At 38.0% G+C, this 72,089-nt stretch overlaps 1 pseudogene; it reads left to right on the top strand.

The window, feature by feature from the left end:
- Nucleotides 1–32,060: 32,060 nt before the first annotated feature.
- Nucleotides 32,061–47,965, top strand: LOC141920038 (AT-rich interactive domain-containing protein 1A pseudogene; annotated as a pseudogene).
- Nucleotides 47,966–72,089: the final 24,124 nt, after the last annotated feature.

The raw sequence follows: 72,089 nt of genomic DNA, 5'->3' as shown, positions 1-72,089 counted from the left end.
CAGTCACTATCTCTCACCATGTCAAATTTGCTATTGGTGACATATACAAGTCAGTGTCTATCCTGTAGCTGGTCTCCAGACTATGATCTCCTTCAGTTTCCCCAGTTCCTCGTTTCCTCCAGGGCAATTGGACCTTTTGTCAGGGGGTCTCTCTCTCTCCAGATGTTGGTAATTGCAATTCATATCCTACTCTCTGAACAGTCCAACTTGAAGTTTGTTAACTGTTATATACACACACTCAGAGCAGGGAGCTCAGCCATACAGAAAAAAGTTTGAAGTATGATTCAACAAGATGACAGGACAGATTGTGTCAATCAACATAGGGCTCTGTCAAACAGGTGTACTGTTCAGACCCTGCTTACAGTCAGCCCATTCCTTTTAAACATTTTGTCTCTGTTTTCCCATGGCTGTTCTTCCCTGTTCCACCTTTTCCCTGCCTTTGGTCCTTACCTGAGGCATTCCATTTTGAGTTTTGTACAATACCAAAATTCATATCCTCACTGTGTTTCATAACAAATCCTTTATCCCATTTAGTTTGCATGGCATTTCAAAGAGAGACTTTCTTTCCTTGACCCTTTGGTGAGCTTCACACCAGGACAATGGTCTAATCATTTTCCTTTGATGGTTTTAGGACTATCTGATTCAGTTCCTAGGGCTCATGGTCTGTCACTGTTTGATCCTAGCTGGATCTCTATGTTTAACTGGATTAGCTTTTAGCACAAAACCTAATATTCTGTATAGGGAGCCAAGTTACAATGAAGTGACACCAGAATTTACTTCCTGTTACAGCAATACCTCACCCTGAGACACTGTGGAGATGCTTCTATGTAAAATGATCCACAGTTGTCATGCCTTCAATCACAAGTTGGAATTCACAGCAGACAATAAACAATTGCTCTTCACAAAATGCATTTTATACTGGAAGTTAGCACAGTGAACCAAGATTAGCACGTTCTGTGATGATAAATCTTATCAAGGAATACTTGCAGAAGGAATCATGTACAAGTAATCCAAAAAAATCACAAGAAAAAGCCTGTGTGATTCCATGAAAGAAGGAAGATGTTGGAAGCTACTATACAAGAAAATTCCTTCTTGGAGTGTAAGACTATCCATTACATGTGAGTATTAAAATGCATAACTGTGGGACTGGATTGAGTTCGAAGGATTTTGGATCCTTCCACAAAGAAAGCAGGGAGTAATATATTTAAACATATATGGGAGAGGAAAGGAGTCATCCACTATCTGAGCACGTAAGGCATGGCTTTTGGGAAAGACAGAGTTGAATGCTTACCAGGAACTATTTCTGAAAGCTGATAAAGAAAACTACTGGGATTCTGATAGAATCTTGAATAGCAGTCCCTGTACTGTAGTAACTAACAATAAACTTAGAGCATTTAAGGTCAAAGTTTTCTTGTGTCTACACTCCTTTTTCCTATGAGAGATGTGGATTTGTTAAAAGTCATCTGGTTCAGGTTAATCAGAATAAACACATAGCCAAGAAACCCTAGTAACCCAATCAGTGCAAATCCAGCACCTTGAGTTAGCTACTCCCTCAGATGATTAAAGAAGAAAGATTAGATCATTGACCTTGATGTGAAACTGTCGAGTTGACTCAACTAAACAAATTCTCTGTGAGGCCACACAAACTAAAGGGCATTATTGCCTCAAGGGGTGTAAGACCATTGTGGTTTGAGATGAAATTGGCAGTGTGGAGACTAAATGGACCTTGACACCAAACACTTTAAGCACAGATGTATGCAATTTTTAAGAATTACACACTTTCCCTGTACCACAGGGGAGATGGCAGGGTTCGGAAGAAAAATTGACGGAGTCAGTGAGGTCTTTCCAACTATGGGGTGCACAGTCCTTGGTCTGGGCTGGAGGTCCCTGCGGTGTTTCTTGGGTGCTTCTGGAACCTCTTAGGTCTTGGTCTCCCACCCCTGACAGCTCACCTGGAGTCATACTGCGCACCACCAGGACAAGGGTGCAAGCAGAGAATACCCGGTGCCTGATGGGCCTCTTCTGTGTCATCCAGAACCTAACAACTGGCTGTTACTGTCACTCGCACTCACAATCTGCCCATCTGGGGGGTTCTTGGGAATCTGCAACTTCACAGTGATTGACAGGTTGTTTAAGGGCAAGATACTACGCTGTTATTATAAGTAGGTTACTCCCTTATCCAATAGGGTTAGGTAAAGTGCACATGCTAACACTGCTGTCACTGAGGCCCAGCTGCCATGTCACATGGACTTACTACCCAATGCAGGGGCAGCACATAAGTTTGAGATTGCTAAAACTTATCATGGATTTTTTTAGGATGTTTATATAATTTAATTTGCATAATACATATTTGTCTATATCATATACTATATAGCTTAACTCTATGCAATGCATCTGTTTACATGCACAACATATATTTATAATTTATATAAGTTATATAAATGGTTAAGAGAGTTACATAATAACTATCATGTAGCATTATGATTGGGTATTACAGCTGTGACATTCATCTTTTCACATGGAGTGAGTTGAATGCAGGCAGCTACATGCATGTGAGGTAATGGCTATGTAATTTGTGGATCCTAATATTCTGTAGTTACACAGGCTGCTTAGGAGTGAGCGTGAAGTGGATTTCTTATGAAAATATTAACATTTAAAAGGTAGATCACTAAAAATTGTGGATTATATAACATGAGATTAATAGATCTGATGTCACAGTGGCAGATAATTTGCTGGCAGGATTGTTTTATTTGTATAGTGAGAACTGACAGAAACATTTTTCTTACACTCATTCACTCATAACTACTCACAAAAACTGTTATTTCCATTATCTGGACGTGACAATGTTAGCAGTACATCCTTCTCTTCTAACTTTTACCTAAGTGAGTGTTTTGGGCATGCTTTTGTATTTTATTCAGCTCTGTGTTGTTCTCTTCTGTGTGAAAAGTTAATGATGGGAAATGCCCAATTTGTCTCTTTTTGGTCAAATCTTATAAAAAGGTGTTTCCTGTTCATAACATAGCAGAAATTTCTGCAGAAAAATGCTGAATAAAATAGAAATACATAGAATATGCATCATAAATAGAACTGACGCATTCTTTAAACCTACATCATTCAATAGAAAATTTATTTTTCCCTACAGGAGATAAACACTTTTCTATTTCAAAAGAATTATTATATAAGGAAAATATATATTTTTTCTATTAATTTTATAAAATATTTTTATGAAAATGTGCACCAAATTTCCCTGTTTTGAACCAGCTACAAAATCTTACATGCTAAGATTGCCTCATCTAAACAGATTGTAAAAGAATAATTTTATCTATATGTTAATTATGAAGGTGTTTGATATTTGCAATAACACCATAGCACTAGTGCTGGGGAAGAATTAAAATACTTCATGTAGCTTTGTGGAAAACATGTTTTCTCATTTTAGAGCTTTTATTTTTTTTTTTTTTCCCAATACTTTTGTTCTTAAAATATTAAAAATGCATGTGCCAGCTGTGTTTTAAAATTTTAGTCCGAATGCTTCAAACTTGGAATTTAAGTCTTCAAGTCCTCAAGACTACATCTCTAGACATGAAGATATCCTGACATTAATAAAAGAAGGGTGGGGATCAGGAATGTTTCAATAGGTATCTAAAACATTGGCACAAATTGCCTAAATTAGAGACCGCATTCTGTGAAATAGAACTTGTAACTCTAGATCCCCATAATAGTCTCCTTACAGTAAACATGTGATTTGAGATTGCTGAGATTCTGGGATTCACTATGGCTAATTTATAACATAAAGTGAGATAGTTTAGTCAAAATACAGGAAACACAAAGTGAATTTGGGTGTCTCTGTCATAACCACTCTTTTAAAAACAGGATTGTAAATTTTAAAGGCCATTCTGAAGCTGGGCTGAGGATCTATACAGTAGAAAATATTTACAGACTGATCAGCTTATCAGCTATCAGGGGAAGGATTTAGCTGCCTGAATAGGTATTACCATTTCGAGCTGCCCCAAAGTATCTGAGAAATCTTTGTTGATCTGGCAGATACGACAAGATGCTATAGAAAACCATCATGCTCCTGAAACATCAGCCGACTGTCAGGTAAGGTGCCCAAGGGTATCTCAAACTATATCCTATATAGGAACAATGGAGTCAAACCTTAAACTTTCAGGTGAAATTACTTTTCTGATCCAACAACTGTATTTACTATAGCTACAGTGATTATAATAACAATTTATACACTTAGTCTGCATGTAAATACTTTAGGTACCTAACTGTGTCTTATTCCAAAATGAATCTCATCACTGGATTACTATTTTCTTTCAAAATAGTAAAAGCAACATTGACCTTGCCTAACAGCCTAAGAGCTAGGAGTATTGGGTACACTAGGCAATTGTCTAAGGAGGACATATATAAAAGGATGTTTAGTGAGGAACTAGTTTCTCATTTAAAACAGATTACCATATAGGTAACTGGCACTGTGAAGGTGGGATTCAGAGCTCAAAATCACTTCCTGTTGTTAAAGTTCTACATCAATTTTCTTGTGAAGAAAGTGCACACAAAACACCTAAAACTATTGTGATGACAGTGCAGTAGAAGAGTAGCATAGCAGCACTGTCATAAAGAAGTGGAGCCATATTAAATTACCTTGGAAAGTTTAATATAGTCATTACTAATTATTCAGCACTTGATTTTTCAACTTTAATGTTCTTTTCATCTTGCATGTACAAAAGCTATATATGATTGTTTTTCCTGGGCAATTATATTTTTGTCAGGATAATGAAAAGTCAACTTGTAGTTTCTACATTTTTGTTGAAGTAAAAGGATTATTTACTTGACTACCACTACAGGACTTCAGACAAACAAGGAAACAAAAAAGAAATGGTTTGAATGGCTAGGCACAGAAACATTTTCAGAACAACAAGTTCATGAATAATTTAAACATGAACGACGCTTAAATAATAAGAAAAGAAAACAAAACTCCAAGTGTCAGAGAACAGTAGGAAACAGAAATTTAAATTAGAGGTACAAGCCTAAAATAACTTATGTGATCTTTCTTTAGACAAAAATAACTTGTCTTGCCATACATAGTTGTTATACATGGTTTTGTACGTCCTACATATTTATAAATGTATTCACATGATTTATTTAAACCACAGACCCATACAGTGGAGAATAAATATATAGTTATTAGATCAGCTATAGATATTTGTAGCATAGATGTGTAGCTGATGTGAGATGTGATGAATCACACAGCTTCTGAATATAACTCAGATTTCCAGCTTTTAAGATTTTCTTACATTCAGAAAGTGTTTTAGCCTCTGCCTCATGTCTGTATCCAGAGATAGGAATGCAGTCCTCTGAACCAGAGATCAGCAATTGAAAACAGTTCCAGTTTGCAGAGGCTGAAGCTTTCCTCTGTGAAAAAGATATATATTTTTTCTCCCTTGAAGAGAATCATCCTGATGTATAAGAATATGTTGTATGAAGTATAAAGACAGAGAGAGAATATGAAAGGACTGGGGAATATGAGTTACAAGCTAAAGACAGACAAAGGAAGAGTGCATCGTGATGGTTTACAAAAATAAGAAAAGACATCTTTAAGAGAGAATGGATCCTGAAGGCTTATGGAATTTGATAATTTAGACAGTCTATTCATATTGAATTGCAGTGAACATTGAGGATGAGTCAACCTTTTTTTTTTTTTTTTTTTTTTTTTTTTTTCCCCAAGGACAATTAATGTTTGCATGAGAAAAGTACACACAGAATTAGGGTTTCTAATGACTAATGACCTTGAGGCTGCTGTAACCCTCTGCATTTGAGGAATTCTGACTTTACTGTATTTCAGTTTTAATTTCTGCAATATTACAGAAGCAAATTTATTGTTCTTATGAAAATGCCAGGTTTCTCTACCCTTTCTTCAATTTAAAAAGTGAGTTGGGGAAAAAAAATCAGACACAAAAACTCTGAATGCATGAGTTGAACATTCCCTATCTGAGTAGTAGAAAAAGGGCAAAGGGAAGAACAAATATCTGAATCATTTTTTGTCATTTTTTTAAAAATTAACACCGAAAGGTTAAAACTATGCTTGCTCCCCTTGCTGAACAATTTTTTCTGCCTATTTTAATCTATTGTCTGTGACCACTGTTCCTATTTTTTTCTAGGAAATTCCTTCTGCATGTCATTAGTTTGAAGTGTTACATCTTACTCTTGCAGAAAAAAAGTCACATAGCTAAAGCATGAAGTAAGGTTTACCTTAAGGTTCACATAATTGCTGAATATTCTAGTTGCTAGAACATAAAGGCAGGATTGATCCATGCAATAATTACAAATAATTGCTTCCTAGTGTTTTAGACTAGTGAGCCCAAGATTTTTCCATCTTGGGAAAAATTAGTTTCCAACTAGCTTCCAACTAGTGAGCCCAAGAATATATGTACTTAGAATTATGCTGCAGTTCCCTGCTCTCCTTACTATGGCATAACTGAAAACTGCTCTTCAGTCCTTCCTTCTTTTACCTAATTTTTTTCTGGTTATAGCATTTTTCCTGCATCTAGGGAATTTCTCTCAAAAAATTAACCCAGGAACAAATAAAATAAAATTAAATCTAAAAGTCAGTTCTCAGATGCCATGTATTTACAGATCTAGTTCATGAAGCAGCTGCACAAATGCTAGGAGTAGCAGAAGGGAGGCAGCAAGTTATGAGGTTATTTAACCTTTTTGTAAGGTTAAAGTGGAAATGGAATAATGGATATAGGATCTAGATTCATAAATAGGATTCAGTAGCTAAGTGTTTATCTGCTATAATGGCCCCCCATATATTTAGATTTCAAAATGGTCTTTTAATATAATTTTAGGCTCCCATTTTTGAAAATTTAATTTGAATGAATCATACCTTCTAATACTTCTATGAACTGTGAAAGAATTATACCATTTTTGACTGGTATAAGAGATCTACATGAGAAGTGACTGCCTAAAGATTTCATAGTCTGACCTGAAAATAAAACTAGATAACAGAAAACCAGTGGGGAAAGCTACAGTGAATACCATACCAAATGCCATGACAAGTTAGAAAATAATGAGATGTGGTCAAGAAGAGGTGATAGCCTGTTTTCCTCAATGTATATTTCTGGATGTTGGCCCAGCATTGTTATTTATTTATACATATTACTTCAAGATAACTGAATTGAGATACAGAAAGGATACAGCTTCAAACAAAAAAGAAAATAGAGATTACATTTTAAGTAATATAGAAATAATTCATTTCAGTTTGAGATAAAAAAAGAAGAAACTCAGAAAAATAAAAAGAGGTTTAGAAAATTATAACAAAATGGAAGTTGGGGCAGAAATTTCAACATACAGTAAGACAAGGATTTGCATTTAACTAATAAAAATAGTAACTATTGAATGCAAGTAGGAAGCATAACTGTGTGGCTACAATAAAAGACCGAAACCAGAAACAATTAAAACATTTGACTACATTAATTTAGAATAGATTTTATGTTTGATCAACCAATTACTCTGTGTTACATGAGTGGTTTTCTCAAAATACCTGCGACCATAGGAACAAATTCCAGTTCATGTACATAGTCTTTTTCATCTTCAGTGGAAATAAGGATTTGAATGAGGAGTACTGAGAAATTAAAACAGATCAAAACTGTCTAGTCTCTTATGATTCTTTGTGTCTGTAAATACTGTAATTTTTTGGCAGAAATGTACTTTACACATGGTGTTGCTGCAACATAAGTTGAAAAGCACTACCATCTCAGGAGACTTGGAAAAATCTAGACTGTAAGTCTCAGATTACTTTAAACAGAAAGATACCTGGCTCAGCTACATTCCCTGAGAGACTCAATGCAGTATGCAAATCCAACCACAGTAACATCATTGAATTTCAAATAAACAATTGAGCAGAAACTTCCCTGCAGGTATAGAAATTTTCCTTAACACATAGTGGAGTGAAAGATAGATTCATTTTTTGAATAATAACTTGATGTTCAAAATATCTACTTAAGGAGAATAATTCCTGATTTCTAAACCCTTATCAGCTTGGTGGCTCAGACCAACAACTCCTACTTTCTGACAGGATTTTCCTGAAAACCATTTCTGGAGTTTCCTCTCAGGAGGAGAGTCTGGAACCTCGCTCTCCACTTTTCAAGTGCTCTAATCATTAAACTATGTAAAAGCATGGAACAATTCTAAAGGAAAGAGAGGTGGCAAATGAGCAAATGAACAAGCAAAAGAACATATGGGCAAGAAATCGCATTTCTGTGAATCCTATTCTGACTGCCAGAATTATAATTATTAGGCACTGGACTTCATAGTCAGCGCAACATCCAATGAATTAAGATGAGAATCCACCTTCCAAAGTTTAACAAGGAACTGAACATCCATTTCTGTTTTGCAAAACATTTGCCTTACACTCATGAGTACAAATCTCTAAGCTTGAATTGTTCCATATCTTCCATTATTCTTTCAGCCTTCCTTGCCTATCAACTCACTTACCTGCGAAGTACATTCTTTCTGATATAAAAGAACGTTCCAGGATCTTTCTGACAAAAGTATCTGTTCTGAATCTGTCAAATTCACACTATACTATGTTTGCTTCTGATGTTTCTGTAAATACATAGTTTTTAATCTGTTATAAACCAGTGACTGTTTCCATAGAAACTAATGAGACTAATACTATACATAAAATACAGTGTTTAACATACTGAAGGAGTCCTAGTAGCTTTGATATTGGCCACATTAGTACACAGCCTAAGAGAAATCTACACATAATAATATAAAAATAGATAATTGCTCTAATTTGTCAGGGGCAAATGAAAACAAGAACAGTCAAAAGCGGTAAAACTTGGGGAACTTACAGTTAATATTCTTATTAATTATTTTAAAATATTTAATTTAGTGACTTTTTTGGCTAAACCTTCCTTGGTTTACTTTGGAGAATTTTTTTCTGAAGTGAATAGACATATTGATCTGGATGAGACAGGAAGCTGGTACTTCAGATAAAAAATCTAAATAATCACATATTTTTAAATAAAAATGCTATTTTCAGGCATGTGGAATTTTGTAAGAATGTGGTTTTTTTCTTTTTCCACAAACTTAGCTGAACTTAGAGTAGTGATTCAGCATCAGATTTCATTAGCATACTTAAACTACTCAGCAGTGAATATATCTAGAAGAAAATAAATGTGCAGATACCTTGGTTTAATGCTTAAATCAGGGGAAACAGTTTTACTTCCAAGCTCTTCCATCACTAAGAAAGCTTAATTTACAGAAGATATTTTAATACATTAAGTTTTTTTATATATATTTATAAACTTAAAAGTAGTATAACTAATATTACTAAAGTGTCATTTTTGACAGTTTGGATTCATTGTTAAGGAGTTTATTTAAGTTCTCATCTAGTACTACTGGGGGGAGACAGCATTCTAAAAAGGATGCCTGTTAAGCAGCATGAAAATCATTATTTTCTTGATGGTCTAGACTTACCTCATTTTCAACTGAAAACTACTTTTTTGTGTTACTCACGTTATGCAAAAAATGAACAGGAAAATTAATAACTTCTTCAAGTGTCTCCCCTATTTGCCTTTTTCAGACAAGTATGTGCTATAATTTCTCTGTAACTGAGTCCAAATTCACCTGCTGCTGATACTTTTATGGAAACACATACTTCTGTCAGGCTTGTAGTACTGCAGGACAGATAGGTTTAAGGTCTATAATTAGCCTCTTTACAGCATAGGTGAACTTGATCATCAAGCACTGCACATAATTTCTGTTCCTGACAGGTCAGGAACTTACCTGACCTGTCTCATCACAGACTTAGGTCAAGTAAGTTGGCTTGTGGTTCCATCCTTGTGGGTCTGACCCCAGTGGCACAGGGCAGAGACACAGTGCAGTAGGCTGAGGTCTGTCTGAAATGCTTGTGTGATCCTGGATGGTAAATTGACATGTAAAGTGGAGGTAATGTCTGATCCATGTCTCATAGAATACAGAGAAGATATACCCAAACATAGCCATTCAAACCCAGTTTTGTCCCATCAACGTTCATCCCTCTGACTGACATGCCTAGGTTAATGACCTTGTCTTGCTAGACTCCCTCGATAGTTGAAGTAGGACAACGCACATCTTCAGGGTCCTTTCCATGTGTATCTTAGGTCAGCTGAACGAGATGTTTATCAATCTGAAAACAATTACAAAAAGAAGCAAAGCATCTGCACTTCTAATCTGGACATATCAGGGTAAAAATAAAGTAACATAGTTCTGATGAGTGACAGGTAAGCAAGTTTTTTTTGTATTGTCAATACAAAAATTTATCTTAAATCAATTTCATACTTTGTGATGGAATGTTTCTTATTTTTTATCTGTCTCATTCTTAAAATAACAATAAATTAAAACCAGGCACAATCACATTTAAAACTAACACTTCAAGAAGCTATTCCTCTTAAAAGGTAATATTGAGTTACAACAGATTTATACTTCATTTATGTATGAACACTCAGTTACGTATCTTGCAGATTTTTTTTTCAAAAGATGTGTCCTACCAAAATACAGAAGAGAATTAACATTGAAGTATCTACCAAAACCTTCAGTTTAGCTTTCAGTGATCATAACTGAAAAAACACCCATATGATAATAAGAAAAATATTTAATTTTGGTTACAGAGAAACAGAGCAAAATTTCAGTAATATCAAGAGAGCAATAACAACAAAAATAATAATTTAAAAGATCATTATAGTAAAAGAATATTGTAAATTATGTAATCTACTGGAGAAGGAAATTAAACAAGATATTATCTTGACAGAAAAAAAAATTCCAAGAAAAAGTAATGTAATTTGTTTACGACTCTTTTTTCTTAGCTTTTATTAATTAATTTGTTTTTTAACACTTATTATTAAAATAAAGCATGGATACTAACAAAGGTTCTGTTTCCTCCACTTATTTGAAATTTACCCACTTTGTTTCTTTCATTTAATAGAACATACAAAGTTTGATCCCTGTGAAATTGATGTAACTGACTTACAAGGATAAAAATCAAGGCATCTATATTTCAGAATTTGATTTTATAATGTAGTTTGAAATAAACTCAAGCAACATTTAAAACAAATATTCCATTTTTCTCTTTTACAATTTATTTCCTTTTCTGGAAAATGTCATTATTCTGGATTTAATATTTTGCTTATTCTTCAAAAATAAAAAAAAACCCCTTATTTTCCTCCTTTTGAGACCAAATGGTACTATTATACCTGAAGAATACTTATTTTAAGAAAGTTTTTTGTTGGTAGCAAGTCTAAGACCCTTTCCTTTTGCTCTAATAGCTTTCTCTGTGTGAAGTGACTTAATAGTATTTACATTAAATGCTGTGTTTCTGTTGCCAAGACAACTCACACAATAATTTTCTTTCCACTCATTTAAAATTTTTGATTAACTCAGAAATAATTCTTAATGTGAGGGAAAAAAAATTTTTTTTTGAATCTTTATGCTTTCAAATTGTCCCCATCCAATATTGGGGAAGGTTATCAAATGATCCTAAGAGCAAGATTAAGACACAACTGAGGTCAGATACCGTACGACCTTGTGAGCTTTATTTTCCGTGACAACTGATAATAACGATAGGACAGAGAGAAAGAAAAAGTCAGAATACCTAAGCAAGCAAATGAAAGAGATGCAGCAAGAGTAGTTACCACCACCACGAATCCAGTGACGTCCCGTTGATTCAGTCTGGGTGCAGGTGATGGGGTCTTTGCTCCAAGCTCCCAGCTCCAAGCTCTGCCGAGAGAGAGATGATGTCAAAATCCCAGCTCCGAACGCTGATTTCAGAAAGGGTATCTCCAAGAGAGGGGTACGCAATCCTTTTATTGCCCCAGTCCCCACAATTTCTCCAAAGAGTCCACCCATTTCCACGGAGCTCATTGTCATATGTGCCGCCCCGTGTTCCTCCATGAGCGCATGCCCAGGTGTTCACGGTGGTCGTGCCAGGTGGGGTTGACCTGTGGTGTCTTCAGCCTCCACACATCTTCCTCACCCTGATTTCCTCTCCACCTGGCCTCGCGCACAAATGCAGCTTGGTAGACACTGCCAAGGATTTGTTGCTCTAGCTTGAGTCGGATATGGTGTTTTTTTCAGGGACAATTTGTCTCCTTCAGAGCGTACTCCTCCATGGCGACAGGATGTTGAGGCCAGGAATTGGTAGTGGTGCAGCAACAATGTCAAGACAAACACAGTCCAACACAGTCTCTTACATAAATCAGGAGAGAAAAAAAAAATATATATATATATATATATATAAAATAATCTGCATATAACTGAATATATAGAGATGCCCCTTAAGAAAACCAAAAAGACTTTTAAGGATTTTGTTTTCCTTGTCTTTTTTCCTCTTTTCTTATCTGTGCTTGGACTCTAAAGTCTGAGTGTTGCCTAGCTGAATCACATGCTCAAACTGCATGGTGTGTAGTAATTAATGGTGGTGTGAGGGTAAGGTTAAGTTCATAATTTCTGAGAACATTTCATTGTAAACCTTACGTGAAAAATGCAAAAAAATATTCTTGAGTAGGACATGATGGAGATGCACAAAAATGTTTTTTAAATCACAGGTCTTCTGTTTCCCCTCTTGCACCTTAGACCTGATTAATAGGAATAAATATGAATAAAAATATTTGGCCTTTCAGAATTTGTAGCTTATATACACAAGAATGCATGATCACAAACAGAAGATAGCTGACATTTCTCCTATCTTAACCATACACTTTTAATTTGAAACAACCTATTTTAGAGCCTAGACCAGAAAGATTTTTTATGGAGAAAAAGGGGGATTTGTGAGATTTGGTGATTTCTTTCTTTTTACTTTTCCTTTTTTTTTTTTTTTTCTTTTTTTTTTAGCAATGTGTAATATGCATATACATATCTACTAATAGTTGATGAACTGGAGACAGTTTGATCTTTGGAGAAAAATAAATTTTTTTTTACGACTTCCCTGTTTCGTAGTTCCCTGTCAGACATATAAGGAGCATAAGTTAGTAAATAGGATACATTTCACTTTCCTGTAACATAATGGCTGATAAGGGCTGAAAAACAGACACTGGAAAGAGAAAACATGAAGTTCAATCCCATTATATTGTAATTGTTTTCTTTATGCTGAAGGAAGAAAGAACAAAGCTTCAGCCTTTGTATTGCCTTAAAGACTAATTAGAAACACAGGAGAATTGTTAGAAAATTAGATCAGTTATTAACTGGTACTTTACAGAAATAGACATACACAAGCAAACATATGGGACCTGCAAAAAATCTGGGTGGTCTACCAAGTTTGTATAAATAATATTTTATTACCTAGAAAGAATAAGACATATTTATGAGGAGATGAAGGGAAGTAAACCAAGAGATGAAAGATAGATGTCTAACTACTTTATCTAGAAATTGTTCACACATATAAAAGACTGGACAATAGAGGTATCTATTTGGTAGTGAGAGTTTCAAAACTAAACAAAATTAGAACATCACTAGACTGTTATACTTCATTTAATTAGGTAGGAGATGGAAATGCTGCCATGACAACTTCATTATCTTATTCATTCATGACATTAAAGTCTCAGAAAATGCTATTATAATAATGTAATAAAAATATACATACTTTCTAAGGCTCCAACAAAGAAGACACTGATTCAGCTCCAGATCTATACATCCAAATGCAGGTTTCCATAGTTCAGACATGAGCAACGTGCTAAAGTACCCTTTCACAGCCAATAGTGCTCTAATCGGCACAGTCAGTGGAGTCTGGAGACCTATTCAGTTGACTAAGTGTCAATTTTAAATTAGAATGGAGCATTTTTAAGACTGTTCCACATTCCAGCCTTTGAGAGTTGAATGCCATATTGCAAAGAGATGATAAAAATCTCCTCAACTGAAAGAACTGAAAGAATTCTGTGATTCTGTGAACCAAAAATAAATAAAAGGCAAATATGTGATGAATAACCTAAATCATAATACATCTATGTCCTTCAGAACAATAGAAAACAACCATTTGCAGACTTAGAAGAACTACCCAAAACCAATAAAGCTTCCTCTATGCAACATGGTACACCTTTAACATTTGTTTTAGAATATGCTTTGTCTTGTAGCTCTGCCTTGCAGAAGTATCAGTAAATTGGGAGAGCTGTATAAGTGTATGACAGAGAACATAAATAAAAAATTTATATATATTTTATCTCTGTTTGGCATGGTGTTTTAAGAGTGGAACAGGACATGGCTGAATGACTTGAAAATCTCACTGCAATATTTTAAAAAGGTCACCTGAGAAATCAATCTGAGGATATAGACATATAAAAACTATACCACTAAATAAATATAAACTTGATTTTGTGACATGATAGTTCCTTTGTGGTTTTTTAATTATTTGTTATCATCATCCCTTATGGTAAGTCTCCTATTCTTTTGTTCTCTGAACACTTTGTTGCTTTGCTTCATATTTATGAAGGACAACCATGCACATTGGCTATTTAGTAACTGTTATTTTTCTTGCAAACTTACACATCAATAACTTGTTCCTTGGCTTACACCTAAACAAAAGAACAGCTAAGAATTACTCAAAAGAGAAGACAGTAGATTTTCTCAGTGTTAAATAAAGTTAGAAGTGTGCTAAGAAACTTTTTATATACCATAAACTCTTTTAATAGCCTGAACACAAGAAGCAGTAATAGAAAAATATAAATAAGTTTATAGCAAATAAATAAATTTAAAGTATCAATCAAACATGTAGGAATAAAGTTTAGAGGTTCAAAGATGAGCTACATCTTGACTACAACTTGTGAGGAACATAAAATCAACAGAAAAATGTAAGAAGAAGATAAAAAGAAATTACAGGTCCCTTAATTAACTGGGAAGTATAAAAAATTTAGGTGATACAGGAAAGATAATTGAATCGGCTATGATGTTGTGATCTCCAGAACATAATAGTTGAATTGTGACTGAACAGTAGGATAGTAACATAGACCTGAATAACGCAGGAAGAAATTAGAAAATAACTACATGTTAGATTATAAGATGCCTTGGTGAAATTCCAATATGTAAAGACATAACTAAAATAATATTCTAACCACCAATTATGATTGTTCAGCTCATGCTGATGTTACAATTTTAGAAGGAGAAACATTGGACCTATATGTAAAAGTGAGAAAAAGGGGACTCTGGAACTAATTAATAATGAATTACTTTAGCTTCAAAATTGCAGAAAATAAGAAAAAGCCTGTGAATATTCAGTTAAGTATGCAAACTTAATAAAAATATACAGAGAAGATAAAAATAAAGTTGTCAGGAGTCATCACATATACATTTGTCAAGAATTGATTGTGTCAAGCTAGTTTAATTTAGTTCATTCATAGAAAACGTAGCAAAGCTCACAAAAGAAATAATAAAACTGATTGACTGTAGTGGAACTTTACTTTTAAATGGTATTTTCATAAAAACCCCTGATGAAGTACATGAAATAACTAAAAGGTGGGTGTATAATCAACTGAATAACTTTACTTGAAGTGTAGTTATGATATCAGACTGCATTTTAGTGGGGATCCACTGGGACCTATGCTGGAACTTGTTCTGCTCAGGATTTTCAGCTGTAGTTTGGATAGAATATAGATTTAGACTGTATATTAGGAAGCATTTCTTTACAGAACGGGTTGTTAGGCGTTGGAATGGGCTGCCCAGGGAGGTGGTGGAGTCCCCATCCCTGGAGGTGTTTAAGAGTCAGGTAGACATAGCGCTGAGGGATATGGTGTAGTTGAGAAGGATCAGTGTTAAGTTAATGGTTGGACTAGGTGATCTTCAAGGTCTTTTCCAACCTTGATGATCTGTGATTCTGTGAATTATGGAGTGCACTGAAAAGTTTCTAAATTACATGAAGCAGTGGGGAGTGCAAGCACTCTGGAGTGTAGTTTTAGAATTCAAAATTATCTTCGTAATATGGAGAAATGGTCTGAAATTAATAAGGTGAAGTCTAAAGAGGACAAGAACAGAACAGAACAGAACAGAACAGAACAGAACAGAACAAAATAGAATAGAATAGAATAGAATAGAATAGAATAGAATAGAATAGAATAGAATAGAATAGAATAGAATAGAATAGAATAGAATAGAATAGAATAGAATAGAATAGAATAATCAGTTGGATGATCTAGTCTAAACTGCCTGATGAACTCAGGGCTGACCAAAAGTTAAAGCATATTATTAAGGGCATTCTGCAGGCCCCTTTTAAACTCTGACAGGCTTGGGGCATCAACCACCTCTCTAGAAAGCCTGTTTCAGTGTTTGACCACCCTCTCAGTAAAGAAATGTTTCCTAAACTTCAGTCTAAACATCCTGTGGTGCAGCTTTGAATCATTCCTACGTGTCCTGTCACTGGGTACCAGAGAGAAGAGATCAGCACCTACTTCTCCATGTCCCCTCCTCAGGAAGCTGTAGAGAGCAATGAGGTCAGCCTCCTTTTCTCCAAACCAGTCCTTATTCACTCCTCACAGGACATGCCTTCCAGCACTTTCATCAGCTTTGCTGCCCTGCTATGGACACATTCGGGTACCTTCACACCCTTCTTAAATTGTGGGGCCCAGAAGTGCACACAGTACTCTAGGTGAGACTGCACCAGTGCTGAATACAGTGGGATAATCACTTCTTTTGACCAGCTGGTTATACTGTGTTTGATGCACCCCAGAATTTGGTTTATGATATATGTTCCTATTTATTCCCTTGATGGGCTGATATTTTTTACAATATGAGACAAAAAGTCAGTAACTTTCTGAGAACTATTCTAATACAAACTTCATAGATGTTTGAAACTTTATTAGAAAAATTATTACAAAGTAACTGCAATCAACATGCATTGCAGGATTTTGCAAACCTTATCGATAAGGTTTTCCTAAATTTTCTTTTGATCATTCCAGTGATAACAAATAAAAATATTGATATATCACAAAAATGTGACTAGAGATATTAAAGAAATATAAAAATTGATGTTGTATAACATGGGGAGTGAAAATCTACCTGACTGTCAGGAACACTGCTGAGGATCTCTTTGGTATCTATACGGTATGTTACTCCATGAAAATTATTCAAAGGTTTCCTTACCTTGTCAAATATTTAGAGAATATTTGAACTTCATCAGCATTCCCTAAAATGCATCTGAAAGAATTATTAATGTACTTCTTCGCAAACTTTGTATGTAGTCAGGTTCATAACTTAAGCTGGTGAAACTCAAAGGTATATAGGTGGCTCACCCGTATGTTGTGATTGTCCTTTTCACATTAAACTCCAAGAATCTGTAAAGTCTATAAATTACAGGTTGCAACTACAATAACTTTAGTTCACATGAGCTGTGCCACTCAGAACAAATGGACTATGTAGATGTATGAAAAATACTTGCACAAACTTTGCAAGACAAGATATTACTTGGACATTCATACATTCATTACTACAAAATCACTTTTTTTATTTTAGTAGGGATTTTATTCAGGAATTTGATCCTGTGGTCTTTACTGACAAGAATGAAACTTCTGTGCATAAAGTGTTCCATGTCACTGACTTTTCATTGTATCAGTATAGACAGATATTAGTACAGTAAGCGTTCAGAAACATGGAGTTCCTGTTTTTGATAAAGTTTCAAGTCCTGATACTTCCTAAACTTCCTATCATCATCATATTCTTGAAATTCTTTTATTTCAATTTCCATATTTAATTTTAGAATAATACAGCCTTTTAGTGTGAGTTATGTTAACACACCTTTTTAAGCACCCTATTCCACCAAACTGACTGCACACCAAAATCTCCAAACAATATAACTAAATCTTACAAGATATTTTCCTGATTTACCTGCCTGTCCACATGGTTCCATTTTAGTTATCCACACATGGTCAGAAGGCCAGTGTTACAGAATAATTTGTGTTTGCTTCTTGCCCAGTGTTGGGTGAGGGATGCATGCAAATTGCTAGGGAGCGAGGGGGGAAAGGAAAAAAAGAAAAATAAAAGAATTTTTTTTTTTTTAAAATAGAAGCAAGAAACTAAGCAGATAAAAAACTCAGCTGGAATGGGGAAGAAGAAGGGAGGGGGTGAGATACTCCAGTTCTGTTATGGGAGTATTTTTGCCTTACATTAGACCAACATTATGTTATGGAAATTACTCATGCCAGCTACATAACAGAGTTTGACTCTAGGTTTCCACTGAATCAAATAATCTGAAAAATAAATTCCTCTGTAAAAGTACTTTTTATTTATTAATAGCACTTCAGCTCGAGCTGGGTGCCTCAGAAGAGGTACCCTGAACAAATAAATCCCTTAGCAATCATACCCTTACAGTCTGAGTTCCTCACCTCTCACATGATAATTTGGACCAATAGTAATATTACGTCTGGGGTCTTCCTGTTCTTCATTGGGTCCTTCTATCACCTCTAGGTATGCCATTTCTTTTCTTATCTTTAAGGCTGCAGCTTCTGATGATGATGGTAGCTTCCTTATCTTCCAGTCTGAACCAGCTCTGGGGCCTTCTTTTACTTAACTAGGTGAAAGTTCAACATATCTAAGTGAAAGTTCACAGCTTCTGGCCTAAGGCTTCAGCAAATTTAGCTACTAATGCTAAGCAATTTATGCTAAGAAGTTCTGTATAAGTAGTATAGCAAAGTGCAGAAGAGTTAGATAAAAAAAGCTGGTACCAAACTTTAGACTGTTAGTTTTCCTAGATAAGCACAACATTTAGATTATCATTAGAATTTCCATGATTGTTCTTCTCCAGACTATGAAAACATATCGTCTTATGTACACAGTATTAAAATTTAAAGGTGAATGATGGAGAGTGAACCTAGAGAGAAGGTCCTTTCGTGAAACAGGTTCTAATCTGAAAAGGGCTATGAATTGAAGCTCCCACTTCCTGAAAAAGTAGTCTGAAAAGAAATAACTACTATGCATCTAAATAGTTCTATTGAAAAGTTAATAAAAGGATTAAATAACATCATCACCACAATGTCTAAACTAAGAAGAGGACTGGAATCTTGGTGGGTTCATCTATTGCATTCTATTGGTCATCTCTAAGTATTTTGTTCAAGGGGTGAGAACATTAAGGGAACTAATTTCTTTCCTTCAACTGGGAGGATTTATATAGAGAGAGTTTTAAATCAGCTTCTTTTAATTTGTATTAGAACAGAGTTTCTAAAGCAAATCTCCCATGTTTTCTCATTTACTGTGCTACTGTGCTTTCATTTGCACTGCAGACTGATCTTGGAGCCTGCAAACTTAATTTCTTTCACTTGAAAATAAACTAGGCTCAAACTGAATGGGCTCCAATCATTCTTTTATTTGGATCAAGCTAGTCTCAGATAAAACCCTTTGAAAGGCTTATACTCTACCAATCCACTCCTATCACACTGCATTATTTTCCAGTGTAAACAAAGCCTCAATCATACTATATATTTTAACAGTCCCCTGCCCATCTTAAGGATACTTGAACTAACCTGAAGCAAGCTATTCAGAAAACAGTATTTCCATATGAAACATGCAACAGGAAAGATCAGTCTGATTTAGATTGGGACATTTTCAGGCACTGCAATCCTAGGAGCCACAAAAGTACTAAAAGCCACAAAACCCCCACAGATATTTAAATGCTTTCACACTTAAAAATAGGCATGCTTAAGATTCTTGATGAATTGGGGACCCTACATCCTAGCACCTCCATTAAATATCAGTTAACTTAAATGGGGGAAAAAAAAATAACAAAAACAAAAAACAAAAAAACCCCAACCTGACCTTCTTTAATATTGTGGATTCCAAACCCTTTAAATAAATATTAGATGTTTCCAGTAGCTTTTACCTAGGCAAGCTGCATACATTCTGGATGTGTCAGTCCATCACAAGAGGTATTTTAAGAGATTCCTTACAGGCACAATGCAGTCACATGTTTAATGACATTTATCACACACTAGGATTAGAAATGCATAGACGTCAATTTGATAAGCTTTGAAGTCCAGAGAGGAGATGATATTTCCTGCACTTTTTGGTAGGTTTTGGTAAGATTTAGGAATACTGTGTCCATATTGCTATAAATACCAATTCAATTTCCTCACAGTGCTGATAATCTGGTGAAAAGATTGTAGTGAAATGGAGGCCAGAGCCATACATAGGGGTAGAAAACAAATTATAGTCACAGCAATCATTGTACATGAGGACATGACAAGAATTTTCAAAAGTTACCCATAAATTACCCACTCGACAATATAAATGTACCTTGCACATTTTAAAGACACGACTGAATAAAGTCCCAAGCAACCTACTCTGATCTCATAGCTGAATTTCTTTGAGCAGAAGGTTGGACTTTGGCCTACTAAAACCTGAAATACAGAAAGGAAATGCAGAAACTAAGGATCTCTCTATTTGAAGCAAAAAGAAAGGGTGTAACCTTCCATTTACTCCTAACTCATAGTGTTGTGAAATGCCATCTCTTTCTGACATTTAATCCCATATATGGAACTAACTGTACAAAGAAGTGTAGGGGAGAACCTTGTAGAGTAGGGCTGATGGTTGGACTCGATGATCCCAAGGGTCTTTTCCAACCTGAATGATTCTGTGATTCTATATGAATATTTTGTAATGTTAACATTAAAAAAAGTGTTTGATGCACAGCTTTGATCCAGATCTTAATAAATTTTTAGAGTATATTTTTCTTTGGTAAATAGATAGCATGTGAAAGCAGAGAAATAAAGTGATTTTTTTTGTTTGTTTGATTTTGATGTCTATCTCTTTTCTCTTCATAAACTACCAAAGTACAACAAGAATGTAAAAGTGACAGTAAGTTATACACTAATATTCCATTAATGGACATACTGTGGGCAGGCTCTGTGGTATAAACACACAGTTACACATTGCCCTAGTCTGTTCTGAATACTTACAGGTATGTAAACATAATATTTATTTTAAAAGTTTTATAAGAAAAGAGAAATATTTTGTATTACCAGAGGATAGTATTTTTCATTCTGATAAATATGCAGAGGTGTCCAGTACCATGTTGAAATAGTTTTTCATGGTGTGTTTGCTTGAAAAGATAGCAAGGGAATCAGGCAGAACAGATAAGTGTTCAAGAAAAAGTAACAAAAGTGGTCTTCAGAGATGCTTTCTTAAAATAACAAAACAAAACAAAAAATCTTTTATAAACATGAGCTTTATTTTTTCAGTTTCGTTATCCATAAAATCCTTCTATTAAAAAAAAGACAAGTTCACTACATTAGTAGAAACTTTTTCCAGGTTACTATTCTTATTATTCATACTTTTACTGCATAAAATATTTCTGTTCTTCTCATTAACAGGGGTTCAAGAGGTGAGTTCAAGAACTCAGCCACATCCTTATCCACAATTCTTCATTGTTATTTTAATCCTTGGCTGTCTTCAGAAAATCTCCAAACTGACTCTTGTCCTGATCCAATATCGGGGGACGTTTCAATATGATCCCAAGAGCGAGATTAAGACACAAACGAGGTCAAATGCCATACACCCAAACCGGTTTTTATTATTAAAGAAGTGAAGAGGGGTAGCGATAGGACTGAATGGAAGGAAAAGACAGAAATAAAGCAAGGATGTGGGATAGGGCTGCAAGAATAGTCACCACCGTGGATCCAGCGGCGTCCCGTTGGTCCTCAGTCTTCAGTTCTTTGGTGGTGGGTGCACACAGATCAAGCTTCAGTGGTAGATGCAAACTGAGAAAATTTTCTGCTGCCTTTTTAAGTTCATCATATCTGCTGATTAACATATCTGCTCACCTTTAGTTTTTTTTTCTCTGGTGCAACAGGTTTTGTTGCATCTGGCTTCAGGGCAGGAACTTTTGCCTCTTGTCAGTTCATTAGCAATGCAGGCATGGGGTCTGGCCTACACTATAGAGCCACAAATGGCTACAGGATGGGGCAACTCAGCACACCTCTGCTCCTTTGAGGCTTGTCTAAAGAGTCTGGACAATGCAACCGCAAAGAAGTGGGGGGGTGCATCCTTCAATACACTCCCGCTTCTCTGGATGACATCCCCCAGACCAATTCACAGGCCACAGCAGCTTCTCTTGGAGGTTTGCACAGACACAAGCAAGCTTTGAGACAGTCGTAGGACATTTCAGTCTCTCACACCACCCCGTGGTTCAAAGATTGCTTTAGGACCCATGGCGGCTTTAGGAAAGGAGAGTTGTTTAGAAAAGGCCAGAAAAGAGCATTTTATAATTCATCCAATGAAATAATAATCAATTGTATAAAATATGAATTCATCCAATGAAGTAGTAATCAATTATATAAAATATGAAACATTATATAGCAAGGAGAAGAAACATTAACATGACAAAATCATATAGCAAAAGAAAACAGGGAAAAAATCTGTCCATACAATTCTCACAATTGAAGGTTTTGGCTGGTACACCACATGGATATATTTTAACATTATCAAGTGATGAGGTGGCCATAAATTGCATATTTGTTACAACGTGTTGAATTAATTGAATAAAGCAGAGAATAGTACATGGCAAAAACAGTAATAAGACCAAACCATGCAACAAATAAAACAACATTAATACTAACAATGGTTAACAGTATTCTAACCAAGCATATAACAAAGGTAACAGTATCAATTAACAATATTCTAACCTAACATGTTTAACCAAAATGTGTCCCAGGCTGGGCGTAAAGACATGCTCCCAGCCCTTGGGGATTGCGGGGAGAAGGTGGTTGTCCACAAAAACAAGTACAACTATGAAACAAGTTACATGGACACTTACAAGACCAACACACGTATATCACAAGGGAAAGCATAAGAAGAGCTACCAGAGTAACCGCCACAGAATTAAGTATCAAAAGGGTATGTTGTCAGTTGTGGAGCTGAAGATGGTGGTCTGCCTCGCTGGAGATGGGGTCTGCCTACACAGCAGGAAAATGTATTTCCACGCTCCCAGCCCAGAGTGCACGTGTAATTTAGACCTGGGTACTTTCATTTCGTCTTCATGGGTAGTTCACTGCTATGCTTATCCCCAGTAAGGTAGAGGGATGTCATATCACCCCGTGACTGGAGTGGTGGCCATTGTAAGTGAGAAGGAACACATGCATTTATACAACCTGTATGATAGATGGTGCCTTTTTATGTATGGCACGAATCTGTTTAACGCCATTGGGCGAAGCAGTAGAGACAAATTGCATGGTCGATACAATGCTTTGAATCAATTGTATAAAACATGGAATCAAACAAGGTAAAAACACTACCATAGCCAAGCCACATAACATATAAAACAAGATACGTTTAACCCACAGAGCACCTGGAAGCCATGAGAAGGGATGGAATTCCCAACCTTTCCAGGTCTGAACAGGGACATGGACTCGTTTCCTAATCCCAGAAGTTATTTGTTTGACCACCTGACCATTGTCATCAATTTTTAAACAACAGTTTGAATCATTTAAATTACCATAAACACCCCCTTCTTCAGCTAACAGGTAATCGAGAACCATACGATGTTGGAATATTGCAGTTCGCATTTGCGTGGCCTGGTCTGCTAATAGATCTAGGGCATGAGCAGTCTCATTGGTGATAATTTCTAAGACAGCTTGTAATCAAATAATGCGATTCAAATTATAAATAGGTTCTCGAGCACTGCTAATCACTTCATTGGGGTTCCAGGTGGCAGGCCCATAATGTTGGATGATCCATTGAGGGGTCCATTCACCTTTTCCCCAATTTTGGGTACTACCACCTGTCAGGGTGGTGTCAATAGATCGTTTATTTCGAATTAGGTTATCATACACTTTAATTCCTAACCCATCACCCTGGGTTTCTGGTAATAAGAAAAACAATGGTCTAACATACCCTATGTAACATATTCCTGTCCAATTTGGAGGTAGCCTCTGGTAGGCATGTTGCCCACAAATCCAGTAATGACATTTTAAAGCCCAGGCCCCATTGGCAAAGGGACCTTCCCATGACTCAGTGTCTATTGGTTGTTCATAATATAAATGGTTTTCAGGTCCTAGGGGTCCTCCCACCACAGTCATTTCACCTTCAAAGTAACAATAACTGCATCTCCAGGCTCCTGCGTTGGGTCGCCATTTACAGTTGCACCCCAAATCGCCCTTACCCGTTCAGTTGGTTGTAGACCAAAATTTGTCAAAATAAGTTCGAGTTCCATTTTGGAGTTGCCATGCCCACTGATACACCCGTACTATATGGTTTTTATCTGTACTATTAGCTTGTAGACAATTTCCAAACAACACGTCAAAGAACCGGTCTCGCATTACCGCTTTAAAACCTTCCCCTATAGGTTCTTGGTATGAACATTTTACCCAACTATTGTGAGTTTTACATGTGTTCAGTTCCATCTCCCTTGGTATTTAGAACAATCATAGGGTCTGTAATAGGGATCATAACAATCAAAGGCTGGAGATAAAGTCCATTCACAAACACTCTCCTCAACTCGTACTCCTCTCTCTTTTGTCCAGTTAAGGCAATAAATACCTTTTCCAGGAAAATGGAGTTGCCAGGGATCAGCATCCTCAGTCCAGAATCTCGTCCCATTATGGACTGTACTCAAATTGCTGACCCACCATTCTCGGTTAGCATTTAGGAGAGCCAAAGCCTCCCCAGGAACTGAGGGAGAGGAGAACGGTCACCCAAAGCAGTTTCTGTGATGATAGACAATACATCCTAAAAATATTAATAAGACAATGAACATCAATACTATACAAGAATTTAAATTTACATAAGGATCCCCTGTCGTGGCTCAGGATATTTTTCTCCATGGGGTTTTACCTGCAAGAAGAAAGAAAAGTATTCTCGGTTCATTTTGAGAACCGGAAGTGGGTTATAATTGGAAAGATGAAATAATCCACCTTGTATTAATTTTGTGCTCTTTTCCATGAGCATCTTTGGCTTTCCAAGTATACTGCATGGGGGTGGAGGTGTGCCACCTGCGAGTCGTCCCCCAGGTGGGGCAGGAGGCGACAGACCTCTCCATCCTACTCAAGGACCCGGAGACCTTGTGCAGCAACATCCGCCAGTTCTGCACAAGTCGTTCTAATTTTTGGGTCGGGAGTCCATCCATCAAGTCCCGGGAAATGCCTTTCTGAAGCCCTAAGTGCCACAGCCCCTGTCAAGTTAGGGGCCTCTCTCTCCCAGAATCCTGACCTTGGGGTGATCCCAAGCCTTGGCCCTTCCTCATGGATGATTGTCACCCACTAATTTGCTCTGCAGCCCGTACGAGCCTGGTTTCTGTTCTTTGGGACAATCTGCCAGCAGGGCCATATTTTCTCCCAAAATTAATCAATTCCTGGGCTACCTCTCCCCATGACCATACTTTCCTCCCCAGCCGCCGATGGTCAGAGGTCACTATGCCCTCCAGAGCGGCTGTCATTCTTTCTCCATTGGGGTGTTTTGAATCTTCCCTTGCAAATGAATGCCAATGGGTTTCAGGGAGTCAGGAAGTCCCTGTATCAGGGGGTTCATCCTCTCTGGGTCCACAAGCATCATCATCGGGAAGCCCTGGTTAGGCTTGAGCTCCCGATCATACATCATCTGGAGACAGGCCGCCTTCTGCACACTTTCCACTAACTGATCCACTGTACCTGTTATGGCAAGGGGATCTCCCCTCTCCAAGGGGTTCAGCCCTCCAGCCCAGTACGCAGCTCTCTGAGTTAACGACCACAGGGCCTGGTGATTACCAGTAGTTAGAAACATACCTGGACCCCAATATCCTTCTGCTTCCTTCTCTGACAACAAGATTCCATCCTCCCCTGACAGAGACACTCTCCACACATACACTGTCTCCGCTTCCTTTGCAGTCCTTGCAAAATCTTTTCTCAACTTTGCTAATTCAGTTGCTATAAATGGGACTTCTTTGGTGATAACCTGAGGACGGTCATTATCATCCTCATACAAATACTCTGTTTTAACCAGAGGATACATATGGGAGGGGCTTTCTGCAGTTTCCTTTGCTTTCTGCAAATCTCCTTGGGGATAGATTTGCTGTATCCCCTTCTCTGAAAGCTTCATCTCTACTTCCCTCAAAAGTTGATTTCTCAGCTCCTCCTTTAATATCACATTTTGGTTCCTTTCCTCCTCCAGCAACTGTTTATTTTCTCTCAACTGTTCCTGCAGGGTCTTTATTACCACTTGCAGGGAGTCAATTACAGTATCAGCCTGACAAAGCCTCTGCTTTCTATCCTCCACTGCTGCTGCCAGACTTGCTCCCAATACTGCACAAAGTATAGCTTTTTCTTTCCCCCTCCTAACATTAGCTTCCTTCTGCAACACCCTTATCCTATCCACTACACTCTGTGGTTGAAACCAATGGGATTTTGCCCAATCTTGCTCCTGGAGTGAGGGACGAGACTGATGTGCCTCCAAAAGGTCATATAATTTATCTATCCCTTCGACTGGGGAGGGGACATAATCACAAGCATCGGCTGCCTTCCGGGCGGCCATTCTCCTTTTTTTTTTTTTTTTTTTCTAACACAAAGGGGCTATCGTCCTGAGAGGGCCACACATTAATATCCATGTTGCCCCTCTTCTCTCTCAGGAGGTCACACCTTAATCTAACACAAAAAATAACACAAAGGGGTCATCGTCCTGAGAGGGCCACACATTAATATCCAAATTTCCCCTTTTCTCTCTCAGTAGGCCACACCTTAATTAATACAAAAACCCAATATTACTATCCACTCTTCCTCGTATTCACTGTTAGGAGGTCGCACCTTAATTAGGTGCTTTCTGTTTCCTGAGAACCCTGTTCATGTATAAAACAGGGAATCGCTCCTCTCAGGGAGGCAGCACATAAGTTCCAAACACAACACAAACCTGCCCCCTTATGTTTCTGAGAGGTCCCACTTAACAAAGCGAGGCAATACGGCACTTTCATCTCTAGGGATCCTGTCCGTGACACCAATTTAACGTCCCGATCCAATGGTGGGGGAGGTTTTGATATGATCCCAAGAGCAAGATTAAGACACAAACGAGGTCAAATGCCATACACCCAAACCGGTTTTTATTATTAAAGAAGTGAAGAGGGGTAGCGATAGGACTGAATGGAAGGAAAAGACAGAAATAAAGAAAGGATGCGGGATAGGGCTGCAAGAATAGTCACCACCATGGATCCAGCGGCGTCCCGTTGGTCCTCAGTCTTCAATTCTTCGGTGGTGGGTGCACACAAATCAAGCTTCAGTGGTAGATGCAAACTGAGAAAATTTTCTGCTGTCTTTTTAAGTTCATCGTATCTGCTGATTAACATATCTGCTCGCCTTTCATTTTTTCTTCTCTGGTGCAACAGGTTTTGTTGCATCTGGCTTCAGGGCAGGAACTTTTGCCTCTTGTCAGTTCATTAGCAATGCATGCATGGGGTCTGGCCTACACAATAGAGCCACAAATGGCTACAGGATGGGGCCAGCTCAGCACACCTCTGCTCCTTTGAGGCTTGTCTAAAGAGTCTGGACAATGCAACCGCAAAGAAGTGGGGGGGTGCATCCTTCAATACACTCCCGCTTCTCTGGATGACATCCCCCAGACCAATCCACAGGCCGCAGCAGCTTCTCTTGGAGGTTTGCACAGACACAAGCAAGCTTTGAGACAGTCGTAGGACATTTCAGTCTCTCACAACTCTCCATCACAAATTTATTTTAGAGGTACTTCTTAATGGAATGGGTGTTAGCCAAACAGGGCCATTTAGCTTTAGGGTCAGAGTTTGATCCTAGGCCATCTTTTATTTAACATTATAGATATAGCTTAGCAAAATATTTTAGCATTTTACAATTCTATTATATGAAAAATTCAGAAGAGACATGAAAGAATTTGACTTTGGCTTCTGCACGTGATTTGACAGTGAACAGATGAGATATCAGTGGACTGGTTTTGGCTGGGATAGAGCTAATTTTCTTAACAGTAGATTGTACAGTGCTAATCTTTGGATTTGTGATTAAATCAGTGTTGATAACACACCTATGTTTTAGTCATTGCTGAGCAGTGCTTCCGCATAGTCAAGGCCTTTTCTGCTTCTCACCCCACTCCACCAGTGAGTAGGCTGGGGGTGCACAAGAAATTGGGTGGGGACAAAACTGGGACAGCTGACTGCAACTGACCAAATGGATATCCCATACCATATGATGCCATGCTCAGCAATAAAAGCTGGGGTAAGAAGAAGGGGAGATGTTCAGAGTTATGGTCTTTGTATTCTCCGGTAACCATTACATGTGATGGAGCCCTGCTTTCCTGGAGATGGCTAAACACCTGCCTGCTGATGGGAAGGAGTGAAAAAACTCCTTATTTTATTTTGCTTGCTATGCAGCTTTTGCTTTACCTATTATACTGTCTTTATCTAAACCCATGAGTTTTCTGACTTTTACCCTTTCGATTCTCTCTCCCATCCCACAGGAGGGGAAGTGAACAAGCTGTTGTGTGGGGCTTAGCCGCCTACCAGGGTTAAATCACAAAAGCTATTTATATTAGACCACCATAAAATAATTTCAGTGATCCAAAAGTCTTCCCGTCTTAGTGATCTAAAACTCTTCCCATCTTACGAGTTCAGAGAAATATAGATTCCTACACAGACAGGAAGCAGACATCTAAATAATATCCTCTGGAGGCACAGAGGAGCTGCAGCCCTCTTCCACTAAATACATTTTAAAAAAATAAAACTAGGCAGTTTGGATCATTTGTCTGATGGAAAGTACTTAACTTTTTGGCTACTTTCAAAACCTATTTAGAAATCTAGATCCTGTCAAGTGCCACTTGTTATAGAAACAGAGATGCAATAAAGGCTGCCATCCTTTGAGTAGAATTGTGGGAAGTAAAGACAAGGTGTTAAGAAATGTGGAGTAAGCTAATCAAGTAACTGATATGAATTTGACTTGAAACATAATGGGAAACTACTGAAATGTTTCAAACGGTATGGGGAGGGAGGTGGGCACAATGACAGATAAAAGAAATTATTTTGGCAGGAGCTTTTTGGACTATAACCATCTGTGAGTATGTTTAAAGAAAGAAAAAAGACTAACAAATATATATGTAGATATTTTGGAATAAATGCAAGAATATGTATTATAAAATTAAGATCTATCTATAATCAGGAATAACTAAATAATGCTTAGACTGCTATTGTGCACAGATCATTCCTTCTCTCACTGACCAATATTGCCTCATTCTTTCTGAGTATTCCCTTGTCTATCTGAGTGCATCTGTTATCTCCTGTACTATATTTAACTCATCAATGTCACGAGGCAGGGATCATCCATCTGTTTTCTGCTTGCATGGCTGTTTTCACTGTAACATCCTCATACAAGATTGGGCCTTTTTAGTGTTACAGTAATACTCATATCAGTAGATTTGTCAAGAACAAATCAAGCCAAACAATTTTAAATTCTTTCTTCAACACAGCTTCTGATTTAGTAGATAAGAGGAAAAAGCAGAAGGTAACATATCTGGTTTAGTTGGTTGGTTGGTTTGGTTTGTTTTTCCATCCTCATAAGTAAACCTAGAAAATGAGGTCTAAGTGGCACAGTAGTATGACGAGTGTACAGCTCACTAAAAACATGTACTTTAAAGAGTAGTTAACAATGCCTCACAAGTGTGGCAGGTGCACCCACCTGAAAATAGGGCTTGGCTGCTGAAGTGTAGCAGCTACTGATTGCCTTTGTTCTCAGGGTTTCATGGTAGTTGGCACCTTTGGCTAATGGGAGCCGCTATTGACTACAGGTCAGATTCGGCCTGGGTATAAATGGAGTCCCCTGGGGGAGCCATTTTGAGCTCGTCCCCTGGAGCTGCACGCTGCGGTTGAGGACTCTCCCTTTGGGTTGGGATGCTGCCCAAGGAAACTCCTCAAGGTGACTTGGGTCGGGACGCTGCCCTGAGCAGGTCATCAAGGTTGAGAGCCCTCACTTGTCAGGTGAGTGAGAGTTTTGGGTTGTCGTTAAACCCTAGGGAGTGGGGCTTTGTTCTGTGTTTTGGTTGTTGTTAAATCCTAGGAAGTTGTTCTGTTCTCTTCTCACAGACATTCGAACCTGTAATTTGTGGAGGGCTATTTAATTGTGCTGACAATAAATTTCTAATTTTTGGTGGTTCCTTGTTTATTTGAGAGCCTCCGCAAAGCTATCATAACATTTCAGATGGAGTCCAGTACCTCTAACAGGTTCAATTACATAATTTAATGAATTATTTAGATAATACAATAAAAAGGGTTCATATAAAAACTACTGGTGACTCAGAGCTGGAAATGGTTGCAATTTCTGAGGACAAAACCAGAATTTAAATCATCTTGATAAATTGGATGAATAGTTTAGTATCAATAAGATCAAATTCAATAAAGACAAGGGCAAAGTTCTGTGTATAAGCAAGAAAAATCAGAGGCATAATTGGAAAATGGGAAATAACTGATTTGAGGAAATCCTCAAGGAGTATGATGGGTGATAAAATGAATCGAGTCAACTGTTGCACAGAATTCAAATCTCATTATTATGTATATTTAAAAGAATATCATATGTGAGACAGAATGTTAAACTTTCCGCTGAAATTTTAGTTCCAGTTTTTTAAATAGGTTGGACTAGATGATCTTCAAGGTCCTTTCCAACCTAGATGATTCTGTGATTCTGTAAATAAATTCTAGAAGAGGTGATTGTATATAAATGTATACTTACCAAATTTAGAAGTGATGAGGTGTAGGAAATTATTGAAATGATCATTGGGACGATTAAAGAAAGTCTTAACACTTTTAATTTGACTGTGATTATTTTTATGCAGGACTGTATAGGACAAGAAATAATGTATGCAATTATCAGGGAGTCAGAAAATAAGCAGTTAGAAAAACTTCTAAACATAAGAATTTTTGGGTGTTCCATATTTTGAATGTCTATTGTTGCTATATTTAAGGGGAGGGTAATAAATACCTGTCAAGACACTTGAAGTATACTTTATCTCTCTCAGAAATGGTAGAAACCCCAAACACTTAGGATATTTGCAAACTTGTTTTGGTTTGGTTTGGTTTTGGTTCTTTATAATAACTGAATGCCTGTCTTTGGAATAAGAACAAAATAAAAATAAAAAGCTTTTTTATATAAATATTTTTGTATTTTGAATATGAAAACCTTGAATATGAATATTTGTTAAGTGATACATAAATAACAGAGAACTTTAGAAAAATACAAAATCATGTTATACTATTAATTGTGGACACATGGTTCAGGAAGCTCCTGACCTCCAAAAACATGGTGATTGGAAGACTATTCTAAGACTCTACACATACATGTTTGTTCTGTCCATATAGCATCTATTGCTGCTTACTGTTAAAGACAAACCAATGAAACAGATTGACTTCTGGTCTGGTTGGACCTATTATTTTTATGTTATAGACATGTTAAGGAAAATGTTAAACAAAATCTTGAAGATATAAGAAATAAATGAACTGATAGAAGAGATTATCATATGCCCATGGAATCCAGCAGCTGATAAGTCAACTATTATTTTAGACTCACACACTGATATTTCTGATATTCCCTATTTTTTTTTTGTGTTTTTCAAAAACCAAAAGCAATGGAAATACATAAAGGACTCAGTGAAAACATGAATGGATTTCAAAACTGTGTTCTACCATAGTAGAATTTAATCACTGTGTGAAAAACAGCAGCCTCACCACCAGCAAAATGAGGAGGTTTAACATCTCGCAGTGCTCTACCACCCCACAAGAAATCAAAAGCAGATGTTTGGCTACCATAGTAAGAAGTAGACTTCACATTTCCATACAGTGCTTTTGGCTCTGACTTGTTTGATTCCTCACTTGACTGTTTTTCATTTGTTTTCTTATGAAGAAATAAACATGCCTATGTGGGTTTTGCTCCTTACTACTTTGTATTTCAAGGGTGAACCTATAAAACAAACAAGTATTCCATATTCAGTCCCACAAACTTCTGATAAGAATATGAAACAAAAACAAACAAACAAACAAACAACAAACAAACACAAAAAAACCCCAAACCAAACCAAAACAATTCAACCTCCATTACCAAATTCAGGTATTTGAGGAACCAAGAAGGAAAGGTGCTTTGTTGGATATGGTGTTTATGAACAAGGAAGAACTGGTCATGGATGTGAAAGTCAGAGGCAGCCTTGGCTGCAGTGATCAAGAGATGGTGGAGTTTGGGATACTAAGAGAAGCGAAGAGGGTAAAAAGCAGGAATGCAGCCTAGGATTTCTGGAAAGTAGACTTCAACTTCTTCAGAGATCTGCTTTGGATCATATCCCATGGGACTCATCCCTGGAGAGAAAGAGTGGTCCAGGACAGCTGGATGATGTTCAAAGATCATTTCCAAGCTCAAGAACAGCCCATCTTGACAAGTAGGATACAAAGTGGAAGTGGCAGGAGCTCCTAACTGAACTCAGACACAAAAAGGAAGTGTACAATATGTGGAACCAAAGGCAAGTTAGCCAGAAGTTTAAATTTACTGTCTGATCTTGCTGGGATAGGATTAAGGAAAGCCAAAGGTGACCTGCATCTGAATCTGGCAAGGGACCTGAAAGGCAACAACAAAGGCTTCTACAAGTACATAAAGAGCAAAAACAAGACTAGGGAAAATATAGTCCTGACACTGAATGCGACAGGGAACCTGGTAAAAAATGATGTGGAGATAGGTGAGGTGCTTAATTCCTTCCCTCAGTCTCTACCATTAAAAATGGCCTTCAGGAGTCCAAGGCCCTGGAGATCAGAGGGAAAGTCTGGAACAAGGAAATCTTACCCTCTGTAGACAAGGTGAGGGAACACTTCAACAAACTTGACACACATAAGTCCATGGGCTCTGACAGATTGCAACCATAAGTGCTGAAGGACCTGGCTGATGTTACTGTGAGGCCACTCTCAATTATCTTGGAATGGTCATGGTTATTGGGAGATATTCAAAATACAACTGGGCACAGACCAGGACAATCTGCTCCAGCTGACCATTCTTGGACAAAGGGGGTTGGACTCAAAAATCTCAAGCCATCCCTCCCAACCAAAGTTATTCCATTACCATCTCCACGGATGGAGTCTCCACAGCTTTTCTGGAAACCTGTTCCAGGGTTTTACCATTCCATGATAAAAATGGTTTTGTAATGTTTAAATGGAATTTCTTTCATGTCAGCTTGTGTCCATTGCCTCTTCTCCTGTCAGTGGGCACTACTGAGTTTAGTCTGGCTTTCTCATATTCATTCCCTCTCATCAGCCATTTTTACACATTGGTAAAATCCCTGAGTATTCCCTTCTCCAGGCTGAACAGTCTCAGCTCTGTCAGCCTTTCCTCATATAAAAGACCACAGAATCACAGAATGGTTAAGGTTGGAAAGGACCTTTGCAGGTCATTTAGTCCAACCCCCAGCTTCTTAGCTGCCCAAGACCATGTGCAGATGGCTTCTGAATTTCACCAAGAATGGAGATTCAACAGGCTTTCTGGGCAACCTGTTCCAGTGACTGGTTACTCTCACAGTGAGGTGCATCACAGACCTGTTGTTGCTCTATCTTATGTTGCTGAATGCCACTTGCACCTTGAAGAAGTTGGACATCAACCACTGGGGGAGGTTGTATAACTAGTATTGTGGTCTGAGCCCAGAAGACAACTGAGCACCATGCAGGTGTTTGCTCACTCCTTCCCCCTCAGGAATGGGAAGGAGAAAGTAAAACAAAAGGCTCAGCGACTGAGACAAAGACAGGGAGGAATGATTCACCCGTTACGATCATAGGCAAAAGACAGACTCATTTGGGGAAGAAAAAGAACAGCAATTTAATTTGAACACCATCACCACAACCACTTAATTTACCGATCAGATCAGAGTAGGACAGTGAGAAATACAACCACATCTTAAAAACACCTTCCCCCCACTCCTCCCTTCTTCCCATTCTCAGATTTTCTCCAAATTTCTCTACCTCCTCCTCGCCAGTAGTGCAGGGTGACAGGGGGGTTTGTGGTCTGTTCATCACCCATTGTTTCTGCTCCTTCCTCCTCAGGGTGAGGACTCCTCACACTCTTCCCTTGCTCCAGCATGGGGTCCTTCCCATAGGAAACAGTCCTCCATGAACTTTCTCCAACATGACTCCTTCCCACAGGCTGCAGCTCTTCATGAACTGCTCCATTGTGGGTGCCTGTCATGGACTGTAGTCCCCGCAGCAACAAACTGCCCTAGTGTCGGCTTCCCTGAGAGTCCCAGCCTTCTTTGGGCACAGCCACTTGCTCTACCATGGACCTCCATGCGTGGCAGGGAGACACCCTAACCTCTCTCCATGGTCTGCAGTGGAGTCTGTGCTCTGGCACACCTTCCCCCTCCTCCTACTTTTTTCCACTGACCTCGGTGTTTGTATAGGTATCTCCCTCACAACTTCAACTTCTCCTCCCAGGTTCCCCTTCTTAAATATGTTATCACAGAGGCACAGGCACCGTTGCTGATTGGCTCGGCCAATTTCTTGGCCAGAGACAGGTCCAACTTGGAGCTGGGGGAGCTTTTGAGAAGCTTCTCACAGGGACCACCTCTGTAGCCATGTCCCCCACTACCAAAACCCCACCACACACAAACCCACCACAACTAGTTAGAATGCCAGAGTCTTGTTCGTTATTGGAATTAACCAGAAAAAGCACTCCACCAAGAATGGCCAGGCATCACCATCTGTGGAATTGAGAAGGAGCTCTTAATGTGTCAATCCTGTCTGTGTCCAGGCTAGGTGAGGTTTCCTATGGTGCTCCAATCCAATCTTAATCATTTTTGTGGACGACTTCTGGATTTTTCCAGTAAATACATATATATCTTGTATTGGGGCACCCAGAAATGGACACAGTCATCCATCTGTGGCCTCACCAGTGTTGAGTGGAGGGGAAAATTCACTTCCCTTGACCTGCTGGCAATGCTTTTTCTAATGTAGCTTTGGATTCTCTTGGCCTTTTTTGCCACAAGGGTGCACTGCTGGCCCATGGTCAAGTTGCTATCCAACACGAATTCCAGATCTTTCTCAGCAGACTGCTTTCCAGCCAGTCAGCCCCCAGCATGTACCAGTTGCTGGGGTCACTTCTCCCAGGGTGCAGAATTTTTCATTTCCTCTTGTTGAACTTGAAGGGCCTCTTCTCAGCACATTTCTCCAGACTGTTGAGGTCCCTCTGATTGTAGCATAACCCTCTATCAGCCCCTCCTCCCAGTTTTATATCACCTGCTGAGCATGTACTCTGTCCCACCATACAGCTTATTAATGCAGATGTGAAGAAGCATTAGTCCTAGCACTGACCACAAAATGCAGAATTTATAACTTGCCTCCAGTTGGACTTTACCACTGATCACAACCCTGGGGCTGAGGCCATTCAGACATTTTTTTAACCCACCTCATCATGCACTTATCTAACATGTATTTTGCCAGCTTGCCTATAAAGATGTTACGGAAGATAGTGTCAAACACTTTACTAAGGATAAGCCTTACTACAGTAGAGATAAACAACAGACTCCTTTATATATGTTGTATCTGTGTTTTAATCATCATAAAGTAACATTTTGCATTTTGAATTTTGTTGATTTAGACACACAGGATGAAATTCATTCAGAGCTTTCTCTTAAAAATTACAGGATCTGATTTGAGGTCTCCGTTCTGAATCAGTATGAAGAAGATTTAAAATAAATTTCTGTCTTAGTGACCTCATTGCCATGGTGTAATACTGTAATACATTCAGGTCACTGAATACCAAGTGGAACAGCATCAAGACTGAATGTGACTCACATCAGAAGGTAGGGAATATGTCATAAAATTCATTCAGTTCAACAAAGTATTTAAGTAAGATTTAAGAGTGCTCTAATGACTGAGTAAAGTGTTGAACTGGTGTAGAGACAGCACTGTCTGGTTTTGGTTTTTCCCTTTATTAAATGTGACCCAAAACATCTAATTCTTCTGGGGAAGAAAACCAGAGGTTGAATTTGTGAATAGCTGAAGCTGGCCCCAAATTCACTGACTATCTTTTTCTCAAGAAAGGATAAGAAGAAAGGGAAGAATGAGAAGAATGAGTCTAAAAGTGATAGCAATAATAATGCATCATAATGAAAAAGATTTCTTTATAAGGCGGGTTTTACCAGTAAAAGCTGTATGCAGTTTCAATGTTATTTTTCATTTATGGCAGGAGAGTTTGCTGTTATTAAAATTAAATATACCCTGTCAGATAAGTAATGCAAATAGGCTCACAACAGTTTGGCTTTAAAAGACTTGCCTAGCTAAAGGAAAATGTGCACTAACGCCTAGAAATTACAAAATTTAGGCTTCCAGGATTATAGTTTGGTTATATTAACTATTTTTCCATTCAGTAGAACATAAAAATAGATAAGTAGTTTTAGCCATGGATTTTTTTAATTGGAAGTATACCTTCAGGGACAGCTGTACTACTATGAGCTTCTATTGTAGCTTCTATATTGGCATGCATAGAGTTCTTTCAGGCTTTGATATTCCAACCCAAAATGGAAGGTACATATTAACTGGAAGAATCCTAATGTATACCAACCAGGAAAAAAATGAAAAGGAAAAAATAAAAAAGAATGTGGGATTACAGCAGGAGTCAAATTACAGTAATTTGAGGAAGTATGAAATTGAAAAACACAGTTGAGAAACAACTAATTTATATGAAAATTATATCAAAACTTCAAATAAATAATAATCTTAAACAATGGATCCTGATAACAATATACATCTTCTGCTGAATCTTAATATTCATTACTTTCTTGAGTGTCAAAATCTTTGGTGAATATTGCTAAAATTAACAGGCATAAGAACTGGAAGAAATGAAATACAGTATGAATATTAAGTTATTAGTTTGCAAACATAGAATAGAGATCCACTGTGTCTTGATTGACTTCATGGGTGCATTTGTGCTTTGATTTATTTGCAACACTAGCAAAGACGTGGGAAAGAAAAATTTAAAAAAAAAATAAAAGGCAGGCTCTGATAAAAATAAATTAATGTGGGAATACTGGATACAAAAACAAGTGACACAAAGGTTGGAACGTAGTGCAATGGAAGTAAAAGTATTGCATGAAACTGCTCCTGAATTGGAAACAAGTACTTTAAACTTTTTTTTTTTTTAAAAAAAAAAGGTGTTCTAAAATGAAGCACAACACATGACCTCATTTATGAGGCTGTTTTAAAGATCTATGGAAAACTTTCTAATCATATAAAAAATGAAAAAAAGAGGGTTGAAGTTTTTACATTTGGATACAAATAACTAATCCTGCTGGCTGCTTATCCAGCTAAAATACTGTACACTGGTATTTCACTGGAACTCGTGTAAATTGAGTACTTCATAATCTATTCAAGTGAAGCGAATTTCATTCTTTGCCAAATTCTAGCTACAGACTCACAGATATTTATTATTTAGCAAAACTAAAAAATTACATTAAACTATACTAGATAATATTAATATATTGAACACAGCTGCTGTTACATAAAGGTATTAAAGGTCATAAATATTATACAAATTTTCTTGGTGTTTGATTATAATTAAAAATTGTCATATGGTGAAGCTTACCTAAAAGCATGCTTGGACAAATGAGATTTTTACTGCATCTGCCCAGTTGGCTGATGTGAACATGTTCTGTGCAGACTCTGAGTGTGCATAAGCACGTATGTGTGTTTTGTAGAATAAAAATTGCTACACACCCATTATGCCCATCCAACTTTAAGAGGAAAATATTAGATTTTAAGTCACTGGGTGGTGTGTTTCTATTCCTGAGGTTATTTCACCCCTAAATTTATCCATGACAGAGAGTAGTATAACACTATCATACGAAATTTTACATGAAATTTAAGCCATTGGTAAGGTAAAAAAACTTAAGGTTCAACCAGGAAATCCCTTGTAAAACTAGATAATCAAAATTAATTTGAAAATCTTTTCAGAAGCTATCAATTCCAATACATGGAACACAGAACAACTAAGAAGACTGCACTTACGGATTACAGAAATTTTTCTCTAGAGAAAACAAATGAACAAACCAACACAACATTTAAAGTAGCACATTAGTATCAACCTGAAAATAGTTTCTCTTGAATAAAATGCAATTCATTAAATGCTTTCTCAGCAACAATTTTCAGTTAGGAATAACCTCTTTCTTTCATTCTACTCTGACAAATCAGTTCAATTTCTTGTTTTGTTTAAAAAAAAAAAAAAGGCAAGTGATTTGTTATTATAACAAATTTCCATTTATTTAAATTCAGTGCAGTGAAATTTTGTGTAAACAATTTGAAACAACAGCTTACAGCATAATTTTTAATGAAAGAATACAGCAACTACAATAGCAGAATATAGGAGAAAGTCCACAAAAATAAATGTGAAATGCAAGCCTTCTAATAGAATTAAGTATTTATCTAGATTAAATAAGTGGGGTAAGATTCTTAGTCACTGGTAAAAGTCTAGTATGTATTAAGGTGCCTAAACCTGATTTTCAAGGAAGTTATCACCTAATGAAAGAATTAATAATGCATGTCTTCGTATGGCCTTTTGTCCCCAAGGAATGGCTGCCTAAACCTGGAGTAGAAGTGCTGGAGCAGAAGACAGATACACTAATTGTATAAATCTGTACCTTTTGCCTAGTAGAGCTGGCAACAGAGAAAAGGATATAGAAAAGAGAACAAATTGATTCAGAAGAAAGGATAATCAGTATTTTGAAAACTGAGGTAATAAACTTAAATAATAAAAACAAAGGAAGTAAACCCACTTATGAGCAGTATCAATCACAAAATAATTTTATGCAGTTTTTGCAATCTCAGATATGCTACAGAATAAATCCAAATAAAAAGATTTATTTAAGTGGATGTGGCTGCTAAAGCAATCATTATTATGTATTAGTAACTGGATGATGCTCATACCATTGTTTCAGGATCAATTTTGCATGTCTTTGTTCTTTAAACAATTCTCCCTGAAAAGATGAAAACGAAACATAATTCACTTTAAAAAAAATCCAACCTAAAAGTAGCTGTTCACTCAAAAATGCACTCTGGTCTTATTCTTAATGTCCTTTAAACCAATATGACTAACTAAATAGATGGATATTCGGAAAAGAGCTGCATATTTTGCAGTGTGATTTATGCTATTAACATAAGAAAAAGAAAATTACAAAGAAAAAAAACCTTTCTAAAATAACACAGGATTTATAATAAAATTAAAATTAAATTTACTTGTGAATAAATAATACAAAATTTAGTGTATGGAGTTAATTTTTGAAGGCATTTATATACCTGAGGTGGAATTACTGAAAAGAACCCAAAGAAGGGAATATCTTTAATTTAAATTGAACTCTTCTTCTCTAGGCAAAACCAGCAGAACAAGTCTGACATTGTGATGCAGGATTTTCTAATACTGGGACTACAAAATTACTTAATATCAAAACAGTAGTCTCTCTAAAGAAAACAGTCTCAATAATCTTTCAAAGGGTAATTTTATTTTGCTTTATTATTCATCTTAGTTAATTCTTGATATCAGTAATTTACTTTTAGTAATAAATGAAACTGTACTTTGAAAGATATCCTTATTTTTCTGCCCAGCACTGTCAATGTTATGGATGCTGATGGCCAGGCCTGACCTGACACCACTGATCCCCAACCAGTTCTGGAAAAGACCAAGCCACCTGCCTGGCCTCCCCTGGCTTTGGTCTTTTAGGTTTTTACACCTTTCCTTCTGTTTTTTTCCCTTGTGAATCCTTGAGGTATTAATGATCCCACTTCACCCAGTTCCACCACCAACTGTACCTGTGACTTCCTCGTCTTTATGCAGACTTTCTCACTGCTCTCTCTCAGCAGCCCAAGCCACCATTATGTAGAAGGGACATACCAGAGCTGAGCCTGGTACAGCCCAGATAGTAACCAACCAATCTTTTTTTCTTTTAGAAGTCTCAGGTGCCTAAGTTTCTCAAGAGAGTACTCAGTCACTCCGCCTTACTTGTAAGTCTGGTCAGGAAACCAAACCTAAGTTCTTGAAGATTGGATATGTCTAATTTTATGAAATCAACATCACTTGAATTGGGAGGAACCTCAGGATATTATCTACTCCCATCTTCTTCTTAAGGCAAGGTCAACTTTGGGTTCCTCTCTGTTGCCTTTGAAGTAAAATGGAGAGAAATGTATTCAGCAAATGACTCACCTGATGGTTAGAGTTATGTCTAAGTTAGAATGAGAAGAACTGCTGCCTAGTAGTCCATATATCACTAGCTGTGATTACTCAAACATAGTTGTGCACATTTCATCAGATGATCTGAGTTTTTGAGAAAAAGAAGTGAAATGGTTGGAGATCATCAAGTAAGCACTCTCAGAATATGCATAACATGTATAACCAGAATGGAGATCCTCATAAAATTGAGCTGAGATGTGGTAGCCTGACAACTGGAGCATCTGATTTTCCAGTGAGTGGGAAATCTTCTTTAGGTAGGGGTAAGAGTGAGACAGCTGTGTAGAGAAGAGGAACAACACTCATGGAATTGTGGGAAGGGTGCACCACCACTTCCAGTTAGCCCTCCCACCTGTATATTGATAGCCATTAGCAAGGTCTGAACATGTGTATTTAAGAATCTGGAACAGGCAAACTTACAATATTTTAAGAAGCACAGAGCCAACAATGCAGCACTGTGTTGTGCAGTTGTATGTCATAACGCTCAGTAGGTCATGCACCCTTGCAAAGCTGTTTCTTGAGAAGTGAATTCAAACACAAAATTAAGTGATATTTGACTAGATTCCCTTTTTAGAGCAGTGGTTCTCAACCTGTGGTCCGCGGACCCCTGGGGGGGCCACAATGTCATCACAGGGGGTCTGTGAAGGCTTAAAGCAGGGGTGGAGAATGTCCAGCCCAGAAACATTTGGTCTGGCCCACACTGCACCTCCTTTTCCCACAGTCCCCTCCCCTCAATGCTCCTCTCATACACAAGCCTCTCCCTGCCCCCCCCCCCCCCCCCCCCTTCTCACCTGCCCTGACACACTAGTATATTTGGTACTGGTATGGTTAGTGGGACCCATTTTAACTAGGTAGCTTTTCTCTTAAAGACATTTTCATAACCCAATGGCCCTCTTTAGGGCCACAACGGGGCTGAAGTCTGTTCCTCCAAGAGGTGGCCCTGGACCTGTAAACAAAAATATATGGTGACTGAACACAGACAAACAAGGGGGGAAGGTGAGAAGAATTGTAAAAACTTTTCATCAAATTTTAAAGTAAAAATTGGCATGAAATTCAGAATTAGCACACTGAAATACCATAAAATGAGCCATTTGAGCAGGAAGAGTGCTGATGCTATTATTTTAAATTCATATGGAATCATTGCAATAAAGATATTATAATAAGAGTGTGTGAATTAACAGATTAACTTATTTCCCCTTCTCTCCAAATTTGAAGACTCTTCATGAGAAAATTGAAATAAATATTTGATGCAGTCTAGTGCTTTAAATTTTGAATAAAATCTTGGAGGTCCATGGTCACAAAAGGTATTTAAAGGAGGTCTGTGGTGAAGGAAAGGTTGAGAACCCCTGTTCTAGAGCCTTTCACAAGGATTTTACACAGAGGTGATTAAAAAAAAAAAGGTTTTGGTTTCCATTAGACAGAGGCAATACTGGAGGCAGAGTGCACTTTCTGTTTCATGGCAAACAATGACACTCCACAGTCGGTTCAGTCAAAAAAAAAAGGTATTATTATTTGTTAATAATTATTTCTAATATACACGATTTAAAACATTAATTTGAAATTTTTCAGTGAGGTCATATAGCCAAGTAGATCTCAGTACTCCTTCTGTTAAAAACAACAGAAACTTTTTTTTTTTTTTAAATAACTCTGTCTTGCCTATAAGAAAAAAAAAAATATGCTTAAACATTAAGAAACTGACTCACTTTAATTTGTTTCAAGTGAAACCAATACCTGTAGAGTTAGGTAGAATATATTTATTTTTCATTTTTATGCATTTCTCATTCACTTTCTCATAATTCAACATTTTCCTTTACTGGGCTTTATGGTTTTCTGATAATAACTCTATAGAAGTCTGTGGCAAGCCTTATACATAAATGCGTGAATAGTTTTAGGACTTCTGAATCAACACTTCCTGGTATTTCATCCATTAGCTAGTTGCATTTAATTTTTACAGCTGTACTGTGCTAGTATTGCATAAGAAATTGCTAATCACACTGCTGGGCATTATTGTTTCTCTGTTAATTTCTCAATATTAGGTTTATCCCAAAAGACATATCACAGAATCAGGGGTACTTTATATAAGTATACACAAGACAAAAAACGTGCTAAATCTCTAACTTTGTTTTGCGCACTATATAATTTTATTTTAATCTTCCTTCCAGATAATAAGATGTATTCACAATAAAATTGTTGGGAATTTAGTTGTGTTCTTCCCAGTACTATTATCATAAAATATATAATTTTTTTTTTTTTTTTTAATATTAACCTCTAAGGCCTAACTTCAACTTTTTTTTTTTTTTTAAAAAAAAAGGAAGAAAGAGAAACTGTTGATTTTTTTTTATTTTTTTTTTTTGTTTATATCTGATATATTCTGTAAAGATGCTAAGCATTCCTTAAGGATGTGGAACAGATGATCTTGGTAAAGACTTTAGGAATGATTCCTATAGTATTTATTAGCAATATCAAATTTCTTTTCCAAAGTTTCCATGGAATGTCCATCTACTTTCTTATAACACCAGTATGAAATGAATTAGACAGATTTCAGAAAGGACCAGATCATCCCTAAGGGGAGGACAAACTAATCCCAGAATGGGACCCAACCATCCACAAAGTATGAAGGCAAACCAAACTAACCCCAAAAGTAGGCCCAAAGGAGGAACAGTAAGATAACAGACAGTCTCACTTCAAAGATGATCTGTGTCACAGAGTCTTGAGTCAGCCAGGTGTCTCCAGGGAGAGTCCAAGATCTTGTAGATAGTTCTGGTTGGAGAATTCAGCCTGTTTAGGAAAGGGAAAGTGTGTGCAGCATGGGAAGTTCTGGGAGACAGATGTTCCATTTTTGATAAAAATTAAGTCCTTTTTTTATAATAGAGCCATAAGGGGGCATATAACACCACCACTTTGAGCAGCCAATAGATGCTGTTAATTTCTATTTCTCACCTGAGGTAACAGTGAATAGATGATGATGTTTTCTGCTCTTTCAGACCAATTTTGTTTTCCAAGACTGTTTTATACTTTTTCAGATGATAAACTGTCATTACAGTTTCCTGGTTTGACACTTATTGATAGCCTCTCAGGATGTTTCCAGTTTCTAGGTACCCCTGTTGTACTTCAAAGAGACTAGCTGCACTTCTCAAGGATGCTTCTGGTCCCAAGGTCTAGTTCCCAGGCTCACCACTCCCAGTCTGGCAGGCAATTTCTCTGTCAGTATTTTTCAGCAGACATTTTCTTTTCTTCAGTAATTTTCCCTTCTAACCAGGTTGCATTTCTGGATGCTCGCATCATAAATGTATGAAATATACTTTATAAAAATACCAAATTTCTATGAAACTCTATGAAATTGTATTAATGTACTTGTTTTACAGTCAGGGACACATAACATCAATTAGGAAATCTGCTTCAAAGCAAGGAGTAAAGAGACACATTTCACAAATCTTAATCTTGTATGTCAAAGAAATTTCCATGTGTTCCATGTGTTGAGAAAGTTTCTCAATGCCAATTAATTTTTTATTTCCTTTCATGACTTTGTACCTAAGAGTCTATATGTAAGAGTCAATTTACATGTGGTGTCATTTCAAAACAGAAGCCCATTAACTAATATTTAGATGTAAACGACATAAGGATTGGTATCAATGTCATGAAGAATAGCCGTAACTTTCAGAATACTTCTTGAAACATTCCTGCGGATTTGTATCAAAAATACATATGCTGAAGCTGGTTTCCTTATTATCCCTAATTGTCCTTTAAACGCTCAAATGCCTGCTTCCCTGATGAAACTAAATATTTGATAATATGTTATTCACCTGTTGCTTCCATTAAATGTTGTATCTCAGGTTTAAATACTTGTGAAATCCCTGGGTAAGATTTTCAAAGGCACAAATACTGTTTATTACACTCTGCCGTCTTGCTTTGACAACTCAATAATTTCAAATGGCAAACATTCCTACTCTTGAAGTCAGAATTTGCTATACCTAAAATCCTATTTATTTCCCAGTATATGGTGATATTCTCTTCCTTATCATTTTTGTAATAATGGACCCTAACTTAGAGCATTTTCTTCTTATGATAACTCACATCTTCTTTATTCTTTTTGCTATTTTTTTAGATTTATTTCTGGGGAGTTTTATCATCAAGTGTGTCCATGGATGACATGCTGTCAGAGCAATGTAACATACATCTGTAATTAATTTTTCTTTAACAGATTGCCTATGATACTTTTTGAGGGAAGATTCTTATAAGAATTCTAGTCAGGACCTTGACATGAGATGTATTTATTGCAATCTGCATTTGTATACCTTTCAAGATTGTTGGAAAAAATAAAACAAAATAGTGTTAATGAAATAGTTTAACAACTCACCCACACTTAAATGAACACACTTACTTCACAAGGAAATCAAGGTGATCATTCACAGAATATACTGCATAATGGATTGAAAGCTAAATACCAGTCATTTCAAACTTAAGTGTTTGAAATATAAAAACAACTTGTTAGGGTGTTTAATATTTAGAAATACTTGATAATTATGATAGAAACACAGTCTACATAACTTTCTTCTATAAAATGCACATACACAAAAACCCAAACACAAGAGAGCTATGAAAGTAAACAATGAAATGCAGATATTACTTCAGTTTTGCCTGTTCATGGATTTAATATAAATCATTTTAGGGACCAGAATTTTGAAACTTCCCACAAAATATGTATCTTAGTTTATAAAACACGCATATGGAAAGTTCCACAATTTTGGGACCTAGAAGCTTTTTCTCAGCTGTATTCTCTACAGTATTAGAAACTTATTGTGTTGATGGAAATGTAAATGTTATCATAGAATCACAGAATAACAGAATCGTCCAGGTTGCAAAAGACCTTGAAGATCATCTAGTCCAACTGTTAATCTAGCATTGGCAGTTTCCAACTACACCATATCCCTAAGCGCTATGTTGACCCGACTCTTAAACACCTCCAGGGATGGGGACTCCACGACCTCCCTGGGCAGCCCATTCCAACAACCTGTTCTGTAAAGAAATACTTCCTAATATCCAGTCTAAACCTTCCCCGGCACAACTTCAGGCCATTACCTCTTGTCGTGTTGCTTATTGCTCATCCCCAGCTCTCTGCAACCTCCTTTCAGGTAGTTGTAGAGGGCGATGAGGTCTCCCCTCCGCCTCCTCTTCTCCAGTCTAAACAACCCCAGTTCCCTCAGCCGCTCCTCGTACAACACGTGCTCCAGACCCTTCACCAGCTTTGTTGCCCTTCTCCGGACACGCTCGAGTAATTCAATGTCCTTTTTGTAGTGAGGGGCCCAAAACTGAACACAGGAATCGAGGTGCGGCCTCACCAGTGCTGAGTACAGGGGCAAGATCGCTTCCCTGTCCCTGCTGGTGACGCTATTTCTGATACAGGCCAGGATGCCATTGGCCTTCTTGGCCACCTGGGCACACTGCTGGCTCATGTTCAGCCGGCTGTCAATCAACACCCCCAGGTCCCTCTCTGACTGGCAGCTCTCCAGCCACTCCTCCCCAAGCCTGTAGCGCTGCTGGGGGTTGTTGTGGCCAAAGTGCAGCACCCGGCATTTGGCCTTATTGAAACTCCTACAGTTGGCCTTAGCCCATCGCTCCAGCCTGTCCAGGTCTCTCTGCAGAGCCTCCCTACCCTTGAGCAGATCAACACTCCCACCCAACTTGGTGTCGTCTGCAAACTTACTGAGGGTGCACTCAATCCCCTCATCTAGATCATCAATAAAGATGTTAAACAGGAGTGGCCCCAAAACCGAGCCCTGGGGTCACCACTCGTGACCAGCCACCAACTAGATTTATCTCCGTTCACCACAACTCTTTGGGCCCAGCCATCCAGCCAGTTTTTTACCCAGCAAAGCGTGTGCCCATCCATGCTGCAAGGAGCCAGTTTTGTCAGGAGAATGCTGTGGGAAACAGTGTCAAAGGCCTTACTGAAGTCAAGGTAAACAACATCCACAGCCTTTCCCTCATCCAATAAGCAGGTCGCCCTGTCGTAGAAGGAGATCAGGTTTGTCAAGCAGGACCTGCCTTAAATAAACCCATGCTGACTGGGCCTGATCATCAGGTTGTTCCACATGTGTTGTGTGATGGTACTCTGGATGAGCTGCTCCATCAGATTCCCAGGCACTGAAGTCAAGCTGACAGGCCTGTAATTTCCCGGATCATCCTTCCGACCCTTCCTATATATGGGCGTCACATTGGCCAATTTCCAATCTGTCGGGACCTCCCCGGTCAGCCAGGACTGCTGGTAAATGATGGAAAGTGGCTTGGCAAGCATCCCAGTGCTCAAGCACCCCATCCCAGACCCCTCACTCTCAGCCTTCTTAGCAGCAGCAGCAACAGCCTCAGTCTTAACTTCCACAACTTCAGACATTGCAGCCTGTGTATTCTCAGCAGCAATCCCAGCTGCCCCATCAGCAGTCCCCAACTCCATGTCCTCAACAGCCATCCACAGCCCAGCAGCACCAACAGAATCAGCCTCCCTACTCACTGCAGCGGTCACAGTCGCCCTATCATCATCAGCAACAAACTCAGCAGACGGCTTCCTCGGCTCTTTCTCAACATTCATCTTCATACCCTCAGTCACAGCCACAGCAGCAGCAGTCTGCCTACTCCCAGCAATGCTTCCCGCCTCCTCAGGAGTTATCTCAAGAGTCGTTTGGGTCCCAGGCATCATCTGCTCCCTCAATGGCTTCCAGTAAAGGGCAAGAAGATATGAACGTGAATCTTCAGTCCAGACCTTCTAGCCTGTCAGACCTTTCTGGTTCAATAGATGATCTACCCATGGGTACAGACAGAGCCCTGAGTCCTGGAGTAAGCACATCAGGGATTTCCAGCAGTCAAGGAGAGCAGAGTAACCCAGCTCAGTCTCCTTTCTCTCCACATACCTCTCCTTACCTGCCAGGCATCAGAGGACCCTCCCCATCCCCACATGGATCTCCAGCTAGTGTTGCTCAGTCCCGCTCTGGTCCACTTTCAGCTGCTGCAGTACCAGGCAATCAGATATCACCCCGACCGCCCAGTGGCCAGTCGAACAGTATCATGCATCCTTCCATGAACAAGTCAAGCATAGCGCAAGATTGAGGTTACATGAAGAGAAACATTCAGATGCCCCAGTACAGGTCACCCCAGCCTGGCTCAGCCTTATCTCCCTGTCAGTCTTCTGGAGGACAGATGCATGCTGGAATGGGGCCATACCAGCAGAACTCCATGGGAAGCTACAGACCCCAGGGTGGGCAGTATGGACCTCAAGGAGGTTATCCCAGGCAGCCAAACTACGCTATGTCCAATGCCAACTACCCCAGTCTGGGAATGGGAGGAAGCATGAACCCCATGGGAGCAGGGAGCCAGATGCATGGGCAGACTGGCGTGCCACCGTACAGCGGCCTTCCTCCGGGGAGGATGAGCCACGCCACCATGGGGAACAGACCTTACGGACCCAGCATGGTGAATATGCCACCTCAGGTGGGGATGGGGATGTGCCCTGCCCCGGGCGGCATGAATCACAAAGCACAAGAGGCGGCTGCCGCCGCCATGCACTCTGCTGCCAACTCCATCCAGAGCAGGCCTCCTGGTTATCCAAACATGAATCAAGGAGGAATGATGGGCAGTGGACCTCCGTATGGACAGGGAATTAACAGCATGGCTGTCATGATCAACCCCCAGGGCCCACCCTACTCAATGAGGGGGACATAGCTAACAACTCTGCGGGGATGGCAGCAAGCCCTGAAATGATGGGTCTTGGGGATGTTAAATTAACACCTGCAACTAAAATGTTATGTTGCTTGAGAGAATGAAAAGATTACTATTTCAACATCTTGCTTCATGATATATGTTACCTCTTCATAGTACATAAACTGTAATCATTTTACCAGTAAAAAAAAGTATCAGATATTCATACTAGTTATGTCCATATTACTTTGATATAGCAGAGCAAGACAAATGGAAATAGAGAGAAAATGAAATGATGAAATAAAATATTAAAACATTTTATGTTCTTGAAGGAACAATAAGCTAGGCTAAAAAGTGTGGTGGAGTGTGTCATTTCTGATAGTGCTGTACCACCTGAGGATAAGGAGCTTTGGTAGGAGAGGTTGACTCACTCCTTCAGGCTGAGGGGGAACTGACAGTCTGAATGCTGATAGCTGGTATGAGCACTCTTGCCAGAAGGATATTATTTAAAGATGGACACCTTCTCTTAATGTTCTTATTGTAAGGTCATCTGAGTGAAGCAGGTATGGAGAAAATATGCCTAGAAATAATATTCTTTTGTAAGGGCCCTGTGAACATTCCTCCTCATCATGGAGGTTTGGCTCCCTGGGGTACCAAATGGAAAGGGGGGCAGCCATCAGCTGAATATCTCTGTGCTGGACCCCTGCCCCAGCAGCCAAACTCCCAGAAGGTGGGGATTCAGTCAGGACCCTGACAGCAGCCACCCCTCCTCAACAGATACTGTTCTCACATTTTGCACAGATCTAGTGTTGGAGTAGGAGCACTCATGTTTTCTGGTTCCCAGGCCAACTCAGAAGTCACCACAGGATATTTCAGGGGCTCTTTAGTTTGGGACCACCACAAAGGAGTCCCCAATAACCATGGGACAAGCTCAGGTGTCACCAGACAGGCTGGGAGAATTTCCCTATATACATGTCCCCTTAATAAATAAATTGAATATTGAAACTCAAATTGTGCTGGGTTTGAATTTTTGCCTTTATTTCTTAATAAGAAATAGTGACCTATACTATAAATTGACAAAATTAATAGAGAAAGTATTTTTTGTTTTTCTTTGTTTTTTTTTTTTTTTTCAGGAGAATAGAGTTGATATGCTTTTATGTTCTTTTCATATTAAGATCCATTTCTTAACAGTACATTTTTACATTTTAAAAATATTTAAAAGAATGAGAAACAGTTGCCAAAAGTAGGCACTTGTTTATCCATTACATACTATATTTTAAAACTATTAAGTTCACATTCGTTTTTATCTTGTAAAACAGATGTTGATATGTATGATAAGAACAATACATGTCTCACAGTACTGTAAGAACAGTAATGCAATAATATGTATTAATTACACAGATGAGATCTTTATTAGAGGAGAGGTCATCAAGGAGGTCATGATGGTGGGCATCTCTTACAGATCATCTGATGAAGAGAAGAGCTAAGATGAGGTGTTTTCTAGACAATTAGAGTCTTATGATAGTAGGCCTGTTATGCTCAAAACATTAGAAACACTAAGTAGGATTTAATTATGAGAACCAGCTGTATAAGCCACAGTTTGGAACCAAGTATATCTTGCTGTGATGTACAGTTTCAGTTTCTGGTAAAACCAAAGGCCTTGAAAATATGAGCACAGCCAGAAAACAGACGACATACAACCATAAACCACTCAAGGTTCCATTGCTGGTCTCTGTATAAACATGACCTCAGGGGATTTAGTTTTTAAAAGGCAAGCAGCAGCAGCTAGGCGAGAACAAAAACATCACCAAGCAACAGAGTAAGTCACCTGTCCTGTCCTGGGAAAGCAACCCCCCACCCTGAAAACATTCTACAGTATGTAGTCCAGGATAGAGGTCAAACACTAGGAACCGTTGAGAGATGGAAACATCTGTAGTTGAGGTGGAGGGAAGATTTGATGGGAAGGAGAAAGAAGACAAGCCCCCTCCACTCCTTGTTTTCTTCATGGAAGAGGTCTCCAGCCTGATCACATTGACCCCACTGACTAAGAATGATCAAAGACAACAGCCATCAATACATAGTATCATCTCTGTGGTCATGTATGCTCACAGCTACTGTAGGATATGTGTGTTAAGGACACATGCTTTCAGCATCTAGCAATAATTGATAATGAATAAGAACTAATCACTGAAAATATGTGTTGTTAATGGATATCAGTCCAGTAAAGTGATGTTTAACAGTTTGAAAATGGGCTGGTTTATCAGCTTCTGAACAGTGCTGGTTTAGCAATTTGCAAGTTTCAGAGATCTGTACGTTTATATGTATGTAATCCAGGCTGGAGACCAAGCACAAAGGACCGTTGAGAGATAGAAACATCGTCTGAATATATGTATGCACTCATAAACAGGTGTACATTTTCTGCTGTGATTCTTCTCTTTGCTTGAATCTTTGACTAGGTCTTCCCTCAAGCAAGTCTGCTTGCTGTGTCTTGTGACAAGCTTAGGAGATGGAAGTATCACATGTTCTAGAAAAGGACCAAAGTAGGAATCATTTATGCAAAGTGGGCATATGGGGGTTCACAGAATGGAATAGGATATATCCAAGGACGTACAGGAGGTGACCAAAGCCATATGATTCTGCTGTCTTCAGCTGTCCTGGAAAGGTTGTGGAGGCAGACAGAGGGCAGGCGTCTGATGCCTGGAAAGAGGCAATGCCTCTTTTGTCTTTTAGCAAGAAAAGACAGAGGACCTTGGAAACTATAGACTGTTGCATTCAAAATTTTGTCATGGGCAAAAAGAAAAATACTAAACATACATGGAAAAAGCATTAGTTGTTAGACTACTTGAAAACTTTACAATGTAATTGAAATATAACATTTATAGTCCAGTTGTAATAATACAAAAAGTTTTAGTCCAGATTAATACAGCAATGCCTCATGAATAAAGACAGTTAAAATTGTTACATGACCTCCTTCCCCGCCACAGGTATTTAAAGTCCCTCTCTGATATTAGGATTTCTCTGGTTGCTATGACTGGCTCCTCCTGCATCCTCAAACAGCAGGGGAGAGCTGCACTGAGCTGTCAGGGCCATGGCAGGGCTCATCAGGGAGCAGTCTGATCTTCATGGCCAGGGCCCTTCTTCCTCAATCCTGGCTAAAGTTGGTGACTCTGTGGCTTCCTCGACCCCCACCTGCTGGCTGACTTCTAGGGGCCCCATGGGGAAGGTGGCAGGTGCCCCCCTCCCCCCCCCCACCCCCCCGATACAAAGGGCTGTGGTTGCCCCCATGCTAGGTCAGTCAGGCCACTGGCCCTGGCTGGTCAGCGGTGCTCCCTGAGGCAGTGGTAGCTGCCCTCAGGCAGAGACAGTCATGGGAGCGCAGGGTGGGGGAACCAGCTCCAACTGGCTCCAACGAGTTCCAACCACCTCCATGTAGTTCACATAGAGTATTTATTTCTAACATCATAAAGCAGAACAGAAATTTTTAAGTGGGGGTTTTTCTGGAAGGAAATCATGTGGGGAGAAAAATGGGTAGGCAGGACAAAGGCAGAGGCTAATTAGAAGTATAATTTCTGGTTCCTACCAGACAGGTCATCAGGGGCTCTTGATGCTCTGGGCTTATATAATGACTTAAGATTTATGAGTCAGATTTTGCCCTGAAAATGCTAGCTACAAAATGTTTTTAGAGAACATTTTTTTCCCCTTCTATTTTATAGTAAGGGTGCTTCAAGCTCAAGAACTTGTTATAATTATACTATACTAAGTGCATAAGTAGTTTTATGAGCAATGGAGCTAATAGTTTCTTATGTCTAAGTATCTGTTGGCTGGCTGTTTGTTGTTATTTGTTTTGTTCTGATTTAAGATAATTATAGTAGTATTTCCATATACTGATATTTACTTAAGATTGTTTTAACGGTGTCATGTACACTGCAGTGCTCAGCAGGACTAATTGGATTACAGGGCCAAAAAGTATTCAAAAAACTTATTCATGCACAATAGCTTGTATCTTCTCTAACATCTACTGACTTCTGCAACACTCCTGAGAAACTAATGCTCTCAGAGAGCCCTGACTCACTCCTAGTTCTGCCTGGAACGAGAAAAAAATGATTCAGAGATTACTGATGGGGGAACAAACACAGATAAAAATAATTAAAATCTGTTTTCCTTGGGAACATATTTAAATAAAAAAAAATCCACTGTCTTTAACATAGTTTGCAGTCAACGATTGCTGGAAAATGCGTATGTTTTGAATAAACATAATGTATAAGGCCTGTTAGGGCTTAATTCCATGAGGGAAAAAATATTCTCAAAGAATAGTATATTGTAACCAATCCCTCTAAGAAATACTTTTATGACTTAAACATGAAGCTTTACTAAACAAAGTAACAGTCTTAAGCACAGGCATACCTTTCGACGTTTCTTTAGCCAGTTAAACTAATGAAAGCCATAGATCATTAACAATTGATTTAAGATCCTAAATGGCTAGCAGAACTCCACTTTAGATTTCAAATATTAGCAATAACTATACTTAAATAAAACCTTCTAAATAACTGAATATTAAAAAACCTAATTTGAATACTTGGTGAGGGTGGGGATTTTATGTATTTGTTGCCATGAGTAATCTTCACACAAAATTAGATCTTGGTTTGGAGGTGGGAGAATCAAGATATGAATTGTATGACTTTAAAAAAAAAAAAAGTTTGTTGAGAAGAAGCAGAGGCAAATGCTTCTTCTATTAGCCATAGTCATGGAATGATTTGATCTAGAAGGGACAAAAATGGTGATGGAACAGATGTTCTCATTCAGAAAGAGAGTTCTTGAAGCTTGGAGAAATTAAAAGCCCTGAAATTAGTCTATTCAGTTTTTCTATACACTGAAAAATATCCATTTAGCAAACTCTTTCCTTTCCACCCTTCTTCCCTGCCTTCCATTCCAAATACCTACAACAGAAGTTTTAATTTTAATGAACAAATCATAGCTTTCAGTTAGGCCTGAATCACAGTATCAACCTACTTAAATTTAACACTACTGCTGTTGAAACCAGCAACCTTTACCAAAGCCAGAGACAAGATGGACTGTTGAGAAGCTTAATACATTATGCACTGTATCACAGAAAGGGAAATTCTAAAGATAAACAGAAAAAAAATAGAAGCAGTAGTGGTTTAAAAAAGAAAGAGTGACAGTATTATTCTACCTGTCAGTGTGTGTCTTCTATATCATCTCCACTGAATATGTTCACATAAAATAGGTGATCCTCCAGATGTACAGATAAATATTAGATAGGAAGTGTCTTGATGATTAAACTGAAAACCAGGGATATAAACAGCATATATCATAAAAGTACACATTCAAGAATAGGCTGAGTCATAACAACAAAACAAAGTGTCAGGTCTTATTTCATTTGATATTCCTACTATTAAGAAATATGTCATCTTTTCTTGGATATATATTGCTAGCAGAGATAAAACTGGTGGAGCTGTAGAACACAATGCTGATGAATCAGTAAGTTACACTGTTCCTTTTACATCCTTCTTGAAGGCCAATATTGCAGTGCCCTAAACTTAAAGTGTTAGATATGCTGCTTCAGGAACAAAAACCAGTCAGAAATCCTCATCTGTAAGAAAAGCCACAAATCGTGGTTATGTCTTAAGACAATGGTACTTGTACTTACCAGAACGCCAAGCATTAAATATACGAATGAATGAAAAATTATATCATTAAAATATCATACATTTCTACTTGACTCCTCCACAGGTTGCTGCTAGCTTGTTTTTCCCTCTCAGAGAATGATTTCCTGGCTGGACGTGGCTATTTAAAACAATTTGGGTAATATTTTCACACTTGTATTCTGAGCTTTTTTCTGGTAAATGCAATGCTTGTGCAATAGTGTCCAGACTAGGAATGTTCCTTTCTCTAAGGCTTATAATTAATTACAGTGACTGAGACTTTAGCAATTTATCTAAGGGTATCTGTTCAATCTTGATGGTTTCATTCTGTCTATATACAACAGAGAAGATTAATTTACTGCACCAAACTGGCTTCAGAGGATTGTTTTTATTCAATATTGTGATGCTCCCATTGAAATGGGAGTAAAATACCCTAGCTAATGAAGGATACAGAAGGCATAAAACTCAGACTGTTAAGCAACATACAATTAATTTCATTTTATACTTATCTGAAACTGTCACAGAAAATCTGTTTTTGTATATAAGACTGAAATGTGTGCAGGTGAACACCGATGTATCTTGTAACTTAGAGGGATCTAGATAAAGAAATAGTTGAACAGATTAAATTATTAGAATATTCTAATTTAAAATAAAAATATCTGCCTGTGAGACATACTTGTCTGAAGGTAGCAAATTTGTGAATTTATTATTTTTACATTTATAGTACCATAGCATCTTTAAACATATTTTTTGTTATTAATATAATACTGTAGTTAGTTCATTACATGCTGCTTTCACTTGCTTAAGTTACAGAGTATATGTAAAGAAAGAATTACTGCCATTTTGTATAAATCAAAATTCCCAAAATAGAATGAACAAGTTAAAGAAATAATGAGTGTTTTTGTAAATTTCATATGGTCAATACTGTAGAAGTGTCCATACTTAACACTATGTTTATAGTTGTGTTCATAATAATGCAGAATTATACAAGTATACATATGGACTAGTATGCATATTACATTGCTGAAAAATAAGAAAAGAAAAAACAACACACAGTTACTGTTAGGAAAGTTTGAAATGGCATAGCTTTTGCAGAGAAAGAAAATTTGACAAAAGTAGGCAAATTTAATGGGGTGATGTGATAAATTACTCAAACGTGTAACTGACGACAGTTACCTTGATGGAAGCAAAGAAAACCAGTCACCTTTCAGAACAAGGGGGCTGTATTCTGATCCTGAGTGATTTTGAATAGAATTTAGTGATCTTGATTTGGATGAAGCTGAACATGATTTCTTATGACACCTCTGTGCAGCAGAATAAAGGTGTGATCCAGAGTTCGCACAATTTTTCTGACTTCTAGATTTTTCAGTATCAACAACAATTAAGACATTGATATTTATGGATATACTGAGATAGAGCAAATTCTTCAGGACTCAGGATTATCTTCAAATTTTTATTTTATGACAGTCTTTGGGCAAGACTGGGTCTATGTGCTGTCCTCAAGTACGTGAACAATAGCAGATTCATACTTCTTTATATTTCTCCAGTGATCCAGTTGTTTCTGGAATAATCACCACCCATCACAACTTTCTTGAATTGGACTCTATGAATTCCTATTCTCTCTGACAAGACAATAACCAGTCAATAAATTTTCTGTTATCTAGATACCACTTGTTTTGTATAATACACACAACACATTTATACATGTTTCTTATATTTAAGGTAATGTAGGGTTACTCATATTTTTAAAGTAGGTATGCACTTTATAATTGCTACATCATGACCTTTTAAATGACAAAGAAACAAGGTAGTTAGGTCTTGTGTGTTCCGTAATTTATTTCCATAGGGGTATTCTATACTGGAACATAGATGGCAAAAAATATGGTTTTCTCACATGAGAATTAAGAGCCAAGTTATGTAGTAGCCTGTATACTCCTATTCTTTTTCTTTTTTAATAGTAATTACAAGGTGAGAAGTCCAAGCATAGAGTAAAGACAGACATAATGGACCTTAAAAATTAACTAAACATGCCAGTCCCGTAAACATTTATAAAATCTGCTGAAAAGAAAAATGATCAGATAAATAAAATAAAAATAAATTAATTGCTAACTGCAGAGATGGAATTAATCTCATTGCACTTGCTTTCTTTCTTCCCCAACTTGCTCCTCAAAATTGTAATGCCAGTAGGTGGCTTGAGTAAATGGAGAATGTTTATAAATATATTGTGAAATTATTATACTTATTTCATATTCCTCAGCACAAGAAAGAAAGAATTGAGGTCCTAATATGTGAACATGGCTTAGTTAGAGAGGATGAGATATTTTTTTTGTGAACTCAGATGTGATACAGTAAACCATAGGTGTATTAGTTTTACGTGGCAAGGTTTTTCTAGCAGGTGGGTTACAGGAGTGGCTTCTGTGAGAAGCAGCCAGAAGTTGCCCCCATGTCCAAAAGAGCCATTTCCAGCAAGCTCCAAGACAGACTCACTGTTGGCTGAAACTGAACAAATCAGCATGTTGGTGCCATCTCTGTGATAATGTATTTAAGATGTCCAAAAGAGCCATTTCCAGCAAGCTCCAAGACAGACCCACTGTTGGTCGAAACTGAACAAATCACCACGTTGGTGCCATCTCTGTGATAACATATTTAAAAAAGGTAAAACCCGCTGTGAAAAAGCAGCTGGGAGAGAGGAGTGAAAAAATGTGAGAAAAACAATTATGCAGACACCAAGGTCAGTAAAGGGGGAGGAAGTATTCCGGGCACTGGAGGAGATTCCCCTGCAGCCATGGTGAAGATCATGGTGACACAGGTTGTTGCTCTGCAGCCCATAGAAGTCCATGGTATAGCAGAGAAATCAGGAGTGAAGTTGAGCTGGGGAAGAAGGGAAGGGTGGGGGAAAGATGTTTTAATTTGTTTTAATTTTTATTTCTCGTTATCCTACTCTGATTTGATTGGCAATAAATTAAATTAAATTCCCAAATTGAGTCTGGTTTTACCCAAGATGGTAACTGATGAGTGATCTCACTGTCCTTATCTCGATCCATGAGCCTTTCATCATATTTTCTCTCTCCTGTCCAGTTGAGAAAGAAGAGTGAGTGAGCGGCTCAGTGGGCACCTGGCAGTCAGTCAAGGTCAAACCTCCATGCTAGGTTATATATTGACCTTTCCCAGTAGAACAAAATTGATATGGAGCTGAATGCTTTCAAGGAAAATTCCAATTTAATTAACAAAAATCAATACATTGGTGTCATATATGAGCCTTTTGTGCTGCTATGTTCTTTAGTCTGGGTTTTAAATGGGAAATAAGTGTATCACAGAATCACACAATCATCTAGGCTGGAAATGACCTTGAAGATCATCTAGTCCAACCATTCACCTAGCACTGACAGATCCCAACTGCACCATATCCCTAAGTGCTATGTCAACCCGCCTCTTGAACACCTCCAGGGATGGGGACTCCACCACCTCCCTGGGCAGCCCATTCCAACGCCTAACAAGCCGTTCTGTAAAGAAATGCTTCCTAATATCCAGTCTAAACCTTTCCTGGCACAACTTGAAGCCATTCCCTCTTGTCCTATCACTTATTGCTTGGTTAAAGAGGCTCATCCCCAGCTCTCTGCAACCTCCTTTCAGGTAGCTGTAAAGGGCGATGAGTGTCCTCTCAGCCTCCTCTTCTCCAGACTAAACACCCCCAGTTCCCTCAGCCGCTCCTCATACGACATGTGCTCCAGACCCTTCACCAGCTTTGTTGCCCTTCTCTGGACACGCTCAAGTAATTCAATGGCCTTTTTGTGGTGAGGGGCCCAAAACTGAACACAGTAATCGAGGTGCGGCCTCACCAGTGCTGAGTAAAGGGGCAAGATCGCTTTCCTGTCCCTGCTGGCCACGCTATTTCTGATACAGGCCAGGATGCCATTGGCCTTCTTGGCCACCTGGGCACACTGCTGGCTCATGTTTAGCTGGCTGTCAATCAACACCCCCAGGTCCCTCTCTGACTGGCAGCTCTCCAGCCACTCCTCCCCAAGCCTGTAGCGCTGCTGGGGGTTGTTGTGGCCAAAGTGCAGCACCCGGCATTTGGCCTTATTGAAACTCCTACAGTTGGCCTTAGCCCATCGCTCCAGCCTGTCCAGATCTCTCTGCAGAGCCTCCCTACCCTCAAGCAGATCAACACTCCCACCCAACTTAGTGTCATCTGCAAACTTACTGAGGGTGCACTCAATGCCCTCATCTAGATCATCAATAAAGATGTTAAACAGGAGAGGCCCCAAAACCGAGCCCTGGGGGACACCACTCGTGACCAGCCGCCAACTGGATTTATCTCCATTCACCACAACTCTTTGGGCCCAGCCATCCAGCCAGTTTTTTACCCAGTGAAGTGTGCAATCATCCATGCCTCGAGCAGCCAATTTTGTCAGGAGAATGCTGTGGGAAACAGTGTCAAAGGCCTTACTGAAGTCAAGGTAGACAATATCCACAGCCTGTCCCTCATCCAATAAGCAGGTCGCTCTATCGTAGAAGGAGATCAGGTTTGTCAAGCAGGACCTGCCTTTCATAAACCCATGCTGACTGGGCCTGATCATCTGGTTGTCCCACATGTGTTGTGTGATGGTACTCAGGATGAGCTGCATCCATCAGATTCCCAGGCACTGAAGTCAAGCTGACAGGCCTGTAATTTCCCGGATCATCCTTCCGACCCTTCTTATAGATGGGCATCACATTGACCAATTTCCAATCTTTCGGGACCTTCCCAGTCAGCCAGGACTGCTGGTAAATGATGGAAAGTGCCTTGGTGAGCACCCCAGCCAGCTCCTTCAGCACCCTTGGGTGTATCCCATCTGTTCCCATATACTTGTGTGTGTCTATGTGATGCAGTAGGTCACTGACTATCTCCTCCTGGATTGCAGGAGTATCGTTCTCCCAGTCTCTGTCCTCTGGCTGAGGAGGCTGGATTCCCTCAATACAACTAGTCTTGTTATTAAAGACTGAGGCAAAGAAGGCATTAAGGACTTCAGTCTTCTCATCACTTGTTACCATATTTCCTCCTGCATCTAGCAGGGGATGGAAACCCTCCCTGGTCTTTCTTTTGCTACTGACATACTTATAGAAACATTTCTTGTAATCCTTGATTGCTGAAGCCATATGAATTTCCAGCTGGGCTTTAGACCTCCTGATTTCTGCCCTGCATAGCCTCACAGCCTCTTTGTATTCACTGTGAGTGGCTAGCCCCTTCTTCCAAAGTTTGTAAACTCTCCTTTTCTCCCTGAGTTGCAGCCAAAGCTCCCTGTTCAGCCAGGGTGGTCTTCTCTGTCGCCGGCTTCTCTTACAGCACCTGGGGACCACCTGTTCCTGAGCCATTAAGATTTCCTTCTTAAAGAGTGCCCAGCCTTTCTGGACCCCTATACCCTTCTGGATCATCTCCCAAGAGATCCTTTCAAGCAGGTGCCTAAACAAGACAAAGTCAGCCCTTTGGAAGTCCAGGATGTCAGTTCTGCTTAGCCCTCTCCTGGCCTCTCTAAGAATAGAGAACTCTATTATTTCATGATCGCTGTGCCCTAGTCATCCTCCGACCTCCACATCATCCACCAGTCCTTCTCTGTTCACAAAGAGGAGATCCAGCAGGGTGCCTTCTCTGGTAGGTTCTCTCACCAGCTGTGTCAGGAAGTTATCTGCCACCCATTCCAGGAATATCCAGGACTGGTCCCGCTCTGCTGTGTTGTATTTCCAGCAGATGTCTGGGAACAAGGGCAAGCGATCGTGAGATTTCTTCTAAATGCCTATAGAATTTTTCATCCATCTCTCTGTCCTGGGTGGGTGGCCTATAGTAGACTCCTACTACAACATCTGCCCTGTTGGCCTTCCCCCTGATTCTAATGCGAAGACACTCCACCCTGTCTTCGCTACGCTTGTGCTCAAAGCAGTCATAACAGTCCCTAACATACAGTGCCACCCCACCACCTCTCTTTCCTTGTGTGTCCCTCCTAAAGAGCTTGTAGCCATCAACAGGTGCACTCCAGTCATGGGAGACATCCCACCATGTTTCTGTAATAGCCACAACATCATAATTTTCCTGTTTCATCATGGCTTCAAGCTCCTCCTGTTTGTTACCCATGCTGTGTGCATTGGTATACATGCACTTCAGATGGGCTGATGTTTTCCCCCCTTCCCCCTTCAAATCTAGTTTAAAGCTCTGTCAATGAGCCCAGCTAACTCCTGCCCCAAGATCCTCTTCCCCCTCTGGGACAGGTGCATCCCATCTAATGCCAAAAATTCTGGTGCCCTGTATACCAACCCATGTTTGAAAAATCCAAAGCCCTGACTGTAACACCAGTCTTGGAGCCACAAGTTCATCTGTTGAGCTCTCTCATACTCTTCTTCATCCATCCCCCCAACTGAAGGGATGGAGAAGAACACAATTTGTGCCCCTGACCCCTTAATCACTTTCCCCAGGGACGTGAAATGTATGTAATGGAATTCTGAGTGCATTCGTTCGGTGCTCAAGAGAAATATTATATGCTATTGCTGAGTTATGGAGATTTAATGGTATTTTACTCAAGAATAATTTTATTTGTTACCACAATAATAATTTAATACTTCCTCTGGCTATGTAAAGTTTATTTACATTTGAAAATAAATTCATTCATCTTCCATCTTTATCAAAGCTTTGGATAAAAGATCAGCTATTGGTTTATTCAGTATATTTTTGTTTAATATTTATTACTTTACTAAAGGTCATTAATTCTAAATATTTATAACAAATTTCAATTATATTAACTTAGCATTCAACGTGAAATGTACAGATAATGTCCTGTATAACAGAATGGAGGCAGATCCTCCAGAAACATTTTGTTCCTTGTCTTCTGTTGATGGTCTTGAGAGTTAAATACTAGCATGCTAAGTGTTGTGACTGAGGCCTCAGAATAATAAATGGAAATTCCCTGCTCAGGTGGTTTGCATCAAAGAATTCAACCCCAGAGCTAGCAAGCTAATCTAAAGGGCTCCACACTAGCAAACAGAAGAAGGACTCTCTTCAGGCATAGGCAGATGTTTTTCCATAGCATCTGGTTCTTCTGGCTAGCTAGCACTTTTCTAGACAGGGCTTGGGAACAGTTGAAGAGCTGCCACCAATACTAACTCTGACAAATAGACAGCATGAATAAGGTCATCCTGCTTTTGAGGGGATAAGTTCAATCACAGAGCTATAAACCGTAGCCTACTACCTGTCTTTAGGGACAGAGAAAGAGCCTGACTGGGTTTTATTTATAGCATAGTTTTAGTAAAGATGATTAAATTTCCAATACATGCTTTACTACTGACTCTGTGTAATGTTTAACAATTAACTTGAAACTAGATCCCTGGGAGAACCAGTCAGTCAAAGGAGTCTAGAGACCTGTTCAGCTGACCAGCTGGATTTGTTCAATTTAGGCAACATAAAAAATTTTCTAGACTCTATTGGCTATATTGATTATATTTTCTTAGACTATAATGAATCCTTACTATATGCGTACTTGCTCCTATTCACCAGAATTTATGAATCCAAATCAGCAGCTGAATCCTACCCAAAAGTCTGTCTGTAGCTGAAGTGTAAAGGCAACTTTCAGAACACATTTCAGTCTGTAGTATTAAGATTAGTGTTTAAGATTATTCATCCCACTACATTTTACCCAAATTAATTTCTACTTCCTGATTTCCAAGTGGTCCTTCCCCTCTAGTCAAAAGAGAAATATCACTCACCAGTTACCCTGTTCATTTTACACATGCTTTCCAAAAACACATTCCAGTAATCAATGGAGAGACTGGTTCACATAGTTCTTAGTGGAAATTTGTTTATATCAATTCTGTATTTCATAGTAAGAACAAAACAGATTTTCTTTCTACTGCTTTAGAGCTACTGGTAATGTTAAAATCAGATCGGTACTAAGCAAACAGGAAAAAAATAGAATTAAAAATACTTTTCTGAAAAAATAGGGCATTGGATGAGGAATAGTAGGGCACTGTCTATGTGCATGATTAGAATGTTTAGTCTTCAGTTCCAGATCAGGCGAGTCATCAGGCCAGGAAACTCCCAGAGTCTCTACCTGGATAAGACAATGGACTAATCTCCAGCAAAGTAACTGACTGAATCTATAGATGGGGATTTGAAACCAGATAACTGGCTGAACTTCTAGTCCACTTCACAGCAGAGCAACTAGCTAAATGACACCAGAGCTGCTGGGCCAAGAATTCTGAAGTCCCCAAAATACCATGAGGCAGTTCCTGCTCTGCATACACTAATTAATAGATACAATTTACATGCTTAAATATGTTGTTTAACTCCCTCTGAAAAGAAACTGGGTGGTCTTCCTCTGGGAAGTTCCTGATGTAGACAAATGGCATTGACCAAACTATATAGTGGAAGGATAATCTGAAATGGTCAAATAGATATTGCTCCTGCATATGCAGGAATGGTCAAGAACAGTCTTCTGTACACTGTCAAAGTTAGTATATACAGTTTGTACACAGTTGGTGTACACAGTTTGAGATAATCAAGATCAACGGGTCATGTGTGTGGGGGAGTGCTCACATACTGTCAGGGGCCATCTGGGTTATAAGAGGTCACCAGCATATGAGTTCAGTAAGTCTCACCCAAACTAGGCAAAGATGCCTTTGCAAGGAACCTTGTAACAGAGACTCCCATTACCATTCAGATGACAACTGACCATCCTGTTCAAAAGATTGGATTCCCCACATCTGCATTACCCTATGCAAAAGATCCCAATAAATCAGAATTTTTAACTGATGTTTGGGTGACCACCTAAGCAATCAGACCTAGAATCTATATTAGCACACTTTGGGTTTTTGTTTACAAGTTCTGGGAACATAAAATGGTGTTCAACATGCCAACAAAATTATCAAACTATGAAGACTCTTAATTTTTTCCACTGAGCATTCATAAATCATAGAATGCCTCCAGTTGGAAGGGATCCATAAGGTTCATCAAGTCCAACTCCCTGCTCCTCACAGCACTACCTAAAACTAGACCATATGTCTAAGAGCATTGTCCAGATGCTCCTTGAACTCTGACAGGCTTGGTGCTGTGACCACTTCCCTGGAGAGCCTGTTCCAGTGACCAACCACCATCTCAGTGAAGAACCTTCTTCTGATGTCCAATCTGAACTTCCCCTGATGCAGCTTCATTTCATTTCCTCATGTCCTATTGCTGGTCAACAGAGAGTGGAGATCAGCATCCCCCCCTCTGCTACCCCCCTTGAGGAAGTTGTAGACTGTGATGAGGTCACCCCTCAGCCTTCTCTTCTCCAAGATGAACAAATGAAGTGTCCTCAGCCGCTCCTTGTAAATCTTGCCCTCAAGACCTTTCACCATCTTGGTTGCCTTCCTCTGGACACACTCTAATAGTTTGATGTCCTTATGTTGAGGCACCCAGTACTTGAGTCACCCAGTACTGAGTCACCCTTATGTGAGGCACACAGTACTTGGGTGGGGCCAATTTGAACAAGATAGTAGTACAGCATCGTCTAATAACATGTAAAAATAATTTCAGATATTTGTTTTGGTTAGGATATTAAAAAATGCAATTAAAAATATAATCTATACATGAATGATCACCTACAGCAAATAACACCATCTCTTTTGTTCAGGTACACTCAAAGCTAATTCAGTCTGTGTGTTTGAAAAAGTACATAGTTGACATTTTTATCTCTAGGGTGTAAGTTAGTCATAGGAACTGATACACAGAAGACAGCTACCTTGTCTTTTACATTTTTTAGAGGGAAAAAATCCACAAGATAAACTCAGCCATAGTGCAGTCAGCTAGCTTTCAAAATTACATATTTAGAAAAAATAAGATTAAGTTTTAAAATAAATTTTGAAAAGTTGGCTGCAGGGACCAATCAACCTTGTGGTTTTTTTATTCAAACATTGTGAGGTTGTTCAGGAAGATTCTGGAGTGAAGTACATGGAAAGCTATTTGTGTGTTAGATTATGTATAAAATGATTCACTTACTAACATACATGACTTTCTAGAGCATCCTCACCTGGAAAAGTAAGTAAGCACATGTAGAAGGATTAAGCATGTAGGTATCATATAAAGTGTAAATGAACAGGGGGCTGACTGACAGCAAGGCATTTTGAACTCTAAAGAAATTTGTAGCTAATCAATGACTCCTTGTAAAATATTCAGAAATCAGTGGAGTTCTGGAGGAATTTAAAGAAATCAAACATTGTAATTCTGCATTCATGTCAAAACCTCTTACTTATGAGAAAAAAAATGGATTTTTTGCCTTTGAGATATACCTGAAATGTACTGTTGTTGGTGAAGCAGAGAACAAGAAGGAAAGTGTCACATAAAACTGGCTGTACACTTAGGAATAATAGGAGGCTCAAAGGATTGTATCAACTTTGTCAATATATGTCTATTAATTTATATTACATGTTCATACACGTAGATTTTTCAGTCACATTGCTCTATATGTCTGAATCTTTTTATAGATTCTGAAAAATTCTACATTTGATCTCCCTCTTTTTTTCATGTAGACCAATAATAAAAACCTTTCTTAATGGACTGCATAAGTGACCTGTATGGTAATTGCAAAACCAGCTGAAAACTGATATCCCAATTGACAATGTCTTAACAAATAAATGCATGGAAGTCAATGCGTTCAAAGGAATTACTTTTGCTCTGAAAATATACTTTATAGATTAATTTAGGTTTCACAGGGATGCCAGTTGTATTTCTGGTTTTGCATTTTTATTTGTTTAAATTTTTGTAATGGAAACTAATTTGAGACATAAAAGTATTATATGAACAACAAAATAAAGAAAATTTCCAATCTTTTATATATCAACTGCACTTGGCAGCAGTATAATAATGTTCCTTTGTGGTCTGTAATAAGTAATATATTTGCAAAGGTAGGAAATAATATTTATCTCTGTAAAGATTAAATGTTTAAGCTGGAAGGAAAAAACTATAATAGTAATAAAAAATTGCTTCAGAAAAATGAGAAAAAAAAGAACAGAAGAACAGCTTGAGAGACTTCTCAATTATTTCTTAATTTCAAGGCAAGAAATATGACACTTCCGAAAAAAACCCAACAACTTCTGAAAGGCATACAGGTAATTCAATTAAAGAAAGTACTAAACTGCTTTTTGGCCACTCTACTTTCATACATTAAAGTTATGACAAAAAGTAGCAGCTTTATTTATATTTCAATTGATTATTAAAAAGATAAAATAGCTTATTAAAGGTCTCTAAGTCACAGAGATTTTAGTACATGAAGTAACTTTAAAAGCTGGTTTATCTAAATCAAGAGGCACAATTATTTTAAAACACATAAATTTAAGTTAAAAATTTAAGGATAAAAAAAAATGCAACTCCTGCACTTCTATGTATGCTGTCGTGGGTTTTTTTGTGCAGACTTCTTAACCAATTACTTTTTGAGTATTAACTGACTTCTATCTCTTCTTTCTGCCATGAAACCCTATAATGGTCAAAGAATGAGGTGATTAGCTGTGTCTTTATTCAAGATATTGTGTTGTCTTTTAGAGACAAAGCATCAAAGAAGTTATCTCGGTTTAAAAAGACAAAACAATAAGACATATTAGCTATATAAATGAACACTTATACATCCAGGAAGAACTGCCTCTGGTTGCCAAGTGCCAATTCTTTATATCTTAACATTCGTCCTCCTACCAATGTTTGTTCTTTCTTTCAATATGTTTGTGTTATTATAAGGTGGTTCGTTCTCAGGACACTGTCTGTGTCATATCTTCAGAGTTATTTACATGCAAATCAATGCATAGCTACACCTTTTTACTATTTAATCATAAATAGCAACAATCCTATTTCAGCGAACTGGTTTGCTAGCTCCAAAAAACATATAGCTTTAGTACTTGTGAAAGGTGGGGAACTGAAGGCTTTAGATACTGAGGTCAAAGATTGCCTTCACTGAGAAGGGTCTAATAAGATTGAAGACTGTGGTGCAAAGCCTCTGCACTGCACTGCCAATGTGTCACAGCACTGACTGCAAGTTAAATCAGATAGTCCATGTTCTATGAGTATTTAAACTTTGGCCTCTCTCTTCTAAGAGCTAACAAAAGTGTTAATTAACATCAGTAATGGTGGAAACCTTCATCTATGAGAAACTTGATTGAAATATCTTGCATAAGTTATGTGGTCTATGAGTAAACCATGATGACACAGGCTCACTGACTTGAACCAGATCCAAGTGAGTTGCATACTGGGAAAAAGATGTTCCATAATCTTAGGAGCAGCATTTTCACATTGTTTTTCTTCTCTAGTAACTTAGAGTCAGTTATAATTCTGACTGTTACTTCTATACAGATAAAATATCAATAAAATGGTAACACAAACAATTGATTTTTATAACTATTTACCCACAATTATCTAATAATTTACAGTTATATACCAATAGTAAAAGTCATATTTTAACTCATTAATATGTGGAAAAAATAAACCCGTCTGCATCTCAATAAAGCAAGGCTCTGATGACTTCAAGAACTGGAAGAGATTTGATATGAAAGATGACATGTTCAACAATAATTTTTCAGGCCTATAGGAATAAGAGGAGATGAGAGCCAAACACTCTCTTTTAGGAACAGCGACTAGGAAGCCAATCACTATAATATCTATATTTAAAGATACTATAAATTAACACCTAGAACAATTCTGAGCTATTTATTCCCATGTCCTTTAAAATATCTTGCACTCTCCTGTAAACTGAAGTGGAAGGAATAAATCAGAGCTCTATCCTTGAGATAGAAAACTCCTTAAAAAACTTAGATGTTTGAACCAATGTTCAACTATTAAAATACAGGAAAAAAGGGTAGAAGATCTCACAGGTAAAAATAATATATGTTGGCATTACTACTAAAAGTGGTTTAAATTAGCATGCTCAATTTTTCCCAGAGTTCTCAGTTGCAGCTGTAACATTGTTTAACTAGGTGCCAGGTGTCAGTGAAGAAATAACAAATTAAACCTGCCTAGTCTGATTCATAACAGTCAAGCAAGGTTACTTTAAGCATTGCCAGTGAAGGTTCGAATTCATCTACCATTGTCCTGAAGCATATTATCAGTGCTCATACAGTCAGTTACAGTTGGCATGCAGCTGCTTTTTCTAGTCTTTTATATGTTTGCTACCACCTCTTGGTCACAGCAAGCACATCCTTACACATCAAATATTGCTGTGTTTCACATATTAACAATCATCACACAAAAAATTTCTACACTTAGAATCAGAACTGTACCTTTATTAGACTCTCTCTTCATCTTCTACAATGTGTGGTACTTAGTTTAGAAATAACATGTTCTATCATGAATTATTAAATCAAAGAAAATAATTCTGGACAGATTTTTATATTGTTTGGTGTCAAGATGTGAGTTAGGAAAAAAAACAACTTAAGAATCACAACTCTTAGACATCTTAGTCAGTTTAATCAACTAAACTAATCTTATTAAAACTGTTATCTCCATTTTCTTGATCCAGTGCTTATTTTAAGCAAAGTTGCTGGTGTCTCCAGCGGTGTAATGTTAGAGCCTTTCTTGGGAAAACATCTATTCAAAATGACATTAAATAAAGAAAATTCTTTGAAGAAACTGGAATTCTTGCATTAGTGCTTATTGAGAGGAACATATAATTATGGCAAAAGAATGATTGGGAGATTAAGCCATATGAGTTTAAACTGTATCTGAGGACTGTTCCCTCAATATTAATAAAATTGTGAAACAGTAAATAAAAGTAGACACTGTTAAGGGAAGCTGACTGCTGTGAACTTAAAGGCTCAAAGGATTTCTCCTCCACTTACTTGCTGCTGTTCCTGATTGCAGGTCCAGCCAGTAGCAAGGTGGAGCACATATGCCAGAGATCTAGCTACACACACTCACAATACACACACAGCATTTGTATAATATTTATATATTATGTATAAGCAATACCTACAGTCCCTTCCCTCTAGCTGATCAGGATAGAAGCTCATGAGTGGACATACACATATTCACCTTTGATTTGCAGTCACTCCCACATTTATGGATCCTTCAAAACCTAGACCAGACCATAATAATCCATGCCTAGAGTCTCTTTATCCAGGCTCCAGCTTCAACCTTGAGTCTTTCCAGACTATGACCCCCTCCTACTTTGCCAGCTGATGTAGGCTGAGGTTCTGTAGCAAATCACACACACACAGAGAATGGAGAGCAAGGTCACACACTAAATAGTAATACAGTTTAATGATAAAACAGGACACACTGCACTGATCAGGAACAGTGCTTGGTCATACAAACATATACTTCTGCAGTATATTTACAAGTGACTGGCCCCTTTTTGCCCTCCCACCTCTCCATTTTCACACACTCATTTCTCCCTGATCAACCTTGATCCCTCCCTTTGACTTTTCTCCCAAACATCCCATAGTAAGTTTGTACATTCCAACAATCAAATAAATTTCCCATAGTAAATTTTATGTAATCACACAAGTACCCACAAGTGTTCCTTAATAAGTTTGCTCTCTCCTAGGAAACCTGTGATCATTTTGTTTCTTTCCCCTTCTTAACAGCTACAAAGTTCTGGCTGAATATCTCAAGGCTACAGTTGAGATGTTCTTTCAATGGCCCTTCAATCAGTGAGCTGAGAGCTCTGGTCTTTGAGAGTATAAAAAAAAATCTTTCTAACTTGGTTTCATTTTTTTAGGTGACCCATTTGACAGCCTCAGTCAGCTGATCAGTTACTCATGTGCCAATACAAGTGAATTGATTTTCCAAGTTAGCAGACAAATTACCCACCTAAGCTGTTTGGGAAGAATGAAGTCTCTCTTTAATGTTAGCCTTTCATTCACATCTGCTGGAATTTCACACCACACAGAGGAATTGTCACAGAGATACCTAAATGTAAGCCCTAAGTAGTTTTCTCTGTATCTCTTCAAAAACACTGAGCTCTTCCTTTGTGTGACATATTCAGGATTTTCTTTAATAACACTTCTTTACAAAGAACTTGAAGGGTGAGTTTCTCTTTGAAAATGTAGGTGCCTACAGCTAGGTATCTAAATATGCACATCTACAAATATATTTACAATTAAATCTCTTCAGTCCATTCAGTAAATGGAATCCATGGAGTTCTTGAGCTTTCCTTAGACACCTACAGTTTGTCAGATAAATAGCTTTCTAGATCCCATTGACTGTGTTCACTTGGAATATCCTTACTTGCTTAAATTTAGTATTCCTTCAAGAAGTCTCTAAGGCATTTAACCTGGCTTCCAGATACTGAGACAGAGAGGTAAGGATCTCTGATATGTCCTAAGGCATGTCAAATAGCCGTATAGAGATAGATTGGATATCCTGTGTCAGTTTAGAAACCACTGGTGCCTAACTACGGCAACTGCATTGGCTGTCTCAGGGACTAAATTAATCAGCCTCAATCACATACCATAGCATGGCATTATTGGTCATCATTTATTAAGAATGAAGTACACGATAATATAATTTAGAGTTTCACTTATGTTGCCCAAAGCACTAACATCACAGAAACTATTGTTATGACTGGGGCTGAATTATTCAAACAAAGGCTGGAGGGGAAGTCCAGAAACAACTAAATTTTGTAAAAGTAATACAATCTAAAAGATAAACAAGTAATAACAATAAAGGAATTAGAAATTAAATGTCTATGAATATATAAAATATAAAATTGACATATATTTGCCAAATGTCTGTTCATTGTGTATGTATACACCCACCTTTTTTGTGTGTGAGATGCAGAAAACTGGTATTAGAGAACATTTTTTATTTAAAAGGATTAAAATATCTGCTTACACTAAGCAGAATAGTTTTGTTCTTATAGAATCAAAATAAATTGAACTTTTTGTACATTCAAATGACAAATTTGAAATGGAAGACCAACTATTGTATTGTTTTAACTGTCAATGGTTTCTGACACTCTTCCTAGCTACTATTTGCTACTGCACCTGAGGTCAGCACTTCATGATCTGCTTGAGTCAGTATTCTAAGAACCAAATCAACCATCTAAAGAGAAAGATATATCACCTATGAACAAAAAATTAAATAAAATATTGGGGTAGTCATACAAATTTTATACTGAAGTTTTAAAGTGCATTCAAAAACTTCTTAATTCTGTGACTTTCCTCTTTGCTGCTTTCTACACATCATTTGCATCATGGTCATAATGACTGCTTTTAACTTTAGCTGTCCTTCACAATCTGCAGTGTAGCTATCTATATTTGGGCTTGTAATTTAGATGGCACTTACACTCAATGGCAAAAAAAATGGAACTTGTCAGGAATGAATCACCCGACCTATTTTAGTTGTTTATATAAATATGAAATCAAAGTCATTCTAGAAGTTCCTGTTTCTGCCCTTTAACCATAAAGTGAGTTCAGACAGTGAGTTGAAATGGTGACATATACTTTTTGGACTTCTGAAGTCAGAGGAAATGAACTCAGGAAGAATTTAGCTCTGTACTGCTGTGAGGTGGGAATACACTTCTGTTCTGTGCTGGGGAAAAAGCCTCCTCTGTTTTGTACTGGGGAATGGCCACAAACGGATGTGTTGCTCTCCATGCCACAGGAGAGGCATCTGATTCCGTGACAGAGAGCAGGAAAGAGAAAAGAGCCTGGCTTGGGAAAAGGAATGACAATAAAAAAAACAAAAGTTGAGTTGTAGACTTAGGGAACGGACTCAGCACCAAGCAGAGAAGATGGAAAAGATTCATTCTTCTGCTTCTGACATTATTTGCACATGAGTATAATCTGGTTGCTGAGATAATTATTTATATTATTCAGAGATGATCAATAGGTACAGGTGAAAATGTTGTGATAACCCTTTTGCATAATCTTAAGAACATTATTATTCTTGCATAAATTTGATATAAATCAAACTTTTTTTTTTTTCCTCTTCTACAAGAGCTGTTTATCTCCTTTCTCTCATTTAATGGAAATGTTGGTGCTTCTGTATCGACATAAAAGGGTTTTTTTTCCTATGTATTTTTTCTTCATTTCACAAGTGATTTGTGTTGTCTTCTACCTTTCCATAAATACATGTGCACACATACATGCACAGATTCACATGTGCACAAAAAACCCCATATGTATTTTCTGCTAAATAAATATAGTAACTCCCATATAGTTTTACATTTTTTAGAAAGTACTTATTTCTATATTTTTCTGTCTACTTGGGTTGACTACTATAATGACTGTATATATTTACATTTATCCAGTTATTTTATTCACCATAAATATGTAAATAATAATAATTTTCTACTTTTGTGCCTGTTAGATTTACAGTAATTATATCTAATATTGACAATGTATAATTGTTAAGTTTTTCCCTGATATTACCCTTGGCTCTCAAACACATAACAACAAGCAAATTTCAGTGAAAGTCGTCACCCCAAAAGGCATGAAATTCTATTTTCAAGTTTTTATTTGCTAGAAGTTTTCATCTCTACTTTTTGAAATTACTTAATTTTCATCTCTATTATCTGAAATTACTTCTGGAAAATGATAATTCAACAAGTTTGCATGCATGCTCAATTCATTTTAATGTTCACATTCACTTAGTTACTCAAATACATCTTATATACATTTTCCATAAAATGGAATTTAACAGGATGCCATGAAGTTTTCAGACCTCATAATAATAATAAAATCTTATCTTTAAATAATCTGAGTTTTAAAAATGCAACAATAATGGCAGATACCAAACCCAGTTTTACAAAAATTATGACTTAAACTAAAATAGCAACCTAAAATAGTTCATAGCAAGAAATTACTCTAAAGTTGTTTTTTGCTGTCATGGTTCTCCATTACAGTCTACTGAAGTTGTGAAAATATGCTCTGGCCTCTTTGTACTGTTCTGGCAATTCCTAAAGCGGTCAGGCAGTTGGACTAGATGATCACTGTAGGTCCCTTCCAACTGAAATAGTAAATTCTATTCTATTCTAAACAGATATTTGGTGTAGCAGTAATTAGAATATGTTTGAAATGTTATCATTACTGACACCAGCAATGTTTTCTATGTGCTTTAATTAGAAAAATATTTGCTTGTGTTGCAAGAACAACACAAAATAGCCAAAAGAGCAAACTGAACAGTCTTACACACTGTTTTTAATGAAGAACTTGAAATAAAACTGAGATCCAAATAGACTCAAATTTTTAAACCAGGCCTGTCTTTATTTTCTATCAGACATCTCACTAACCTCGACAATGCAATACACTGCTATATATTGAAAAACCTGTTATATTTGACTACCACAGATGTCTCTGTAGGTGTATGTGAAATGCACCCATATTATCTTTGAATATTAAACAGCATTTAAGTTAACCAACTAACACTTCTTGACTTTTTTAATTATTATTTTTATCAATATCAACACTGAATGATTATGAACTGTTACATTTCTTTAATATTCAGAATCATTCCTCATGGCACCTACCTGACAAAATAAGTATCTTCAACTATTTTTCTGCAGATGGGTATATCTGGGCTATAAAATCACAGTGAGAAGGGCCCTGAACTCAATTCACCCTAACTCACCTCTGAATATTTAAATTCAGAGGGACTGGTAGC

Source organism: Strix aluco, chromosome 2 (assembly GCF_031877795.1).
Source record: "Strix aluco isolate bStrAlu1 chromosome 2, bStrAlu1.hap1, whole genome shotgun sequence".
NCBI classification, from domain to species: Eukaryota; Metazoa; Chordata; class Aves; order Strigiformes; family Strigidae; genus Strix; species Strix aluco.
Note: the sequence above shows the minus strand (reverse complement) of the source record. Positions and strands in the feature narration are given on the sequence as shown.